We start from the raw sequence: 72,089 nt of genomic DNA, 5'->3' as shown, positions 1-72,089 counted from the left end.
TTCATATAATGAGTTAGGGAGGAGTACTTCCTCCCTAAGAGAATAGTTTTTAAGAATAGTTTCAGTAGTGATGGTACCAGCTCTTCTTTTTACATCTGACAGAATTTGACTATTCTATTGGAACTGTAGCATAGTGTGTATTTATGTCTACAAATTTTATATAAATTTTATTTTGTGAGGTGATTTGAGTCAGGACTTGCACAAGTATTTATTACAATTTATTAATATATTATTTAATAAATACATTTTAATAAGTACTTGTGCAAGTCCCAACTCAAATTAAATGATCTTAGATTTTACTGTAAAATCTTCTAATTACCCATCAAATCTCTATTTTTGAAGTTACCACTCTTTCTTTCTTCTGTAGTGAGTTCCTGTTGCTGACTCACAGTTCATGTTTTTGTTTCAGTTTACCAGCTCTGGGAAACTCTCTGTATCAGAATAAATCTCCCAGAAAGAATATTTAGCAACATTATATTGAAAAAACATCTGTTTGAAGCCACAAGAGAGTTGATGATATGAATTCTCACATATGTGGGTAAAACAAATAATGAAATATTAAAATAACAGTGATATATTGTGGAATGTATACATGCATAGACATGGGTGTGTGTGTGTGTGTGTGTGTGTGTGGAGAGAGAGAGAAGCAGTAATATTTAAACCCTAAGTTATAATTACACCAAATGTAAATGGACTAAATACTCAAATTGAAAGAAAAATATTGCCAGAGTAAACAAAAAATTAAAATCATCTCTATATTATTTACAAATGGGACAGCTTAAATATAAAGCTGTGAAAAGATTGAAAGCAAAATGCTGTAAAAGATACAGCCAAAATGGCTGGTAAAGTTATCTAATATCATACAAAGTAGATTTTTAAACAGACATTCTAGAGATAAAGATAATTTATAGTGAAAATGGGTTAATATACAGGTGTCTTAGTCCATTTTGTTGCTATAACAGAATACTTGAGACTGCATAATTTGTAAAGAAAAGAAGTTTATTTGACTTATGGTTCTGGTGACTAGAAATTCCAAAAGCATGGTGCTGGCATCTGCTTAGCTTCTGGTGATGGCCATGTGCTGTATCACAACATGGCAGAGAAGAAGGGCAAGTGGGTGTGTACAAAGAGATGCACACAAGAATCTGGGCTCACTTTATAACAACCTGTTATTTGAGGAACTGATCTATTTTCGAGAGTGAGAGAACTCACTCACTCCCCCTTAAACTTACTCATTCCCACAAGATGGTATTAATTTATTCATGAGGTCATTGCCCTCATGATCCAAACACTTTCCACTAGGCCCTGCCTCCAAACACTACTACACTGAGAATTAAATTTCAGCATGAGTTTTAGTGAGGACAAATCACAGCTAAATCATAAACAATAGAACAGACACATAATTCTATATACACAACTCTATATTCGTATGTACCTAGTAACACAGCTTCAAGGCATATGAAGCTATAACTTGTACATCTACAGGGAAAATTAGTCAAATCTACTATCATAGTGTGAGACTTAAATTTCTCTCAATAAATGATAGTCAAAAATTAAGTGTGTAGATTTAAAGATACAATAACAAGTGGTTATATAGATACATAAATATACAAAACTCATACATTGGTGGTGAAAGTGCAAATTGGTACAACAATCTTGCAGAACTGTTTGATAATATCTGGTAAAGCTGCACCTATACAAACCCTGTGACTCAATATTATCATCACTAACTGTTTAACCATCAGAAATGCATACATGCATTCATTAAAAACAAGTCCACAGCATTAATAGTAATAGAGAAAAGCTGTATTCTACCCCAATGTTCATTAAAGGTAGAATGGATGAATACATTGTGATATATTAGTATAATGGAATACTGTATAGCCATGAATATAAAAATATTTCTACATGAAATAATAGCAATAAATCTCATGGAGCATAATGTTTAGTGAAAGAAGTCTGATAAAAAAGCACACAAACTGGTACTATTCCATTTCTATAAAGTTCAATCCCTGGCAGGACAAATCCCTTGGGTAAAGAGTCTGGCTACAGGTTGCTATTGTAGTGAGGTGCAGTGTCTGAGAGGGGCATGGAGGAGTTTCTGAATTGATAGTAGAAATCTATTTTGTGTGTGGGTAGAGTTAGATGGATCTATTCCATTGAGCAGTATTTGTGATGTATGTGCTTTTCTACATACGTGTTAAACTTGAATATAAACCTTTGAAATCTCTATGATTTGGAATTATTAGAGATATGGGACATTCATATGAGAAAAGAAAACCTGTTAATTTTAAGCTTGAGAATGTTTTCCATCAAAAACAGGATGGTATAACACAAGGGAATGGACTTTCGGATCAGGCAATTTTGAATTCTAATTTTAAATTTACTGCCTACCAGCTTTATGAAACTGAATACCAGAACACATTACCTAATTGATTTGAATAGTAAAACATGCCTTGTAAGAATACATAATGTGTCAATAGACGTGTGTTTGTTTGTTGATTGGTTAGCATTTTTTGTGTGTTTAGTGCTGTTTAAGGAGTAAAGCCAGTGTCCTCTCAGAATGGCCTACAGCCAATAGATGTGGGTTTGATGGTTACTATATTTCTGCTTTTACTCACTTGGAACAGTACTATTTAGAAAAATATAAAGTGCTTTTTTTTTTTTTACACACGATTCATAATTACTTTGCTTTGCAATCCTTGCCCTTTCGTGGTTAGTTTCTAGGCATGCCAAAACAGCAAAAATAAACAGACTAATTTTCCTATACTGAGGACTCACTCAGGAAACTCATTTATCTTATCTGTGCCAAAAGTAAATATCTTCACAGTCGTCCCTGCTTTGCCTTTTAGGTGACTCAGAACACCTGGTTGCCAATTGCTAGCTGATGGTAATTAGCTTTCAATTATCACCAGTTACATTTTCACCTGTTCAATTTGCAAATTCCTGAATTTTTTGGCTTGTTCCATTAACAAGTTCTGATCTCGTCTGTCTTCAGTACACCTGGAAATGTGAGAGTGAGGAAACAGGTCTTCCACTGGGGAATTCCCCTTTCATCTGCCATTCTGTCCAGTTTTATCCATCTGGTGTTAAACCAGGACGTGCTCTGTAGAGACACATGGAAAGACCCATGTTGTTAGTCTTTTATGCTTCCAGTGCTGTCTTGCTTTCTGAAAGTGTTTCTATGACTGTTCTCACTTTATTCACAACCAGCCAAATAATCCTTTATTTCTGTAAATTAGCGTTAAGAGATGACCAAAACAATATCCAAGGAATACAACAAATGAGTATATTTTTTAACAATGGAGGGGTCTCCTAATAAAATTTGATAATCACTGAAGACTCAATAAAGCTGGAAATGAAGTGAAGTTAATGGAAATAATGCAGTAAGGTTTTCAACAGGAATAGGAAAATATTCTAGTGAAATTTTGTGGTGGTTACATTTGAAGACATTCATTCACGTCAATTAAACAGAAGATATTCACTATCTGATAGGTGGTCTTGGAATAAACATAAATTAAAGTGGAATCCTCTAAATATTATGTTAACACCACGCACAAGGCAATATCACATTATAGGATAATATTAAACTTAGTGTTAAGTGGACACATCACATTGACATACATTAAAGGACATCAAATTCACTAAATCAATCACATATTTTGGGGTATTTGTGTTGCCTCTGTTTCTTATTAAGAGTAACACTGCAATGAACATCCTTCTATTTTTATATCTTTTAGTGTATTTATGGAAAATTATTTGTCAAAGGGTATATAACTCATATATGAAGAATTTTAAAATAACATTAAAAAAACAAACTTGCTTAATTAAAATTTTCACTATTTGCTATTTAGAATCATCATTTAAATTATAAAACAACAAAACCAGGACATGAAAAGCATTATAAAGAGAAAGAAACAACAGTACCATTCTCTAACTTTATATTTAATTTTGTGTATCTTCTTATTTTTACCAACATATATCATTTTAACCATAGTTTACAATACATATTATGTTTTTAATAATGTTTAATGTTTTCTGGTCCCATACTTTTATTACTATTAGGGTGGTGCAAACTTAGTTGTGATTTTGCCATCAGTTTTAATGGCAAAACCATAATTACGTTTGCACCTATCTAATATAATGATGCAGATTAATTCACTAAAATTGTGTATTATAATTTACTAAATCATTCCTGTAGTTTGGGGGTTTTTGTGTTGCCTCTGTTTCTTAAATTATCATGAGTTGCACTGCAATGAACATCGTTCTCTTTTCATTCCTTTTAGAATATTTATGGAAAATTATGTGTCAAAGGGTATGAACCATTTCTTATGCATCTTGGTATAATACCAAGCTGCCTTTGCAAATATTATTAATTTGTGTTTTTGAATTCCAAATCTATATTACTAAAATGATAATGTTAACTCTTTTACATTTTTTTTTTAACAAGGATATCTTTTACCTTTTATATTACAAATTAACATCATGTTTAATGAACTTACAAAATAGGAATATTACAAAGGGAAAAACAAAACCAAAGTTAACATGATTCTATGGACCTGAAAAAATTCCCTTTAACATTTTCAAATATAATGTTTTAAACTTTTATAGAAAATGTTTAAAAACTATTATTAATAATGGTGATATTTTTAAAACAATTAATACCCATTTCAAACAATTAATACCCATTTCATAGTTTAATCTTCCCAGTTACATTTTGAATTTTTTTAGATGTAAGCATCATGCCTTATATTTATTTTGAATCCGCACAATACATATCATAGTTCTGTAATACGAAATACTTTTAAATACTTGAAAAATTGGTGAAGTCCACTATTTTCCCAGAAGGAGGCATGCACATTTTACAAAATCCAATTTACTTGAACTAAAAACTTATTTTAATATATTAAATTTCTGATATCTCATAAATATGATTTAATTTTATATTTATTCATTTACTTGGGAGATTTCTTGAGTGGCAAGCAAAACACAAAGAAGGATGTGGTTATTCTAACATAGGCCATAGACTGATTAGAAAAGACTTTATTGAAAGAGCAAAACTTGATCTGAATATTAAAAGATGCCTGTAGATAGTAAATAGGTGTTTATTAGGCTTGAGTGGATAAGAGAAGTATTTCAGAAAGAAGACACGGCCATCAAAGACTCAACCATGTGAGGGAATCATGACACTCACAATAGCTTGATGTTAGGAAGAAGTGTTAAGAGCTTGGAGAAGTAGGCAGAGGCCAGACCAGAAAGGACATGATGTATCAAGCTAAGGATAGTTACCAAAGGTTACAACACAGGTACTAACTTTGTAATCGGAAAATTTCTAATGATATACAATTAAATAAGTTAGACATTTATTACATCAAAGCCAAATGTCCTAAATTCCAGGAATCATGTTTTATGAAACTAGTCAGTGTAAACAGATGTCTGTGGAAATAACTTCTTAAATACAAAATTAGAGAATCATTGTTTCATGCATATGTTCACAATCTAAGCAATGCAGACAGTATATTTAATGGTCATCTCCCTCTTATGGTAAATGCATGAAAAGGCAACTTTAAGACTTCATCTCAACTAGAATTTAACCCTCAAATCTCAGCTATTAATACCGTTATATCTTGTAAAACAGTAGGTTCTAACTATTCAGATAGTTATGCTAGATGACAATTTACTCCCATACAGACCTTTTCTCCTTAAAATTAGCATTCTGATTTTTAAAAACGGCAGTAAATATTAATGAAGCATGAACTACGATAGGGATGATAGCTAAGCTGAGCCACCAAAGATGACCAGAGACCAAGAATATATTCAACAATTTTAAGTAGGCGTGTCAGACCAAAGGATATGGCTCTGAGTGTACATCAAAATATACACAAGTGATATCGTTGGACCCACAATGAGTATTAGTGCTCAGTCTGAATGTTCAAGAGGAATTCAACACATTTCATTTGTAGTTGAACATTTCTTTAGTATTACAAATAGTATTTCTGGAGCCTCTATATGGTCCCTCAGTTAAGTTTTGATGCATTTTACTTCAGCTGCCTGGGAATGTGCCAGGCATTACAGGGCAGTGCTGCAACTTTCTCGGACTTCTGCAAGAAACTAGTGTAGGATGCAGAAGAGTTTATAGTAAGTATTAAACTATTTGTACGGGCTTTAATTTCTGGGCCTGGATAAGAAAATCTGGTTGTAATTGTTTCAATTACTTAATTCCCATTCCATATATGTTTTTCTGATTTTAGAATGTTCATTGCAATGATGTCTGATTGCGGAATTTTAGTCTCTGGATTTGTATGCACTCTTACATCACTGAAGTTTTCACTATAAATACTGAAAAATGTAGTCAGCAAGAAAGAGCTTATGGAACCTTTAAAGATCTGACATGTACCACTGAGTTTGCTATCTCTATTTGAATAGTCAGTAACTGCTTGCATTGATAAGTCACTTGAAAACTGCCAGCTTCAGTGGTTCACTGATTCTATGATTTATATTTGTGCAATTTGGTATATATCATATAAAAATTATACTTTTGTATGTTTGGTTTGCCTGGGGCTTTCAGGTGGTATATTTTTTGATATCTTCATTTATTCACCTGAGAATTAAATGTGTTATTTCCCACTCTCAATGTTATCACACTCCTTCAAGGTAAAATAATTATGAAAGTCAGAAAATTTCTATTGTTTACATGAGGAGAAACATCCCAGAAAATCTAGGCATTTTCCTTACTTCTGTGAATTCACATTTCTTGATAACTGATGAGTTTATATAAACTACTTGTACTTGATGTCCTCTTTAAAAATGACCCTAGGACTGCGATGGCATCTACATGTAGAATAGCAGAGAATGAAGGATTAAAATCATATTATTTCCAAACTGTGAATTACAACTTACCTATTGCAAATGTTTTAGAATATTGAGTGAAGTCTCACTTTCGTTTGCTTCTTTGTGATATGTGAGTGTTTGCAATGCTCCAGTTAAAACAAAAGCTACATTTCCCGCTTATCCCAAAGGGTAAATATATAAAACAACTTTGGTTGTTGAATTGTGAGAAGAAGTTGCCAGGTGGGAGCAGGTTCAGCTAGCCCCTCCCATCTGTTTTCTGCCTTCATTTCATGTAACAGAGATACATGTGCGACAGTGGAGCAACCATTTTGCCTCCACAAGATGGAAAGAATAAGAGTGGTGTCACTTTCTAAAGAGACTATATTTATCTTGAGCACCATGGGCTTGCCATGTCAAAATTGCACCATCTACCTCTGATCTTGTGTGAAAAAAAGAATCTCTTTTTGGTTAAACCACTACAGCTTGGGTTTTCTCTTGCTTGTAGGCATGTTAAAATCCTAACTTACATACCAGACAAAAAATATTTACTACACATGCTAAATTTAATATATTTATAATATAGAGCTAAGTTTTTAAAAAAAGAAATGTGGGCTTTTGCTTCTGAAATAACTGGTGTGGAATTACTCTCTCCAGACAAACAACTAGAAAAATGAAACTACCATAAAACCACCATTTCAGATGTTGGACAGCAGACAGTGCAGGACTGAGATCCCTGAGAGAAGGCAAACACATAGTGTGGGCCATATGCTTGACCAGACGTATTGCCTGGAGGCAATTTCTGGATGGCTGTGCAAAAAAGAAAATCCATGAAGAGTCTGTAAGTCTTCCTGATTTGAGGAGAAGGGGGTTGTCTAATCAGAAATGAATAGGTATATGAAGACATAAATATGGCCCCAAATGGGGAAAAAGATCAGTAAGTATAAAGAGTTGTAAACAAATTACTAAAATGACAGAAAAGAACATTTAAAAAGTTATGGTCAATATGCACAAAAATTTCAGAACTGAAAATATGGATAAAAAAGCAAGTTAGAACTTTTAGAGATGAAAAATACAGTGTCTAAATTAAAATTTTACCGGGTGGGGTTAACAGTGTACACACTGCATGATAAAAGACCAGTAAACATTAAAATGAAGCATCAAAAACCAACCAAGGTGAAATACAGAGAGTGAAAATACGGAACAACAACAACAAACAGAATCTCAGCGACCTATGAGACACTATCACGTTTCTTTAACATATGTGAAACTGGAGTCCAGAAGGAAGGTAGCCAGGAAAAAAAGTATTTTAATAAACAAGGGCCTGAAACATTTACAATTTGATGAAAGAAGTATGACAGACCCAGGAAGTTTAATAAATCCAAACATTATGCACACATACAGTATATTAAAATCAAATAGCTGAAAACCAGTAATAAAAATAAAATGTTAAAAAGCAGCCAGAGCAAAGAGACACACATATTGCAATGGAGTGAGTACAGTCATGAGTTGCTTAATAACAGAAGACATTCTGAGAAATGCATCATTAGGTGATTACATCATTGTGCGAACACCATAGGGTGTACTTACACAAACATAACTAGCATAGCCTACTACACACCTGGGCTATATGGTTTTTCCTATTGCTTCTAGACTACAAACCTTCACAATACATTACTATATTGAATACTGTAGGCAATTGTAAAATAATAGTATTTGTGTATCTAAACATAGAAAAGGTGCAGTAAAAATACAGTATTACAATCTTATGAAACCACTGTTGTATATGCAGTTTACCATTGACCGAAACATTTTTCTCATCAGAAACTATGCAAGACCTATGACAATGGAATAACAAGATATTAAGAGATTAAAATAGAAAATCAATGTTATCATTTAAGTAGATGCAGAAAAGCTTTTGACAAAACATTTATTTAGGATTAAAATTCAAAATTAGAGAAGAAAACATTTTCAACCTGATAAAAGGTATCAATAAAGCTTACAATTGATATCATACTTAACAGTAAAATACTTCTGTAAAATACTGATGCTTCTTCCTTCTCCCCTAATATTGGTAACAAAACAAGGATGTCCACTCTCATCACTGCAATGCACCATGATACATAATATTTAGGTGACTGCATTGGTTCAGTAAGGGAATAAAAATAAATACAAGGAAAGAAAAAAGTAAATTTATCTTTATTGAGACAACATGATTGTTGTAATCACTCTGCAGAAGCAGGATAGTTCGTTGAATAGATGACTCACCCAAAATTTGTTTTAGTTGTTGAGACAGATGACCCCACACATGTACCAAAAATGTATAAAAGGACTTACTACTCACAGAATGAGGCTTTCTAGGGATAGCACTATGATCTTTTAACGAGGTATGAAAATGGCTTGAGGCTGGGAGTGGTGGCTCATGCCTGTAATCCCAGCACTTTTGGAGGCTGAGGCCTGTGGATCACCTGAAGTCAGGAGTTTGAGACCAGCCGGGGCAACATGGTGAAACACTGTCTCCACTAAAAATACAAAAAGTCAGGCGTGGTGGTGTGCGCCTGTAATCTCAGCTACTCAGGAGGCTGAGGCAGGAGAATCTCTGGAACCTGAGAGGTTGAAGTTGCAGTGAGCCGAGATTGTGCCAACACCAGCCTGGGCAACTGAATGACGTCTTAAAAAAAAAAAAAAAAAAAAAAAAAAAAAAAAAAAAAAAGAGAAAAAGAAAGTGGCTTGAGAAAGCAAAGAAAATAGATTGAGTTGGGGTTTTACGGTGGTTAGTAGGAGTGGGTTGAGAGTCTCTGCATCCCTACTGACACTAAAGGATTAGAAATAGAAGATAAAATGGTATCGAATAATTCCCAGATAAAAGGAATCTGAACTTTCTTATCAGTTTGCCCAAATGTTGGGCAGAAGGAGAAGAGAAAGGGGTGGGGCTTAAAAGCCATCAGTTGTCAAATATCAAAAATAGAGTCAAAATTTTTAGTACAATTGTGTGCACAGAAAATTCTAAGGAATTTCTTAGAATTAATCAAAATGAGACAGATCACAAAAGGTCAATATAAAAAAATCAATCTATATGCTAAAATGAACAACAGATAAATAAGTTAAAAAATATCATTTTACTAGACTCCAAAAGCATGAAACATTTAATGTTCATTTTAATGTTTGTGCAAATTCTGTACATTTAAATCTGTAAACTATTTAGAACTATTTTTAAAAAACAAATAAATGGAGACATATATCATGTTGGTTGAATAGATGACTCATCATCAAGATATCAATTATGCACAAATTGATCAACAGATTCAATGTAATTCCAGTCTTAGTCTGTTTGTGCTGCTATGACAAAATACCTGAGGCTGGGTAATTCATAAAAAGAAATGTATTTCGGCAGGTTTGGTGATCTGGTTAGGGCTGTATCCTCCGGAGGGGAGATACACCATGTCTGCACGTGGCAGAAGACAGAGGAGCGAATTAGCTTGCAGAACACTGCATGAAGCCTCTTTTATAAGAACTTAAATTCCATTAAGGAGGAAGGATTCCTCATGCCTTAATCACCTCTTAAAAAGCTCCACCTTGAGAAATAGAAACACTTTTACACTGTTGGTGGGAGTGTAAATTAGTTCAACCATTGTGGAAGACAGTGTGGCGATTCCTCAAGGTTCTAGAACCAGAAATACCATTTGACCCAGCAATCCCATTACTGAGTATATGCCCAAAGGATTATAAATCATTCTACTATAAAGACACATGAATACGTATGTTTATTGCAGCACTATTCACAATAGCAAAGACTTGGAACCAAACCAAATGCCCATCAATGATAGACTGGATAAAGAAAATGTGGCACATGGAATACTATGCAGCCATAAAAAACATGAGTTCATATCCTTTGCAGGGACATGGATGAAGCTGAAGATCATTCTCAGCAAACTAACACAGAAACAGAAAATCAGACACCACATGTTCTAACTCATAAGTGGGAGGGGAACAATGAGAACACATGGACACAGGAAGGGTAACATCACATACTGGGGCCTGTCACGGGGTAGGGGGCTAGGGGAGGGACAGCATTAGAAGAATTACCTGATGTAGATGACAGGTTGATGGGCACAGCAAATCACCATGGCACGTGTATACCTACGTAACAAACCTGCACGTTCTGCACATGTATCCCAGACATAATAATAATAATAATAATAATAATAATAATAATAAAGAACAGCTTTAAAAAAAAGCTCCACCTCTTGATACTATCAGATTGGCAATACTGAATACTGAATTCTTCAAGGAACACATTCAAGCCATAACAACATCCCAATATGCTTTTGTAAAGATTGATAAGCTGATTTAAAATGTATATGAGAAAGGCAAATGATCTAGAGTATCCAAAATAAATGATAAAGAAAAAATTTGGAGGACTTGCAATTTCTGATTTCAAGTCTTAGTGTAAAGCTATAATAATAAAGAGAGATTTCACATAATGTTAAATATATAGATCAATAGAATATAATTATAAATCCAGTATATGATCGATTTTTGAGAAATACATCAATATTGTTCAATAGGGAAAACTAACTTTTCCAAAATGGCACTGAAATAATTTCATATCCATGTTAAAAGAAAATTTTATATTATAAAAGTTATATAAATATTAACTGAAAATGTATTATAGAACCAAACCAAAAAACTCTGTAAGTCTTATAGAAGACTATAGTGGAGATAAATGTTGCAGACAGTAATTTTTTAGATAGGATACAACACAAATCTTAAGAAGAAAAGTGTTAAATTATACTCCAACAAAATTAAAACCACAGACTGAGAGTATTTGTAATACATTTGATGAAATATGTGTATCCAGAATATATAAAGACCCTCTAACAACTCAAATATAAGACAAAACTCAATTAAAAATGGGCAAATATTTGATCGGACACTTCATCAAAGAAAATATATGAAGACCAACATGTACATTAAAGATGTTCAACATCCTTAGTCATGTGCAAATGGAAATTGCCACATGATTCTACTGTACACGTTAGAATGGCTAAAATTAAAAAGATTAAACACCAAGTTGAAGCTCTCATATATTGCTTTTGGGAAGATAAGTAGTATAATCTCTTTGAAAATCAATTTATCATTTTTTAATTAAACACATATTTATATACCTGGGGCAATCCCAATTCCGATTATATACCAAAGAGTACTGAAACATGTCCAGATATGTTCATTCTAGCTTTACTCACAATAACCCCAAACTAGAAAACTCCCAAGGGTTTTCAACAGGAAAACGAATGTACAAGTTTTTCTCTACCCATATAATGGAATGTTACTTGAAAAGTACTACTAATATGTGGAAAAACATGGCCAAATATCAAAGTATTATTCTATGCAAAAGAAGCCATGTACACTGTTTTTACTGCATGATTTTATTTACATGAAAATCTAGAAAAAACAAATCACATCTATGATGACTGAAAGATCAGGTTGTCAAGAGTTTAAAGTATAACACTAATGACTGGAAAGAGTCGTAAGGGAACTTTTTTTGAGTGTTAAAATGTTCTGTATCTTGAGTGTGGTGGTGGTTAGACTGGCAAATATATTTGCAAAATTATCAAACTACACTAAAATCAGTGCAGTCTCTTGAATACAAATTATGCCTAAAGTATATTAAAAAGTATAATAAAATATACGTACATATATTTACAGATGCACTATAACACTTATAATGCAATATAAAACATGACCCCAAAAGATTAAAAAGTTCTATAACTATATTTTAATAATAATTACCCATAAGTTTTCTTCTTGGTATTAACCTTTATTTTCTTTATTTTCAAAATGAACTCATGTTGCCTTTATAAACAAACAAAAACAAGAGGAAACAGAGTTTCAGGGCTGAAATTAGCAACATGGATCTAAGCTATTTCCTCTGGTCTTGTGTATAGAGATCATGGTTATTTCTTTAAAAATTGAACTTTGTCTTAATCCTTAACAAAATATTATCAATTTTAAAATGTCTAAATGACAATATTAGTTTTCAACTGAAATATAAATGATTTTTAACAAAATAGTGTTTAGAAATTCCTACATTTATATATCCTAAACCCAGTATCTAGTGTTCCAAGAATATCATCTATAGAGAATATATTTTAGTTCATTTCACACTGTTAATTGTGTAACACACTGTAACCATTACCTTTTACCAACTACAATTACTCTTCTAATGAAAAGTAATGAATTTAACAAGAAATTATTAGATCTGTTTGATCTAAGCATGAAGAAGTGGTTGATGGGAAATGCTTCCTAATGAATATTTAATTCCTTTTACCACTCCCTCCTTCAATTTTATAATTGAATTACATGCTTCAGCTTAGTTAAATAATAATTTTACACATCTACTGTACAAAATACCATAATGTGCAGCATTGGCTATAAATAATCTTGATTTCAGACCAGTGAAGATAATGGCTTTTTGACTGCTTCTGTCATTTGCTTTTACTTCATCCAGCATGTAAAGGAAAACATTTGGAAGTTATTTTTGTTCTTTTAAATTTTTTCTTCTTCCTAATTTTTCTGTCTCCCAAATAGTTTTCAAATATATTCATATATTCTCTTCTTATTTTATCACTGTCTATGTAAACCATTATCTCTGGGAACCTAATCTGCTGCTTCCCTTTCTTCTCTCCCATTTTTCTTCCAGTTCCACATCAGAAAACTCTTCAGAAATGCTTAAATTCTGGTTTCAATCTTGTAGTGACCTCCAATTGCCTTTTAGGACAAGGTGCAAATGTCTTAGAAAATGTAAGAATTCCATTGAAAGTTTTCTGGCTGCTTCTCAGTGTCATTTTCCCCATGCCAAAGTATATCATAAACATATTTTTATCCTAAGAATACTGTAAAATAATCTATATATTTTAACCCATCTTCCTTATCAACTTTCCATTTTTTTTATTTCTATCATGTTTACAAACAGAGAGCCTTCAAAGAACCTTAAAAGAATGCTTCATGAAGAAGAGTGCAATGGACACGACAAATACACCACTCATATCGCCTCACACTTTTCAATGGGCACCAGAAATGCAGAGAACTAGAAACCACTGGGGCAGCCCTCAACAAATTATGGAGATAAATTGATATATAAATACCACAGGCCCTTGTTCCTAGTTTTGGTAAGAACCTTTTATTTGCAGTGACGATTTGCTAGATAGCTCACTCTTTGTTCTTTTTCCTTCCTACCCCCTCTCCCCATTTCTTCAGATCCTCTCCAAAATAAACTGCTTGTACTAAAATCTTTGTCTAACATTCTGCTTCTTGGAGAACACATAATAAGACATGGGCATAATGTCACTTTTGCATTAAACAGTTTTTTATGTCATCATCTATTAATGTTTGTTTAATCAGAATATCTTAGGAGTTGCAAAGTAAATGATGATACCCCCACATGAGCACATAAACTTATATACAGTTTGTATATAAGGATACAAATTTTGAACATACAAAATTCTTTGATATCCAAATAAATGAAAGTAATTTGAAGGCTAAATAATGAGATAAAATAAACCAAAGAAGGCGATATAAAACCAGCCTCAATCTATTGGTATTATGTGACGTACAGCATTCTTCCTTTAGCTTTGGGGGAAAAAAAAATCCCTGAGTCAAAGTTACTATCAAAATATCACTTAAGTCTATGTATTATTCTTACAATCTGGAAATACAACTTTAGAGTTTCCTTATTTTTTTGGTTTTCTTTTAAAATTAATTTCTGCCATTTATGTTACAATAAAATTTTATTTTAACACAATATAGTAAATCAAAAGCAAAAGAAAATAAAAAAGCATAGCACTTGTGATTTCTCCTTGAAAGATAACACTATGAAAAATCTGGCATACCTTTCCATATAATTTTCCATATGTACTGATATAAACAAATGTAGGATATCAACTGTTCATATTTTTATGAACAGTTTCCCATTGAATATATTTGGAAATATTTCTGTGTGATTAAATATTCTCATAAAATTATTGAATAGATTTGGAAATATTTGTCATAAAATATTGTCATAACATTATTTTGATGGTTATAGTTACTTCCTTTAAAATGTTTCATTTTGTTTTGTGTTGGTTTTCTATTATAAGTGACATGTTTAGAAGTCTTTAATGTTAAATTTTATAGAGTGATACAGATAACAGAGCCCACCCGCGGTAGTCATATACTGTAATCATATGGCTTGCAGAATCTTGGGAAATTTTAAGGAGGAAATGATGCTAATTGGCATCAGAGAATCAAGTAATTCATTGATGTCTCAAACCAACTTCAAATCTGTCTCTGTTCAAATTTTATTTTATCAAAGATCCTTCTCCTATATAAGCATTTTCCCTAATTTTCACTTTAATTTCATCACTAACCATTCTCTTATTCTGCTTCCTTTCCCCCATACATCACACACATCATAACCTGATTTATTACATAGTTACTCATTTTTGGTTGTTTCTTCTCAGTATCCCTAATAGACTTTAAGAATCATGGAGATTCTGGCTATTGCCTTCCATTTACTGTAAGAACCAACATCCCAAAATAGTCAATAGTTTATACCTTTTCTTCAGATTGGAGACGTTTGTCCAAGGGTTGTTCAGTTGTTAATTTTCCTGTGAGTTCTTGGACTATTTTGACATGTATCATCTGTTCATTTGCACTAGTTTATTTAATATTATTTAATAATATGAAACTGGGTGCTTTAAACACAAAGGCAGAAAGGACTGAGCTAAAATCTACCTGAGTTCTTCTCAGAACCCAGTATCAAAGTTAAGGTATACCAAGCATGTCCAACCCGTGGCCCACAGGACATGTGTGGCCCAGGATGGCTATGGATGTGACCCAATATAAATTTCATAAACTTTCTGCAACCATTATGAGGTTTTTCTTTTTTTTCCCCCAGCTTAACAGCGATTGTTAGTGTTAGTGTTTCTATGCAAGGCCCAAGCCAATTCTTCATCTTCAAGTGTGGCCCAGGGAAGTCAAAAGATTGAACATCCCTGGGCAACCATTACAACCATTACAAAAGTAAATGTGAACACTCACTTGATAAGTATGTATTATCTATAATATGTTAATGTCTATAAAAATCATTATCTACATATTTTACATACTATGTTTTTGTTTTATTTTCAATTTTCATGGGTACATAGTAGGTGTATATATTTATGGGATGCATGAAATATTTTTATAGAGACATACAATGCTTAATAATCACACCAGGGAAAATGATGGATATTCACCCACACCTCTAGCTTTTATCCTTTCTTTGTATTACAAACAATCCAATTATACTCTTAGTTATCATGTACAATAAATTATTGTTGACTACACTCACCCTGTTATGCTATCAAATACTAGATCTTATTCATTCTTTCTATGTTTTTGTACCCACATTAACCATCTCCAATTCCCTTCCCCACCCACTAACCTTCCCAGCATCTGGCAATTATCATTCTATTTTTCTATATCTCCGTAAGTTCAATTGTTTTAATTTTTAGTTAAAGAATTAGTTCCTGTCATTTACAACAACACCGTCTACATTTTTCCCACAGATTATCTTCCTAATAGAAATGAAAGTGCATGAACATTTTAAGGATGTTGCATATTCATTGTTTTTACTTAGATTTTGTCATATTAAACATTTTGATACGACTTGGAGTAGGGGAGTAAAAAAGTTTTCGTTTACTCACATTTTGTTTGCTCATTAAACACAGGTATTTCTCTTTATTTGCTGCTTTTGGGGGTAACACTAAGTGCTTTCAGAGGAGAACTTTCCCTTTCCATTGCTGAGCTTAGCTAACACTGTACCAGAGGCCAGGGTATTTCATCATGAGCTGCTGCTGGTTAGCACAGGTCTTGACATACAAGTTTTGAGTATTATCTTAGCTCTATAATCATAAATGTTATTGAGCAAGAAATTATTCATCTCTATTTAGAAAGAGCTTTGGTAGTTGACTCTATGACCTCTAGAGTTGAGTCAATACACCAGGCAGATTTATTAGAAATACTATAATATATATTATAAAAAAGGAAGAAGTTCCTCAATAAAAATTAGCTTGACATCAATGCCACCAAAATTCTCCCTTTTACCAGAGAAAGAGATTTTCAAAGTTTATATGTCATCAAGGAAGAAAATAAATCTTACGAATACATTTATATGTTTTAAAAACTGACAAAGATAATTACTTTATCACGCTTGTTACTCTGTAGAAATGAATTTTGGTATCGTTTTAAAAACTACACTTAAGATTAATGCCTCTGATTACCCAGCCTCAATAAATACAAAGAAAAAAAGAAACACAAAGACATGAGTAATTTATTACAAATTGAATAATGTACATTTGAGTCCCCCAAATGGTATATAAACAAATTTAAAAGATAAAGCAGAGTCTAGAAAAAAAATTTGCAATGCATAGGATTCTCAAAAAATCGAGACCTAGAATATATGAAAATTCTTATATTCAGCAAGAGACAATTCCAAAGAGAAATGAGCAAAAGGTATAAAAAGACAATTCAAAGTAAATCTGTGTTTTCAATAAAGGGTACAAAGTTTCAATGAGAAGGAATAGGTTGCAGTGATCCATTACCATATTATTGACTTTCATCATCATGCTATTTATTATATAGTCAAAAATTGCTGAGTTGATTGAAAAGGTTCTCATCATCAAAAATGATAAGTATATGATGTGACAGATATATTAACTTCATTTAATCATTTTGCTATATATACATATCAAAATATCACACTGTATATCATATATACAATGAAAAATTAAACTTAAGAAAGAATGAAAACCGAAAACATACACACACCCACATATACACAAAAAATGAGAAAGTATGTGTTCTCAATAGTAAACAGGAAAATGCAAATAGCACATCACTGAAATACTTTTTCAATGCCAATCAGAAAGGATTACAGTATCAAATGCTGATGATGCTGTCATTTGCAACAACATTGGAAGTGTTGAAGTGGTCATGAGGTTAAACACAGTAACTCACACACTATCTCAATATAATTTCATGCAACCTTAATGGAAAACAATTTAGCAATATCTAATGTAAATGGAAGTACAGATAACAAGCAATCCAGTAATTCTACTCCTAGTCATACACTCTAGAGAAACTCTTTGAAAAGGAGCCTGCCAAGTACTGGACAAATGAATGGGTCTAATCCATGAGTCCACTCAGATTTGTCTGATCTCTGAGTGTAGTTACAAGACAAATCAACCCAGACCAAGGGAATTATGAGAATTAAAAAATATGGTGTTAACTCACTAAAGTTGGGAGTAATTTGTTTTACATAAGGCTAGCTGGTGTTTTTTTCCCATAAATATCTATGCTGTATATGAATATAAATAATATGGTAAAATAAAATTGGATATTATTTATGCAATATTATAAAACAATATTTCCATATGAGCCAAGATATATCTTTTTTTTTCTCTTTGGTTAGAGAAAACCAAAAAAATAAGTAGACAGAGAAATATATTTCCCTTATAATTACAAGAAAGGAGCTGAGCCTGTTGTGTCCTGAGACTGAGTTCTCCTGTCCCCGATGATCTTTGGGGACCTTGGTATTTTATGGTCACAAAGATAATTTGCTTTGTCTTCACCATTGAGATAGGCTGTTTCTGAGAGTTGAAGAGGCTGAAGGGTCCAGATCTGAAAGGAGAAGGAAAATTGTGTAGTTTAGTTTAGTCCAAGAAGCAGACACTGAACAAAGGATATGAGTGCCAGAGATTCTTTTGGGAAGTGCAGGAAATACCAATGAGGAAGAGGGGAAATGATGCAGGCACAGAAAGGAGATAAATAAAACATGCATTATCCAGCCTGCTCCTACAGGGGTGACTGGAGCTGAATCCTGTGCAGAAACTACAAAGTGGTGCAAAACATCTGACTTACATTAATTACCACACCTACCCTCATCCTCTGAGTGGTGGGGAAGCTGGTGTACTTACACCAACTCCAGTAAGTTGAGCCCTATTCTAGCGGAAGAGTGGTGTTAATTCTCTGGAATTTCCAGGCTGCTATGTAGGAGAAAGTTCTTCTCCGGTTCTGGGAGAAAAAAAAAAAATCTCTCATGCATGGAGTTCACTGGAGAACATGAAACACTGGAGAACATGAAGGGTCTGAGAGATATGGGTAGAGCCTGTGTCTGCCCCAGGGATCTTCCCCAAAATTGGGCAAAGGAGAGGGGTAGTTGATTTGGGAGTTTCAGAGCCTGGCCTACTTGCTCAGAGTTTCGGAAATGGGGCTTGAGATGGCTTCAGGTTGCCATGGTTATTGTGAACCAAGACCTTTTGTGCAGGGTAGGGGCTGATTCAGGGTTTACTATACTTGGCCTTTCAGACCACCAGGCTCTCACGGGTTCTCATGCTTCACAGAGTAGGCTCTATGGCAAAGCGCCCCAGAAGAAGGAACAGCAGTTTCAGCCCTGTAAATGGAAGACATGTGTATTGTTAGGGAATAGGATGCCCCATTGTCAGATATAATTAAGGTAAAGTTTTGGCCTCATTGTTAAGTGGGGCATAAAGACAGGGTAAGTTAGAAAAACAACACTGTATAAGGTTTCTTGTACCCAATTATATAAAACAAATTAAACTCTGCAATGCATGACAATATATCTTATATTAATATATATGCAATAAAATTTTAATCTAGTTTCTGTATTCCATGATAAGGATATATCATAATTTATGTGACCAGTCTCCTATTGTTGGACATCCAATGTATTTTGAATAAAACTGAGATGGTCATCCTTGACTTTTATCTGTGTGAGGCTAAGAATTTTCTAAGGAGAAATTTCTTACTGTGGAATTCTGGGTCAAAAGATGTACACAGTTGAAGAGTTTTAAAATATATTCCACAATAGTCTTTCAGATGTATATATTTATTTATGTATATTTCCACAATCTACTTGGGGTTTTATAGATGCACAAGCAGCATTTCAAAGTACATCATTTAGCTACATACAACCATTCCTAACTTCACTGTCTTAATCTTCTTTTATGTCACAATTTAACAAAGTCATCAGTTATCAGGACAGGTATATCAAATGGTACCACATTGTTCTTAATGAGACTAGTTGAGATTCTTCTCACTTTTGAGATATATTTGGAAATGAAGATTTTTTTCTTTGACGTTTAAGTTATCCAAACCCATTTGCTAAATTTGCTAGCTTTTGTCTAATATTCAATTCAGGTTTGATTTGATGTCAAGGAGTCACCAAAATTCAAGTTCTCTGACTCATGTTTTTCAGTTTTGTTATTATCTTATTTTGTTCACATGATAGAAAACTGATAAACAAAAGTCCATATATATTTTAAATACCACTTATTTGATTTACAACACTTGAAAATCCCCATAAGTAAAAGGAAGATGAGAGAGACTGAATTTTTTTAAAAGATTAGAGTCCCATCAGGAAGTAATATTAAAAATGGCTTTCAGAATATAGGAAAGTATTTGTCCAGTTATCTTTAATTGATCTGCTATAAAAATGAGAGTGCAAATTGTAGATGAAATTGCAGTGCATTAGAAATCAAAGAAGAGGATAAAATAAAGCAATAAGGTAGGATGGGGATTTTAGTTCTTTTTTCATCTGGGTACTCATGGGCTACTTAGTATTTTCAATACTGCTAGTAAGGGAAAATGTTCAATAACTTAAAATCAACCTGGACTTTAAAATGAAATGAAAAAGCAAGTTCTCATAATTTCAGTTACTTTTTGTTCAAGAAGGGAGTTCTGTGACAGACTGCTTGTTACTGCATTGTCTGACAGCCTGGAGAAACCACTCACTCAGGCAGCATGGGTGAAGGGCTAATTATGACAACGAGGGGGGAGAGAGGGGAATAGAAATTAATGAGCCTGAATCTCCCCAGTGCTATGCTACTCTCTTACTCCCTGTTACTAAGTTAGGCTTGGAAAGATGTGAGTTTCTTTTGTAGCCAGAAGTGCTCAGGGAAGCAGTCAAGAGCATGCAATTGGGCATCACAGAAACTGAATCTCACCTGTTTCTTACTATCTGAATTACAAGTTATTTAATATCCTTGAGCCTCAGTTTCCTTGTCTATAAAATGGGAAAGATAATGTCAATCTCATTGGGTTATCGTGAAGGTTAGCAAAGATGAAAGTCTATGCATTGTCCAAGTTTGTATGTGACATACATTAAGCATCAAAGGATAGCTGTATTATTTTTATGTGCTATTTTAGCTATTATTTCTACTATTACATTATAATTATTGTAATGGTTTACTTTGCTTGGGGGTTAAGTCATTTACTAGAAACAAAGGAAGCACTTTATAAGATTCAACTTTCCTACAAGTCACACTTAATGAGTTGCAAGTGATTCTTTTACTATAATCAGAATAGGCTTTGTTAGATCTGTTGAAGGGGAATTCTTACTAAGATTCTAACTCTGCATAATTATTAAGAAAATTAATACACAAATGTGAGCACTTATATAATTTATTCATATGAATAACAACAATACAAATACTACAGTGGTTACCAAAACGGGATGATGATCAAAATCACTTGGACAGCTTTTACAACAAAACAGAAACAGAGGTTCTATCACAGACCTTCTGAGTTAATGTTTCCAGGTAGATTATTTATCTGTAAGACAAGGAGAACTTGTGACGGTCTGATTCATGCAGCAACTCTTCCCGTATTTGAGGATTAACTTTCAGAAATGCACTGAAAAGTAAACGAGCTCTTCCCCTTCACTTTTCTAATAATATAGTCCTTAGAGTTATTCTAGTCTAGTCTTCATCTGCAAGTATCCTGGCACTCCTGACCCACCCAACAGAGAGAATATATATTATTCCATGGATGCATCTAATTTAGTTAACAGAAATCCTTCCTCATGAAGTTAAATATGCCACCTTGTAACATTCGCAGAAACTTAGGGAGATAGTTCTCTGAGTGCTTCTGTGTTTACATTTGAAACAATATTGTTTAAAAATCAAAGATTTGTATAAAATGCTGGGAAATAAAATTCAGCTGTGATTTGTGGGAGAGGAATGTGACAGAAGTTCAATGGCTTGTTTGTCCATTGAGTTTTCTTCATCCAAACCATTGTTTCTCTCTTCAGACCAAGTTTTCAAAATTAAATGCCGACAAAAACTCAGCAGGTAGTATATATGAGTGAAGTAGCTAGAGACTATCATACAACGGTGTTCTTAATTACCTAAATTGAATTCTTTCTGAATTGTTTTGTTTGCAGGTTATATATGTAGTGATAATTCACTTTTCAGAAGGTGTATGTATTCCTCCAGTTTAGTTGAAAGTGGTGGTCTTCTTGGTAGAAGTTTTCTTTCTTTTTTAAATTTTGATAGAGACATGGGTACAACAAATATTTCATATTCCTTTTACTTTAAGAAAACTGACAGGGCAAGTGTAATGATAAACGTGACTGACACTGGGCTTCACTATCTGGAGACAACAGGGCATAGAGAGGATGATGATGAATGGAAGAATTCATTTATTATCTTAGGAGAATACCATTTCTTAGTTCACTGCTGCCATGTAGGAATAAAGATGCAATGTTCCTGGATCTAATTTTTTAAAAAAGATACCTCCACATGTCTAAGAGTTGGAAATTAATAAAAACTTTAAAAATACATTGTTGGTCTGTACAATCAGGCCAATGAAGACACATCTGTGAGATAAGATGTGGCCTATCTTACGCTTTCCTTCAACTTCACTTTAGACCTTTAATTTTTTCTAACATAAACGTAATCATGGATATTTACCATCAATCCCCAGTAATGCCATGCATTATTTTTATGTGTATTCAATAATAAGATTTTAAATTTTAAATTCTATAAAACTTTTTACCTATAATTTTCTAACATTTAGATATAAGCCACTAGAAGAATATCTAGAGTCACAGAATATTAGAGTTGGAAGTGTTCTTGAAATTTTCATCTATTAATTTTGCTGATGAAGAAACTGAGAGGAAAACGGAGTTGCTAAAATTCATACATCTAGTTAGTGGTAGAGTCAAGGTTTGAACCCAGAATTCCTCAGTATTTCTCTAATGCTGTTTTACCACTACCATGGTGCCTCTGATTTGCTTGTTCGTTTATTATATAAGGTCTGGTAAATAAGTCTCAATTTTCTTATGCAAATTTTTCCACTGATCTGTTCCATAAGGGAAGATACATATATTTGGCACTTTAGATTGTAGCAAACAAAAAATGACCTCCTAACTGTATGCTTTGTTATGTATGATACTTCAACACAACAGACTAAGTGACAGCAGAATTAAAATTGTCAAACTCCCTGCCATACATTATCCATTTATAAACCACTAGTTTTGTGCTTGATTATACTAGATTGGTTTCAGCATTGGATCAAGCTTCAGAAGTAGGGAAGCAAGGCACACACTGTGCTACTCTTAAAGTCTTAATTCCTGAAATTCATAAAAGGTGAGCTTTCCTTGAATCTAGTTTTGATATTTTTATTTTGACTTTGTTCAGCACATTTATTAACACTAGTAAATCTTGGGCTATTTTCCAATAGAACTCAGATGTTTAAACACAACCATATTTAGGAAATAGCAATTGATAATGCAGCTATTTAGTTTCTGTTCAGAATCTGCTATTTCTAGTGCTGAAAGATGCAGCCCAAATCCCATTTGCAGTGTTCATTACCTCTCAGAATCTGTGAGCAAGCATCTTTCCTGGTCCTTTTACTTGTCTGTCTTGTCTGTTGGCTATCCATTTTCCATTGTTGTCCCAGGTTGGCTGCCAATGGTACATTTCTCAGCCACTTAATAACTTTACTTAGACAGATTTATAAGAAGCCAAGTGCTGTCAAGTCCCTGAGATGTATAGATTGAAGCATTCTTGCTCTCCTCTACCCGTTCCAACTGTACAGTATAAGTCTGTCTCCTTAATAGCACTCTGGTCTTAATAGAGTGTGTCTCTCAGGGTCCGGCATCTGCTGCATTGTTGGAGGACGGCTGATGCTCATCTCTTCTGAGCTGGACGGCAGTTAAATAGGAGCAATTTATTTTTGCTGTTGTCAATATCACATTTCATGAACCTGAAACTCATTACATTTTTTTTAAATTACCTTGCTTGGCTTTGTAAGGGCATTTCGTATTTGCCACAGATCATTCTTTTAGATTTGGAAAGAACTGAAACTTTTTGTTACACTTCTGATTGGTATAATAGGGTGCCATTTAGGCTAAGTGTAGGCAGGAGAAGAAAAGCACACCTTTTGACTGCAGAAACTGCACTTGACATGCTTAATAACAAAGATAGTGGTTGTGGAGCATCTAGCTCACAGTGCAATAGAGAGAAAAGACAGCTTCTGGTATCAAGAAGTTTCTAGAAATACATAGAGACTGGAAAAGTTTTCTTAAAAAGAAATTAAGAAACATACCTGAGGGAGAGTTATCGGTATTATAAAGGGCATAGCTGGGTGGGCATTATAATGCTGAATCCAGATAAAATTGTTTTTTTCCTAAGCACATTTTATGTTGCAGTTGTGCCCTCTATCATTTCTATCTGTATGTTTCTCTAAAGCAGAGGATGATAAACTACAGCTCACCACCTCTTTTTGTATGGCATGAGAGCTAAGATTTTTACAGTTTTATATAGTTGAAAAAATCAAAAGAATAATCTTGTGACACATGAACATTATATGAAATTCAAATTTCAGTAGCTACAAATAAAGTTTTATTGGAACACAGCTGCACTCTTTTGTTTACATATAAGCTCTGTGGCTGCTTTCATGCTACAACAACAGTAACTGTTTATCCCACAAAGCCTAAAATATATACTATCCAGATTTTACAGAGAAGCTGCCAGTCCCTGGTCTAGAGCAAAGTGCTAGGCAATCAGGCATATTTCTTTCCCTTTCACCTCTCCATTCTGCTACTTAGAGAAAACACTGATAACAGAAGTTGCAAAGCCAGGGCTGGCTCTTGGCCCAGATGGAGTTGCATAAATGACATGATTTATAGGGTACAGCAAAGTTTCTTCTACCTACCAATGTCTTACTATGTCCTGTCAAGATACAATTCTATCCTTGTTTGATGTGAGTCATTCCTTTGAGTTCAATTTTCTAAAAGTGATGGGGAGGAGCATTATTTATAGAAGACTACAAAAAATATTGTAGAGTAGAAAAAGTCTGTACTGAGACTTAAACTTGAGATCTAATTAGTAATTACCAGTGACTCAGCCATATGCACTTAAGCACTGCATCTGAGCTTTTGCAGAATTTTCTCATCTGTAAGGATGATAAACCACGTACTCTCTAATGTCTGTTTTAACTTCTTATTTTGTATTTCCCAATATATGGGAGGGAAGCTTAGGGCATAATTTGGATTTCTCCCATTACTATGATTGAATTTACTAAATAATGTGCTACTAAGGAAAGATGCAGAGATTTTGTCCCTTCATGCACATTGGTCACCATATCAACAACACCTAGAACAAATAAGATGGTTAATAATCTGTTTTGAATTAATGAATAAATGATTGCATGAATGAAATAGCCTTATCATGAATTGGGTAAGATGTCACTAAATTTCCTTTTTTTACTAGATTCTATCTTCGTGATTTTTCTTTTTATTTATGACCGTACCTTACATTTGTAGACTGGGAATGAACTTGACCTTTTGCTATCATTCTCAATATCATGGCATAGATTTTCAGATTGCCTTCTGCTGGCTTGGCTTACTCAGGACAAACATATCAGTCAGATCTGCTGGTATGGTAGACACTTAGCAGAGATTTCCCTGCCAGACTGGCTGAATTCCCACAAGTGGGAGGTGGAAACCTTAGGGAGCTGAGAAGCAGCCATAGAATGCCAAGTCAGAGGAGATAGCATCTAGATTTTTGGATGAAGCCCAATTAGATGACTGTCAGTAACAAACTTTAATACTTCTAAAACTTGTTCAGAATGAATGCTCCATTGAATGTCAACATATAATGAGTATATGTTGGCTTTGTGGGTTTTTGCGCTTAGAAGCTCCTATAGCTCTAGCATTTCTATGTTCAGAAGGGTCCTTATTTCTAAACAGTAGCTAAATGTATGTTTAAGGAAGCAAAATACAATCTATTTAACTAGGAAAGTCCTAATTTTGTTTTGGACCTCAAGAAATAAAAACTATTTAGAAATGGTGGTTACCTGGGAATGTTTGCCTTGAGAAAGAAGCTATTATAAAGGAACCTCCTTTATTATAGTTTTGTTTTCTTTTGGTCACTTCTGAGGTGGTAATACCTTCAAATATCTTCTTTCCAAGATGAAGACAGATAGAAAAAGCTATATGTGTTCATCTAACACTTGAATTCACTCTAATAAGGGAATTTAATAGAGATGTTCTTTAGCCAAGGAACTGTAGCATCTCAAATATGATGCAGGAAATATTAAAATATGTTTAAAGGACATTCATATTTACTTTTCTTGCCTGTGGTTTAGGAGGCAAATGGCTATGAAAAGATGAATGGGACAAAACAATAAGCAAAATAATATATAATTATTCTGTTTTATAAATTGAGTACCATTAATATAATCTCTATGTGTGTGCTTCTGTCTTTTGCCAAAAGTTACTACTGATTCCTTATTAGACCAATGAAGTAGCTACTTGTATATAATCATTGTTTACCTCGTATAATGTTGGTGTGAAATTCAATGATTGTAAAATATGAAGAACATCTTTGAGTCTTCCTATAACAACAATCCCAGTTCCTAGAATGCATTTGTGTGAGGTTGAGGTGTAGATGATGAGGCAGGAATGGTATCGCATCAGATGGCTATTTGGCTATTTACTTTGATTTTCTCTATCTACATTGAAATAATTGCTCTATGTACCTTCACAAATGTAAAAAACAGATTAAGAAGACCTAGTTATATTCCTAGGTCAATCCTTGATAGGTACTATTTTAAAGACTTCCGTAGGAGAAATTTCTAAACTTTTCCCATAACATTTCTGTATTATTTTTAAGTAACTTTTCCTTTCCCACATTTGTAATTCTGGTTCATTGCCTATATCAAGTGGTTATAGCAAAGGTGAAGTGAACAATCACAACACTGTCATTGATTTTGATATAATCATGCTGACATAATTATGCTTTTTATGGACACATTAATACCATAGTCGATGATAAATAATAAAACCTTCAAAAAGAACAGCAGATTATAATGACTAGTTTTTATTGAGAACGTCAATATGTCAGGAATGTTTCTACGTACTTTGTAAGTTATAACGTTTATTTTCAAAATAATTTTGTGAGTAGGTACTCTTTGTTGTTTTATAGATACGTTACAGATGAGGAAATTGAAGTACTGAGTTTTTAGGCAACTTGCCCAAAGTGACACAGTTATTAGGTAATGGAGCCAGAATTTGAACCCAGACAGTCTGACATCAAAGTCTGTGTGCCATCTAATTAGTTTCTTTTTAGACATATTTCTGAACTTATTCTATTTGTCACAAAAATACTATTGATTTACTAGACTCAACTTCCAAGTTGCATTTTGCAAAATCGTTCCTTGGAAAGAAGTTCCAAGAGGTATTAACTCATATGGGGCATTCCTTGGCTGAATATGATTGGGAAGTAATGGGTTTAATAAACAAACCAGTTTTTCTCATGCAGGCCTTCTCAGAGCACTTACTCTGTAATGCACATTGTAGTACTCCAAAACTAGGAGAGAATATGCAGTATTTGCCCCTCCTGAAAACACTAGTACGTTGGACAGTGCATATATAGAACATTTCAATCCTCACAGATATTTCTGATAGGCAGCAATGCTGTTGACTTTTGTGTCTGCATTTGTGTCTAGATAGAAATAATGGCTACATGGGTTATTAAACCACATAGGCAGACACTGATGACACTGAAAGTGAATCATCTAGAGATTAAAACAATGCATTTTGACTGGCTTTGTTTTTCTATTGAAAATAAATCTTTTGATTACAATAGAATTTTAGTACATATGAATCACAAATCTCTTGCATCTATAGAACAATTACATTTATAGTACTTGGAGTTCAAAATTTAAATAAATACAAGCAGTAAAATAAAATGGGGGAAAGCATTGAAGATAGAATTGAAGGATAGATTAGTAATTGATCTTGAGAGCAAGAAGCTGCATTCAGGGATTCCCCTTCCTTTGTACTGGATACAAAAATCAAATGTAATTGTAAGATACAAATGGCATATTTATGCCTCAAACTTTAGAGCAATAATGATTGTGATACCCAGCTTGATAAAACTAATGATATAAGACAGACCCTCCCATCAAAGTAGCATTAATGGAGGTGTGGGAGTCAGAAAATGGATTATACTTAGGGTTACTTTTAGATACTTAGGAAAGTAATTATCTTAGAGATCAGGTAGGTGAGGTAAATACATAGAGAGGACATGCAAGTAGGACAGTATATTAGTCTGTTCTCACGCTGCTAATAAAGACATATCTGAGACTGGGTAATTTATAAAGGAAAGAGGTTTAATTAACTCACAGTTCCACATGGCTGGGGAGACCTCACAATTATGGCTGAAGGCAGAGGAGCAAAGGCACGTCTTACATGGTGGCAGGCAAGAGAGTGTGTGCAGGGGAACTGTCCTTCATGAAACCATCAGATCTCATGAGATATATTCACTATCATGAGAATAGCCTGGGAAATACCTGCCCCCATGATTCAATTACCTCCCACTGGGTCTCCCATGACATGTGGAGATTATGAGAGCTACAATTTAAGATGAGATTTGGGTGGGGACAAACCCAAACCATATTATTCTGCCCCTGGCTCCTCCCAAATTTCATGTCCTCACATTACAAAAATAATCATGCCTTCCCAACAGTCCCCCAAAACCTTAACTCATTTCAGTATTAACTCAAAAGTCCACAGTCCAAAGTGACATCTGAGACAAAACAAGTCCCTTCTGCCTATAAACCTATAAAATTAAAAGCAAGTTAGCTACTTCCTAGATACAATGGGGATACAGGCGTTGGGTAAATACGCTCATTCCAAGTGAGAGAAATTGGCCAAAAAGGGCTATAACCCCCATGCAAGTCCAAAATCCAATAGGTCAGTTGTTAAACTATAAAGTTCCAAAATAATCTGCTTTGAGTCATATCTGACATCCAGAGCATGCTTATGCAAGAAATGGGCTCCCATAGCCTTGGGCAGCTCCACCCCTGTGGTTTTACAGGGTACAGCCCTGCTCCCAGCTGCTTTTACGCGCTGTTGTTGAGTGTCTGCAGCTTTCCCAGGTGAATGGTGCAAGCTGTCAGTTGATCTACCATTCTGGGGTCTGGAGGATGGTGGTCCTCTTCTCACAGCTCTACTAGGCAGTGCCTCAGTGGGGACTAAACCCATATTTCCCTTCTGCACTGCCTTATCAGAGGTTCTCTACAAGGCCCCTACCCCTGTAACAAACTTCTGCCTGGACATTCAGGTGTTTCTGTACATCCTCTGAAATCTAAGTGGAGATTCCCAAACCTCAGTTCTTGACTTCAGTGCACCTGCAGACTCAACTCCAGGTGGAAGCTGCCAAGGCTTGCACCTTCTGAAGCAATGTCCTGAGCTATACCTTGGCCCCTTTTAGCCAAGGATAGAACACCTGGGATGCAGGGCACCAAGTCCCTAGGCTGCACAGAACAGGGGGGCCATGGGCCTGGCCCAGGAAACCATTTTTTCCTCCTAGGCCTCCAGGCTTGTGATTGGAGGGCTGCCATGAAGGTCTCTGACATGCCCAGGAGACAATTTATTCATTTTCTTAGTGATTAACATTCAGTTCCTTGTTACTTATGCAAATTTCTGCAGCATGTTTGAATTTCTCCCCAGAATATGGGTTTCTTTTCTTTTTTATTGCATTGTCAGACTGCAAATTTTCCAAACATTTCTTCCACCAGATATCTTAAATGATCTCTCTCAAGTTCGAAGTTCCACAGATCTCTAGGGCAGAGGCAAAATGCCACCAGCTTCTTTGTTAAAGCATAACAAGAGTCATCTTTGCTCCAGTTCCTAACGGGTTCCTCATCTCCATCTGAAACCACCTCAGCCTTGCTTTATTGTCCATATCACTATCAGCATTTTGGCCAAAGCCATTCAACAAGTCTCTAGGAAGTTCCAAACTTTCCCACATCTTCTTGTCTTTGTCTCAGCCCTCCAAACTCTTCCAGCCTCTGCCTGATACCCAGTTCCCAAGTTTCTTCCACATTTTCAGGTATCTTTACAGCAGTGCCTCACACCTGGTGCTAATTTACTGTATTAGTCTTTTCTCACGCTGCTAATAAAGACATACCTGAGACTAGGTAATTTATAAAGGAAAGAGGTTTAATGGACTCACAGTTCCACATGGCTGGGGAGACCTCACAATCATGGCATAGCAGAGAAAAATGAGGAGCAACGTTCCATCTTACATGGGGGCAGGTAAGAGAGTGTGTGCAGGGGAACTGCCCTTCATAAAACCATCAAATCTTTTGAGACTTACTCATTATCACGAGAATAGCATAGAAAAAACCCATCCCCTGATTCAATTAGCTTGCACCAGGTCCCTCCCACAACACATGGGGATTATGGGAGCTACAATTCAAGATGAGATTTGGGTGGGGACATGGCCAAACCATATCAGGCAAGGATTGGGCAGTGGGGTAAGGGTGTGTATATAACATAACAGGAAATTTTTCCCAAACCAATACTTCTGTCACTGGCTACCAATGTGTGACATCTGAATCTGAATTGCTCCATAGTAAATGGAAATCAAAATTCCACTTTCACTAAATTGAATAGAAAAACTATTCTAAGTTAGGGAATTAGTATGTACATACTAAGTATGTATTTACATTGTTATACTTGTATAACCACAAAGCGAGACATTGCCACCATCTGGAGGGAGCTGTTATGAATTGCAAGTTCACCATCTCAGAGATAAAAGCAGTTTCTGAAGTTTCCTAAATGCATACCTGGAAAAATCTGTGATATTTGGTGGCATTAAATATTACTCACATTGAAGAAATTTTAAAATGTTGTAAAGGTAAGTTCTGCTACATATAAGCAAAATTATGATACACTTGAGTGTAGGGACAATGTTTTATTTTTAAATTATTCCTATTTGTATCCAAGTAATGCATGTATATGACTTAGAAAGGAAAGTACATACTTAGCTCAGTCATCAGTATTTCCAAGACTCCTACAAACTTTTGTCACTTTATATATCTAAATAATATGTTATACATCTTATTCGTCAAATTTAGATGTTAAATTTACTTCCTATTAGAGAAGTTAAAGATAGCTGTGTCTACTTCTCTTCCCTCCAGTTATTTAAATCAATACTCAACATTCACATTATTATAGTTGTGTAAATATTGCTTCCTGCTCAAATATATATTATAGGTTGTATTTCTTTTTTGCTTCAGTTTTCCTGTAATTAATAATTGCTGTTTCTCCTTTGCTTATGTTTCTATGTCATCATTTTACCAAAATTGTCATCAAAATTATATTTTATAAAAATTCAAATATATTAAAATTATCTCCCCTCCTTTTTTCTTGGAAATATTCCTTTGGAGTTTATCATCTTTCTGCTCCAGTGTGAGCTTGGATGTTCCCTAGTTTCTGAAAGTTGTCATCTGGGACTTCCCTATAACACCCTCCTGGTTGGAGCCACTGTGTCCTATGTCAGGGTTTTCCTCTTTGCTAGTATATGCCTTCATTTAGTACTGGCTACACATCTTTCTTCAGTTTCTCTAAAAGAGGACATGGGATTTTGTATGTTTAAAATGGTTTTTATTTTATTCCTGATAACTTTGCCTGCATCAACAATTATTATCAGTGAGATATAACTTAATGGGTTGTTATTCAGAAGCATAATCCTATTTTGTCTCTCAAATTTTGTTTATAGTTTTTGTTCCCATGAAATCCTTTAGAATACTTTATCATTCATCTTCTGAAATGTTATAGTGATGAGACCTAAAATAAGTTCATTTTCATGTATTGTGCCAAATGCCAGACAATAACTCACATTTTTCCCCCTTCACTTCTGGGAAACTTTCTTCTTTGAATATTATTTTAGAGACACATTGCTCTTTTCCCTTTTTCCTTCCTTCGTGAAATCCTGAGAGGCTGAAACCTTTGGATTGTTATTCTTATTTTCTTATCTATTTTGATCTGTTCTGCATTTTTTTTCAACTTTCTGGGTGATTTTCTCAATTTTATTCCCAGCATTTTTATTATTTACTTATTTCTGCTGTTGTTTCTCGATCCTTTATAAGTTTTTACTGAAGTATAAAATGTATAAATCATAAGTGTAACAGTTCAAAGAATAATCACAAAGACAGCATGTTACCACTACCAAGTCAAGAAACGAAATGCCCCTTATACTTTTTCATGCTCCCTTTCAATCTCTACCCCTTCCTGCATTCTCGGAGGTAATCACCATCCTAACTTCTAACACCATAGACGAGCTTTGCTTGTTTTGAATTTCATAGTAATAGAGTTACTTCCTTCTTACTCTTTTGAGTCTGGCTTATTGTATCTAATTTACATTTATAAACATATTATGTTATGTTTGTATGTTTATAATTATAAATTTCATGTGTATTTACATATTTTATTGTTTGTAAATTGCACATGTATTGTTATTCCAACTAGCAAGGGTTCTTTTTCATTGCTTTATAATATTATTACATACTGTACAAATATAATTTATATATTCATTCTACAGTTGATAAACTCGGGGCTTCCAGGGTTGTGTATTATGAACAATGCTGCTATGAATATTTTTGTTTAGGCATTTTTGTACATGTATGATACACTTCTAAGAGTGGCATTGCTGGGTTTAAATGTGTAAGTTTACATTTTGCAAATACTAACCCATGAGTTTCCAAAATTCTTGCACGAGTCTCCACTTCATTCTGTAATTTATGAGACTTCCAGATGCTCCATATTCTTTTAACATGTAGTATTGACAGTCCTTTAAACTTTAGTCTCTTTTTAGGTGTGTGATGCCAATTTTAAATGCTTTAAATTTTCAATTCCCAGCTGACTGATGAAATTGAACACCTGTCCATACATTTATTGTCCATTTGAGTATCTTCTTTCTTGACATGACCTATTTTTTCTATCTTTTCTCATTTTACTATTAGATTATATGTCTTTTTCTTATTGATATGCCAGCATTTTTATATACTCTCATTATATATATTTTATATACTCTCTTTTATCCATTAAATGTATTACAATTATATTCTGATTTCTTTTATTCTCTCTTAATGGATTCTTTGGTTGAACAGAAATTCTTAATTTTAATATAATTAATCATTTAGTTATTTATTTCTAATTTATCTAGTGCTATTTCATCTTAGAAAATTTCAACTATTCTAAATTTATGAAGATGTTTTCTGTCATCTAGAAGTTACTTGATTTTAATATTTCCCATTTAGAATATCAACACACATGCAATTGATTTTTGTGTAAGGTATGAGTAAGCAGACCACCTTTGTTATTTTTCTGTTAATATATTTAAATACGATTGTTTATCAAAAGAATATTCATTCTCTGCTGCACTGTAATGTCAGATTTATAATAAATTATATATCTCCATTTGTGTAGGACTGTTCCAGACTCTCTTGTATTCCTCCAAACCATGCATCTATCCTTGTGTCAGCACCTCAATACTTTAATTATTGTACACTATTTCAAGTCTTGATATCTAACGGTGTAACTTTTCTTTAAGATAATGCTGACTATTCTTGGCAGTTTGCATTTCTACATAAATTTTAGAATTGATATTTCCCCAAACCTTGGTTTTTGATTTGGGCTATTTCAAACCTATACATCAACTTGGGGAAACTTACAATATGTAATCTCCCAGTTCATAAATATTTATATCTCCACATTTACTGGTGACTACCTTAGTTTCTTTAATATTTTGTAGATCTACTTTGTTGAGATCTTATCTTGCACGTGTATTAAAAGATTTATTGTCTAATAGTTATTTTTTCAATTATTTTATTTTGGTAACATACACACAACATAAAATTTACCACATTAACTATTTTAAGCGTACAGTTTAGTTGCAGTAAATACATTCCTAATGTTAGGCAATCATCAGCACCATATATCTCTTGAATTGTTTCAGATTATAAAACTCGAACTCTATATTTGTTAAACAATAATTCCTCATTCTTTCTTCCTCATATCAGCTGGCAATCACCATACTACTTTCTGTCTCTATAATTTTGACTATTCTAAGTACCTCATGTAAGTGCAATCATATAGCTTTGTCTTTTCGTGACTGGCTTATTTCACTTAGCATAATATCCTCAAGGTTGGTTACTTCTATGTTTTCTAAATGAACTGAAATATTCTAAATTCTCTTGTGCTGTTATTAGGAAGTTGATCCTTTTATTCCTTTATTTGGATTGAGAAATGAGGGATACCTCCCGCTCCTTCTATCCCAGTCATCTTCTCAACAAATCTTACTTCTTATAAATAACTGCTTTTAAGGGCCAGAAACTTCTAAGGTTGTCTAAGAACAAACAGAATTTTCTAAGAGCAAAACAGAAAAAGGTAAGGACATGAAACTCTTGTGGGGCCTCTAGTCCTTCTGCTTCAATAGATATCTCAGCTTGTAGATATCATATTCATCCAAGAAAGCTGGTTACAAAATCTTGGCCCAACTCTATTTCAAGGGCTGTTATTGTTCTTCTTTTCCTTCTCTCTTCCTTCTAACTCTTCATCTCTTGCTTTGTTGCTTTCTTTCTACATCCTGTCTGCCTTTGTCTCTGTCTGTGTCTCTTACCTTCACACTCAGCTTGTTTAGTTGAAAATTGTTAAAGCACATGTTTGCAACTTATTTCTTCTGCCTTAATGATACCTCTGAAGTTCAGACAATAATTCCAAAAGGGCACAATAATGATAATAAAAGACATGAGTGAGTCCAAACATACTTTAAAAATGTTCTTTTTTTCTTTCCATTGCATGAAATAAAAAATGAAATGCATGTGTAATGGAATATATAATTTATACAGGAATGTCATGGTATATATATTTGCACTAAAATCAGTATTTAAAGGCCAAGCAGAGTATAAAACCGACTAAGAACTCTCCCAAGTCTGCCTTTCCAGCAGGAATCCAGAAAAATCTCCTTATTTTCTGTGGCTACAAGTGGATCCACAGTTCAATGTCTCACATCATTTATGAGCAAATAATCTTTTAATTACTGCACTGTAAAATTTTAAAAATGTTGACCATAAAAATTGCTAGAATTATTCCATTTAAAGAACATATCTGGTGATGGTAGGTCCAAGTGGCTTATTTTATACTATATTGTAAATATTTTCACAACCATATTTCCCTTTAAATTTGTCTTCTCACATACAAGTTTTCAGCTCATAATTCATCCTCATCCTTAATTCCATCTAAAATAACAGTTTGTTTTCCATATTACCGGTTTTTATCATTTTGCTAAACAGTTTTATTACTTCTCTACAACATTTTGAGAATTCGGTTTTAGCCTTTAATTTTTTGGCTTTATTGAGTTGTAATAGACAAAAACTTCATATATTTACAGTGTACAACATGATGTTTTGATAAATGTATACAACATGACATGATTACCACAATCAAGCCAAATAACATTCATCACTTCACATAGTTATATTTTTCTTTCTGTGGTGAGAACATTTATTGAAAAGATTGTTCTTCCCCATCATGCACTTTTGGCACCTTCGTTAAAGAACAGTTGCCCATAAATATGAACATTTATTTTTGTGCTGTTTGTATGCTCCATTTATGTACATGTAGTTTTTATGCCAGTGCCATGTTGTTTTGATTACCAAAATTTTGTAATATATTATATCTTAAAGTCAGGGGTTGTGAGACCTCCACTTTGATCATTATGTTCAAGATTGCTTTGGTTGTTCAGGATCTTTTGTTTTTCTGTATTAGCTTTATGATTGTTTTTTCCATTTCTGTAAAAAATGCCACTGGAGTTTTGATAAGGTTTGCATTAAATATTTTGTCACTGTAGGTAGTATGAACATCTTACCAATATTAATTCTTCCAATCCATGAACATGGAATGTCTTTCCATTTAGTTGTGTCTTCTTCGATTTCTTTAAACATTTTAGTTTTCAGTGTATGGATCTTTCACCTAATAGGTTAAATTTATTTCAAAATTTATTTTACTACTGTTGTAAATGAGGTTGCTTTCTTGATTTCTTTTTTGAATAGCTCACTGTTAGTACATAGAAACTCCCTACTAATTTTTGTACATCAATTTTGTATACTGTACCTTTACTGAATTGTTTATTAGTCTTAACAGATTTTTGGTAAAGGCTTTAAGGTTTCCTATATACAAGATCATGTCATCTACAAACAGTTTGGGATAATTTTACTTCTTCCCTACCTATTAGAATGCCTTTTATTTATTTATTTTTCTTACTTCCTCCGGCTAGGACCTTCAGACTATCTTGAGTAGAAGTGGCTAGATTGGACATCCTTGTCTTTTTCCTGATCTTAGAAAAAAAGCTTTCAGCTTTTCAGCATTGAGTATCATAATAGCTATGGACTTTCCTCTATAGCTAATTCATTAAGATGTTTACCACAAAGTCACACTGGATTTTTTTCAAATGCTTTTTCTGTATCTGTTTAGATAATCATAAAATTTTTGTCCTTTTTTTCTGTTAATGCAGTTTGTCACATTTACTGATTTACATATGTAAAATATTCTTGCATCCCAAGGATAAATCCTGCTTGACTATGTTATATTATCCGTTCAATGTGCTGTTAAATCAGTTTGCTAGTATTTTGTTGACGATTTTGTGTATTTGCTTTTGCGTATTTGCATATAGCCTGTAATTTTTTTTCTTTACTGTCCTAGTCTGGCTTTAGTATCTGAATAATACTGGTCTTGTAAAATAAGTTTGAAAGTGTTTGAGAAGGATTATCAGTAATCCTTTCTAGAATTTAGTAATTTTTAAGAAACCACTATACTCCCTTTTCATAGCTGCTGCACTATTTTATATTCCCACCAATAGCACACAAAGCTTCCAGTTACTCCACATCCTCATCAACATTTTCTGTCTTTTGATAGTAGTCATCCGAATGAGTGTGAAGTGGTATCTCATTATAGTTTTGATTTGCATTTACCTAATGATTATCAATACTGAGTATTTTTTAATGTGCCTTTGGCATTTGTGTATATTCTTTGGAGAAATGGCTGTGCAACTCCTTTGCCTATATTTGAATTGAGTTTTTGTTGTTGTTGTTCTTTTTGAGTTGTAGATGTTCTCTATATATTCTGGAATATTAATCCCTTATCAGGTATATGGTTTGCATATATTTTCTACCATTCTGTGTATTGCCTTTTTAGTCTATTGAGTCTTTAAGTGCACAAATTTACTTCAAGTTTTGTTAAGTCCAATTTGTCAATTTTTTTTATTGTTGTGCTATTGGTGTCATATTCAAGCAATCATTGCCAATGTCAATGTCATGAAGATTTTGCCCTATGTGTTCTTCCAAGATTGTTGTAATTTTTGCTCTGATATTTAGGCCTTTTGATTTATTTTGAATTAATTTTTGTAAATGGTGTTATCTATAGGTCTAACTTAATTCTTTTATATGTGGATATACAATTTCTCAGCATCATTCATTGAAAAGACTTTTTTTTCCCATTGAATGTTATTGACACACTTGTCAAAAATCTCTTAACTATATTTGTGAGGGTTTATTTATGGGATATGTATTCATTCTATAGGTCTGTATGCCAGTACCAAACTCTTGATTACTGCATCTTTGTCGTAAGTTTTGAAATTAAGAAAGTGGGAGTCCTCCATCTTAGTTCTTCATTTTTAAGATTGTTTTGCCTATTTGGGTTCCATTGAAATTTCCTAAGAATTTTAGCATGAGTTTTTTTTTATTCCTTCAAAATAATTATTGGTTTTGTGATAGGGATTACCTTGAATATGTAGGTTGCTTTGGGTAGTATTTACTCTTAATATTAAGCCTTCCAGTCCTTGAATGTGTAATATATTTCTATTATTTATGCCTTTATTAACTTCTTTTAACAGTGTCAGTTGTTATTGTTCAGTATTTTACTTATTTTGTTAAATGAATGCCTAAGTATTTTACTCTTTATGATACTAATGTAAATAAGATAGTTTTCTTAATTTTCTTTTCAGGTTTTATATGTAGTATAAAAATACAACAGATTTTTGCATGTTCACTTTGTATCCTGCTGTTTGGATTAATTCATTTAGTTCTAAGAGTTTTTTGTGAAATCTTTAGGGTTTTCTACATATAAGATTGCATCATCTGCAAACAGATCATTTAACTACCTTCCAGTTTGGATGCATTTTATGTATTTTTCTTGCCTACTTGCTCTGGCTAGAAATTCCAAAACTTATAGCCTTTCACCTTTGAGAATAATTACAGTGTGCATTTTTTTCACATATGAATTTTATTATGTTGAGGTAGTTCTCTTCTATTTCGACTTTGAGAGTTTTTACCATGAAAGAACATTCAATTCTGTCAAATGTTTTTCCTGCATTAGTTGGGATAATAATATGGTTTTTCCCCCTTAATTCTGTTAATGTGATGTATTACACTGAGGAATTTTCATGTTAGACCATCCCTGCGTTCCATGAATAAATCTCCACTTGGGTATGATGTAGAAGCCTTTCGATATGCTGCTGAATTTGGTTTATTGGTATTTTGTTGAGGATTTTTGCATCGATGTTCATAAGATCTAGTGGTTTGTAGGTTTCTCTTTTTTTTTTTTCAGTGTTCATACATGGCTCATGGGTTTGGTATCAGGGTAATGTTTATTTCATAGAATGTGGTAAGACATGCTCTCTCGTTTTGGAAGGATTAGTGTCCTCAAATGTTTGCTAGAATTTACCAGCAAAGCCATCAAGTCCAAGGGCTTCCCCCCCTACTCACCCCGCCAGAGATTTTGATTACTGATTCAACCTTCTCGTTAGTTATAGGTTTATTCAGTTTTCTATTTCTTTATAATTTAGTCTTGGTAGCTTTTGTGTTTCTGGAAATTTGCTATTTTTTTCTAGTTTATTCAATTTGTTGAAATATAATTGTTCATAGCACTCGCTTATAATCCCCTTTGTTTCTGTAGTGTTGTTAGTAATATCTCCACTTGATTTCTGATTTTAGTGATTTGAGTCTATTTTTTTCTTAGTATACTTAACTACAGGTATGTTAATCTTTTGATCTTTTCAAAGTACCAACTTTCTTAAAAATAATACTATATTTTACTGATGGCATAAGGGAGAGATATTAACATGGCTTTTTAAGTGAAGAAAAAACCAGGGGTCCCAATAGGTTCTTATGTAGATTTTCAACCAAATGTCTCATTTTCAACTCTATCCTCCACTGAGATTTTAATATCCTCAACTCTACCAATCCACTGGGATTTTAATATTGCCAATATGAATTGACTGCTTTTACAATGGAGCTATGGGAATAGACAAATTAATGTTTTGAGTATACCAAATTTCCATAGAATTCAATTGTGTCCTTTTTGTATTTTCATCACCTGGCTCAATGTCTAGTATGGGATGAATAGTTACTTTGTTGATTGAATAACTTTTTGACAAACTAGAAATAATTTTTTAAAAAATTTAAAAAATGTTTCAAAGAATTAAAATTGTGTATTTATATAAGCACTGTATTTCACCCCACATAATAAATATTGTTAGGTAAATTGTAGGGACTATTTAAGAATATGCATTTCACTGTCTACATTACGAGTCTTCACTATCATAAGCAAAAAAATTTACTGAGGATGCCAAACAAAAGTTCTGGGCTTTGTAAAAAAAAAAAGTAGGCAAATTATGGAAAAATATTAGTGCAGACAAATTATCAGCAGTTTTAATGAATCAAAAATGTAACCTATGAATCCATCATGTGACTACTACCTAATGGAGCTATCAGAGGGACTGCACATGGGGGAAGCAGAACCAGGAATACAACAAGCAGAGCCAGGAATACAATACTCTAATACTGAGCGAAGCACATCAATATTACTGCACAGTCCAAGAGCAGAAGTTCATTCGGGTCCCACGTTTTGGTTTTTCAGCTGTAATTTTTGTAACAGAGACAGTTGACATCACTATATTTGTTTTATTATTTCCTTAAATATCATTGAAGCAAGGATATTAAAATACTTTCGGCCCTGGAAAGAGTAACATTCTACCTAGTTTGAAATCTTATTCTAGGCCTGATGCCACCTTAGGTGGAACTGGGGTAATATATTAGAATGTGAACACTAGATAATTGATACATCTTGAGCTAGGCACTAGGGAGGCATTGGACCATGGTGAGAAGGACGCAGGTTCTGAAATGTCACACCTGAGTTTAAACACTGCATGGGCCACTTACTAATTGTATGAGCTTGGCCATTTTAGTTTTAGCATTAAAATGGGATTGTGATGTCCACTTAAGAACAATGTTCACGAAATCAACATAGCACACAGTTCGCTTTAGCTTCTTCTCTTATTACTCAGTTTACCCTTAATGTATTCTCCTGTCACACAAAATTCTAATATGTATTCAATATTTCAAGCATTATTTTACCTGTAGATTATTCTTTTCCTTCCCTGCATGTAACTTTGCCTGGTTAACTCTTACTATTTCTTGAGGTCTCAATTAACCATCACTTTCTCTGAGAAATTCTCATAAACCTCCAGACTAGGATCAGTGCCCGTTCTTTCTGTATTCTCACACAACCGTAATCAAGCCACTTACCACATGTATTAAAACTGCCTATTAACTTGTCTATCTTTCTTACTATGCTACATGATAGTAGTGACTATGTCTTTTTTATTGCTAAATCTTCAGTGCCTGTTACTAAGAGGGAAGTCTACTGAGCAAATGACTAAATGTTTACTGGAGATTCAGCCATAAACATGGCACAACTTATAAGTACAATTATTGGTTTAATGGATATAGCTTTCCAGAGATGGAAGAATATATTAATAAGTAATTACAAAATGGGTCACTGAGTTACAGTTATTATAGGTGCTACAAAGAAAAGTAACAATAGAAATAAAAGCATGTAACATGGGATCTTGACCAAATTATGACTAGAAAATTGTGAGTCTGTGATGGTTTATTTTGTGTGTCAATTCTGCTAACACACAGTACCCAACATTTTCCCAGTGCTGGTGTAGATGTTGCTGTGAAGGTACTTTTTTAGATTAGATCAATATTTAAATCAGTAGACTTTGAGTAAAACAGATTATCATCCACATATGGGCAAGCCCCAATTAGTCAGTTGAAGGGCTAGAGGTGGGGGGGTGGGTGGAAACTGAGGTTTGTTGTTGTTGTTGTTTTTCCTCATTTATATCCGTTAAAGAAGGAATTCTACCTCCAGATTCACTTTGAACTTAAAACTACAACATCAACTTTTTCCAGGGTCTCTAATCTGCTGACCTGCTCTGCAAAGTTTGGACCTACCAGGTCCTACAATCTTATGAGCCAACTCTTTAAAATAAATATTTCTCTTTATATACACACACATCCTTTTGCTTTTGGTCCTATTTCTCTGGGAGATGCTAATATATAGCCATAGAAAGACAACATCGTTGAGGAAGTGATGCTTAGTTTGAGCTTTGAAAAAAAGAGAAGGAATAGCTGAATGAAGAGGGAATAGAAATGACATTCCAGCAGAAGGAAGAACATGATCAAAGGCCTTCAGGTGATAAGGTACTGCACATTCAAAGAATAAATGCAGAGAATATTGAGGAATGTGCCTTGAGACAAGTCAAGTGAGACAGACAAAACAAAATCATACAGAACTTGGCCATTTTATATGAGGGAAATTCACAGACCACCTTTTTTTTTTTTTTTTTATTTAATTTTATAAATGATAACATTAGATCTATATAGCGGTATTAATTATATTTTAAATTGTTCATAATTTAAATGGTAGTTTAGTAGTACTTTTTCTTCTATTAATGCAATGATCAAGAGTAAACTGTTATCTGCTTTTTGTTATCCAAACTCAGACACAATCTGGCAAAAATAATAGAAAGAAATCCCACATGGCTCAAATGGATATTTGAAAATGTGAGAAAAGATCAAATATCTGCTACATTGAATCAAAACATCAGTAAAGCATTAGCAGAGGTTGAGTGAGCCTGACAAAAGTTCACAAAACAATTCACTTGAGATAATGAAGAAGGAAGTTCAAGTGTGAGGCAGGCAGAAACAGATTCAGATTATTTAATATTCCTTAGTTATTGTGCTTTAAAAAATACAATTTGGCCGTCTTCTAAAATGTCAGTGCACATTTTTGTAAATTTCACTGCACATCTATTCATTGTATAGCTTCTTTTAGACCTTTTAATGCTGTTGTGCACGTTCTTGGGATTGTCAAATATTTTTGAAACCATACACGTATTAGTGTTATAGAAAAAAGTAGATGAGTAAAAGAAAAAAAAAGCATAAAGCTTGAAAAAGCTTTATGATAGATGCTTTTAAAAGAATTTGGATTTAAAAAATCAGAATAGATTTTTTAAAGGAAAGGATATAGTAGTAAATGAACACATTGTTTCCCATTCTTAAATCCGTTTTTTGTAACTAAGAAGTTGAGCATAAGGTGGGAGAATAATTTTTTTTAGCATATAAACTAGGCCAGGCACCTAGATTACGTGGCTCATGCCTGTAATCCCAGCACTTTGGGAGGCTGAGGTGAGCAAATCACGAGGTCAGCAGTTCAAGACCAGACTGGCCAACATGGTGAAACCCCGTCTTTACTAAAAATACTAAAATTAGTCGGGCATGACGACACATACCTGTAGTCCCAGCTACTCTGGAGGCTAAGACAGAAGAATCACTTGAACCCGGGAGGTAGAGGTTACAGTGAGCTGGGATTGTGCCACTGCACTCCAGCCTGGGCGACAGAGTGAGACTTCATTTCTAAATAAATAAATAAATAATAAAAAAGAATATATAAGCTACTTTTCCCCTAAGAATTTAGTGAATAACTTTTTAGGAAATATATTAAATTCTGCATGATACACACACATATACATTATAATGTATTGACTCACATAGTCATGAAGGCAAAGCTCAGCAATGTGCTTTCTGCAAGCTGGTGTCCCAGAAAAGTTGCTGGTGTAGTTCGAAGGCATCAGAGCCAGAGAGCTGATAGTCAGATTCTAGTAAGAATAAGAAACCCTGAGAACAAGGACTACCAAAAGGGCAGAAGAGTGATGTTATAGCTCAAGCAATTAGGCAGAGGTTGAATTCAATCATATTTGGCCCTTTTGTCCTATTCAGGACACTGGGGAGGGCCATCTGTTTTACTCAGTTTATCAGTTCAAATGTTAATCTCTTCTGAAAATACTCTCACAGACACATAAAAATATGTTTAACCAGCTATCTGGGCATCCTGTAGCCACGTTAATTTGACACATAAAGTTAACCATTACACTAACAAGTAAATGTTATGTTTTCTGAGAAATGAAAATTAAAAATTTTGTATTTGTATGGATTTAGGGGTACAAGTGTAGTGCTCCTGAAACCATGAAGTTCTTTGAAAAGTCAGTTCTACCTTGAAAATTTTTCCATGTTCCCCTTACCTGCTTCACCAACTATTTTAGCTTTACACTGTTGTTGAGGTTTTTGCTGCCAGAATGTTCACGTCTTTGTGTTTCTTAAATTGCTATATGTATCTGTTTTATGTCTGCCAACATTGTGACAGCAATAATAATCATAATCTTTTTTGTTTTTAGTCCTCTCTGAACAATTTTTTTGTTGTTGTTGCTTTAGATGATGGAGAAGAGGGTAGATTAGGGAATGGCAAACGTCCATGATACTATTAATTACCATACCTTTAAAAATCTGTTTGGAGCCACTGCAGCAAGAAAGATAGAAAAGAGAAGCACTGAAACTTCAGCTGTCAACAGCTGGCTACCTTCTGCCAGGAGAATACAAAACCTACTAAAGGGATTTTTGTTCTGAGAGAGAATGTTGCTGTGATGCTAATGAGATGCTAACTTCTAAGTTCAGCTATCAGATGACATAATTTACAGTGCACATATCTCATCAAAAGCATTCAAAATGACCAAAAGATCACTTGTGGGAATAAAAGTTATGTAACATCTGGGCAGGTGGCTGGCAATATTTGTTCAAGGGTCTGGCAATTGGCTGACTTCACTAAGGACTGTGTGGTTCTTGGGTTTCTTCTGTTTAATATCATTCATTGGTCCTTCACTTTCATAGCCACTTCCAGGTTACATTTCAAAAGAATTTTATTTAGTAGGATGTATAATTACATGTATTGAGGAAATGTAAAATTAGATTACTGCAGACATAACTAAATCTCCTACTATGGAAAGTTTTTAGACTTAGAGACTTAAATAGTTAGGAAATAAAGGATATCTTATTTCTTCAACCCTGAGACCACTCTAAGTTTTAGTCTAATCCACTCTACACCCCCATATCACCAATAGATTTCTTGACTGTATTGTAACCACATATCTAATTTCAATTAGTGACAAGATTCTTAACTTACAGCCTGGTACTCCTTCTACTATTTCATACTGTCTTTACTGCCCTCCAGGAGAAAACACAGAAACAAGAAACAATTTGACTAGAACTCACCAACATAAATCATTACCACTTTTCTTTGCTTCCTTTTGTGCTATACACCCAAAGGCTTGGAAAATTAAAAACGTGAGCTTTAGTAGTGAATGTTCTTGCCAGCATTGTTTGCCAAGCAACCACATAAAAGCACTGAACCCTTGTTTTCTTAGTAACATTTCCTTTCTTTATTGGGAAATGGATAGGCTGCAAGTACTGATTAAGTGTATTATAGAACAAACAATTACTGAGAAGCAATTTGATTTTAAAAATTAAGCTACTTGAGGGGAAACTTTTATTAAACCTCATGAACTAATACATCAAACAGAATGTCCAGACAGTACAGGCTGATTTTTGTTATTCTTGGGCAGCCAGCCTTTGGTATTGGATATAAGATATCATACTCACAGAAGATTAGTGAGTGGCAATTTTTAAATTATAGTAGTTCTTTGCCGCATGAAGAGTGTTTTAAAAAATGATTTTTTTTTCTCAAATAGCATTGCTCCCTGAAAATGACAAGAATGAAAGAACTAGCTATCCCTTAATTTCAAACAGTGTTATCTCAAGCAACAGTAGTTCAATGATTTTGTTCTTCTTTTTAATGACCTAAGCCCAGGGTAAATGATTTATAATGTTTGCTTCACAGTCACACCAGTAAAATCATATCGTGAAATAATCTCTTCATTTTTCATGATAGATCACTTTGAATAAAATTGCATTTAGGCAATATCCAATATTTACCAGCCTCTTCCAGATATATCTAAATTACAATAAACAGTAGGCTCTTTTAACTGCAAATTGCTGTATTTCCACAACAGAAATTTCTTTTCTCTTTCTTATAACCCTTATTCAGATAGTAAAGATAATTCTAGAAATGCTGATGTCATCTTAATATTATAGTCAGTCTCTGAAAAGTAGATATGAAATAGACCTATAATAGGATTACAATAGCTTTTTTAATTTAACCAAATATACACTTATATGTGCATATATATATATTATATATATATATATACACACACACACACACACTCTTGGAAATGATCTTGAAACCAAATTTATCTTATAGCCGTAGAGCACTGGAATTCTTATTAGTAATTAATTTTTTAAGATAACTTTATGAATTAAAACAGAATTTTAAAAAGTTCATATTTGTATGGATTTAGAGGTACAAGTGTAGTTATATTACACGCAGAGTGGTGAAGTCCAGACTTTTAGTGCACCCATCATGCTAATACTGTACATTGTAGCCAATATGTAGTGTTTCATCCCTCAATCCTCTTCCCTTCCCGTTCAAAGTTTCCGATGTCTGTTATTTCACTCTGTATGTCCTTGTGTGCCGTCATTTAACTCCCACTTATAAGTGAGGACACACGGTTTTTGACTTTCTGCTTCTGAATTATTTTACCTAGGAAAATGGTCTGTAGTTCCATCTATGTTGCTGCAAAAGACATAGTTTCATTCTTTTTTATGGGTGTGTAGTATTCCATGATGTATTATCTCCCACATTTTCGTTATGCAGTCCACTACTGATGGGCACCTAGGTTGATTTCATGACTTTACTATTGTGAATAGTGCTGCAACGAACGTATGAGTTTATGTGTCTTTTTGATATAATATTTTCCATGGAGTAGATACCCGGTAGTGTGGTTGCTAGATCAAAGGATAGTTCTATTTTTAGTTCTTTGAGAAATTTCCATACTGTTTTCCATAAAAGCTGTAAGCATTCTTGCCAACATCTGTTGTTTCTTGACTTTTTAATAACAGACATTCTGACTGGTATGAGATTTTATCTCGTTGTTTTGATTTAAATTTCTCTGATGATTAGTGATGTTGAGCATTCTTTCACATGTTTGTTGGCTGCTTGTATATCTTCCTGTAAAAGATGTCTGTTCGTGTCTTCTGTCTGCTTTTTAATAGGGTTATTTGGTATTGTTCTTGTTGAGTTGTTTGGGTTCCTTGTAAATTCTGGATATTGGCCCTTTGTCTAAACCATTATTTACAAATATTCTCTCCCAATTTGTAGGTTGCCTGTCTATAGATTATTTCTTTTGCTGTGCAAAAGCTTTTTCATTTAATTAAGTCCCATTTGTCTATTTTTGTTTTTGTTGCATTTTCTTTGGAGCACATACTCAAATTCTTTACCTTGACTAGTATCCAGAAGAGTTTTATTAAATAGGTTTTCCACTAGGATTTTTATAGTTTCAGGTCTCATATTTAAGTCTTTAGTCCATCTTGAGCTATTTTTTTTATGGTGAGAGATAGGGGTTCAGCTTCACAGTTCTACATATGGCTCTCCAGTTTTTTCAGCACTGTTTATTGAATAGGGTATCCTTTCTCCAGTGTATGCTTTTGTCGACTTTGTCAAAGATCACTTGGTTGTGGGTGTGCAGCTTTATTTCTGGCTTCTTTATTATGCTTCATTGATCTACGTATGTATTTCTATACCACTACCATGCTGTTTTGGTTACTACAGCCTTGTAGTATAGTTTGAAGTCATGCATTGTAAAGCCTCTGGCTTTATGCTTTTTCCTTAGAATGGCTTTGGCTATTCAGGCTCTGTTTTGGTTGCATATTAATTTTAGGGTTGTTTTTCTAATGCTGTGGAGAATGATATTGGTAATTTGATAAGAATTGTATTAAATATGTAGATCACTTTGGGCAATGTGGTCATATTAATTCTTCTGTTCTATGAGTATGGCATGTTTTTCCATTTGAAATAAAACAATATCTTATTTGGAGTCTTTTTATCTGAAATCCAAAATTCATTTACTCTCCTGTATAGCTAAGGGGATTTGAATTGTTATGTGAGTGTAAATTAATACTAATTTTAAATAATAATCTTCAATCATTTCCATAGATGAATATGGTGTACAAAATAAGATATTTGAAGACTGAGCTAGTGTGAAAGTCTCTTAATAAACTGAGAAGATTTTGAGATACTTGTTAATAAATTGCAGTTTATTTGTTGTATAATAAGGGTTTAATTGGTTTCGGGTATTTCATTTCTGTGTTATTAGTGTTCTTTAGATAAGTTTCAAACAGTAAGTATTTGTTTTGTTTCTGAACACACATCAATTTGAGCACATTACCAAATCTGGCAGCACTGACTTGTTGAGCACTTGGTATAATGAACTAAGTTGCAGGTCATATTTATTCCACATACAGATTTGTAATTAGTACATAAAATTTTATTTTGAAATATTTTATAAACAGAATATAAAATCCTGACCTGCAAGGAAAAAATGTATATGACAAATGGCAAGAAAGGACTATAAATAAGAACAAAGAGAACATTAAAAAATAGTGAGCTCATGAGATCAAGTCCCTCAGACAGTCTTGGTCTCAGTCTAGAGTGATATGTGATTGAAGAGCATTATTATTCTGTAATCATACTTTATGTTTAAGAACTTCTTGATACTTTAAAACTGTGAGGTGTTTTGCATAATTTACATGATAACCAATGATATGAAGAGATGAAGGAGGAGGTCATTCATACCTAAGTGTAGGAGCACATTTATTTTGAATATACATTTTATTTTTCCTTTCAAGTAGGCTAATTTCTTTTAGAGAAGTCACCAAGGATGGCATGAAAAGAAGGAAAAGAAAAAAAATATAGACAGAGCAAATATGCATAAGAAAACTGAATTAATTAGGGAAAAACAAATTTTATCCCTTGCTGTAGGATTTAATATGACTTGGAGAGTATATAACCTCCTTGAGAACAACTTGAAAAATAAAAGAAAGGTATTCTAGTTTGAATGTAAAAAAAAGATTAAGTGTTCTTAGTATAATAATAAGCTCAGAAAAATAATGAAATTCACTCAGATGCTAATGTGCAAACACCAGGGAGGTCTAGGAAAAATATAACAGTAAAAATCTTGTTTCATATTAATTATGTCATTTGACAAACTAAACGTTGAGTTGCTTATGTCCAGCAGCCCTTACATAGGCAAGATCACAGATGTACTCTGAGATGTTAAAATGCTAGAAATCCATCTTCCCAGGAGGATTTTTGCCAATTAGTTTAGGACTAAAGAATCCTGCCAGGCATGTGGCTGCCCAGCAAGGTAGAGGATCAGAAACAGGAAAAAAGAAATATTTTATAAGAGAGCTAAAAAATCAGCAACTCAGCTGGTAGCACAAAACTATGCTTAAAAGTAACTTTAGGATTAGGAAGCTTTCATAGTGGATTGCATTATAATTTTAGAAGTCTTTTTGGAAAGACTTGCTGTATTTTTGGCATCAAAAAATTATGTAAAGATTAAATGATATGCTTATTCATTATGATAGCCTGCACTTAGTAATCTAATCAATTGCTTTTGCAGGTATTACAAAGCAATTGATGGGATCATGATGAGCCAATTTTATCACTTTAGAAATATTTTTGGATATTTGGACCTCTAACAATTGATTAGATGGACTTTTACTTTTTAAATCTATTTGGAGATGAAGCATCACCATATGTGGAGAAAAAACTCTACTCAGTAAAATCAAAATCTAAAGCATAAATATAACTTCCAAATTATTGAGCAGCTCTAACACATTGACAGAACTAAGGTATGACTTTCTCCTTACTTGAGTTAATTAGCTACACTTCTTTCCTCCTTACCTGAGTAAGCTACATGGCTTATAAAGAAAAACAGAAATACATTTTCTGCTCATTCTTTTTTTGTTCTTATTTCTAAACTATTTAGCCATAATTTATTCCAAGATATCTTGAAATAAATATGTTTGTTTGGTAGAGGCTTGCATTCTATGAAAACCTACAACGAGATATGTCTTCTGAGTTTTAGTAGCTTGCTTGCCTTTATTGACCTTTAGTCAATTTTCAATTTGTGTTTTCATGATACAACTAAAAAATATTGAATGGCAGGAAGACATAACTGAAAGACAAAGCTAGAAAAATTTAGGACTCAAAAACTCACTCTGTGACCATAAATGATCTGAATATTCTGACTGTCCATACTCTTCACTGTTTCTCTTAAAAACTCTAGTCTTTAGGCCTGGGTGATATTATACTCTTCTAGATTTCCTATTACTTTTTTAGGGTAAGGAGTAGGTAAGATGTTTGACATATTCCCAAACATTCGGAATACTGCTGCAGACCTTGCAAATATGCAAACAGTACTTACTGAATATAACCCAATTATAGAGAAATGACCACCTACTGGGTGCTAGACCAACAGTGATCAAGAAAGAGATCACTGCGATAATACATAAAAGAAAATTTTCATAGTACAGAAATCAGCTTTATACAATCAAGACTCAGAACATTTAAGTGTTTGGGAATGAATCAGTCAGGGCCCAACCAGAGACACAGAATCAGTTGGAGATATACATGAGTAGAATTATTGCAAGTAACTGCCTTACAGGATTGTGGAAGCTGGCTATGTGAGTCTGATATCTGTAGAGCAGGCTGTCAGAAAGGGCAGACTTGCATGCTCAAGTATGGGCTGGAGCTGCTGTCCACAGCCACAATTTCTACTGCCTCAGGGAAGCCTCAGCTCTGTTCTCACAGCCTTTCAAAAGGTTGAATTAGGCCCCCAGAAATTATCTAGTATAATTTCCTTTACCTCTAGTTAACAATAGACTTTAATCACATCTACAAAATAACTCAAGAGCAACACCTAGATTAGGGTTTGAATAACTAGGAACTGTTAGCTTGCCAAGTAGACACATAAAATTGCCTAATGCATGGTAATTCGCAGAGGACTGTCTGGCATAGAAAAAGAAGATAGCTTTGGATTTAGTAAGATTTGGGCACTAACTGAAACTTTATTATTAGCTATGGGATCTTGAGTAAATTACAAAATCTTTATGTAGTTATTTCTAAAATTTGACTTATCCTTATTAATGAAGTATGTGGTATCATCATTATCAGAATGAGGCTAGGTGTAACATACTTACTGGCACTTAGTACTCAATGAGTGTTAGTTCTTCCTGTCCTTAAAAAATCACATCTTATGGTTAGAACAGTGATGTTTCTAAATAGCAATGCTTTGTACAATTTAAGAAATAATAATAAAAAAAAAATAGAAGTGAAAGCTGTGACAGAAGGATGGTAAAATATATTGCAGTTTCCTTAAGATATATTATCAGAGTTGTTGGAATGAGGCCTAAATTTTAGTATTATCTTAATTAGTGAACAAGTATGACACCCTGGTGTGCCACTTGATCATTCTAAATCTTGACTGACTCATCTATAAAATGGGGAACGTAAATACTTGCTCTACTCACCTTATAGGAAAATTATTAGATAATTAGCTACATCTTTTCTCCTTACCTGAGTTAGCTATGTGGCTTATAAAGAAAAAATACTTGCTCTACCCACCTTATAGGAAAATTATGAAAAACAAATAAAAAATGCATATGAACTCCAAAAATTATACAAATAAGTATTATATTGGTCATTGATTCTGATCTACCCTCTGTTGAGTAGATAGTAAGGATCTCTTGGGTACTTCCTTCAAAGATTTAGAGTATCAAAGGGCTGTTTTCAAAAAAAAAAAAAAAAACATTAAAATGGGGAAAATCCAAAATCTCTTAGCTATTTGTTAACATAAAATTAGTTTCTTAGGGCTGAGAGAAAATAACAAGTAATTAAGATATTATAGAGTTCTCCTAGGCTTTATGAAAGTTATTTAAAACATTTATCTTAAGAAATGGCACAGCTAAGTAAGTTTAAAACTCTATTATGACACAGAACTCATTCTGTTCAGGTTATGGAACTTTGAAGTTATCAGCAATTTACTTCTGTGTTAGTATAAAAAGCAATCTCCCTGTACTTTATGAACAGGAAATCTTTATGGAGTTTCTGTGTGTTTAATCCGGTTATCAACTGCTGAGTAACAAACCATCTCAAAACCCAGTTGCATCAGAAAAAAACAATTTTCTTAATGCTCATGAATTCTGTGCGATAGGAATTCAGACAAGGTGTAGTGGTGATAATTTGTGTCTTTTCCGAGGTATCTGGGGCCTGAGATGGGAAGAATAGAATGTTTGGGTAACTTGAACCGTGGGCTGGAAAGATGTGAAGGCTCGGAGCAGGCTTGAGATGTTTCTAAGACAGGGCTCAGCTATAACTGTAACACATAATTTCCCATGTGACTTTGACTTTCTTACACCGTGGTTGACAAAAATAGTTGGGCTTCTTATATAGTGACTCAGAGCATCAAAAGTGACCAATTTCAGGGATCAAGGCAGAAGCTGATCACCCTTTGTGACCTAGTCTCAGAAGAAACAAAATATCACTTCAGCCACATCTATTGGTCAAAGCAGTCACAAACTTATCTAGACTGAAAGTGACGAGACATAGTACCCACATCTTACCAGGTAGAAAATAAGTTTTAGCCATTTAAATTTAGTTCTATGATACATTTCAAATCGAATTTTGCATATGGAATAGATATTTGAGATATTGGTTGAGGTTAATTTTTCATGATAGACCTTCAATGTTTCCAACTCCTTTTGTTGAACAGATTATTTCTCCCAGTACTACATATATGTAGTCCCTGACTGAATGTGCAACTTGCATACCAAGTTAAAGCCAGACGAGACCTGTAAACTGTTGAAAGTTAAAAAGCATTTCCAGACCCACACACAGATCCATTAGCAAAGGGTTAAAACTTAACTGCTTCAAGGGGTTTAAACACAACCCCTTACCAATTATTGGCTGACCACTAAGCTATGTTGATCCAGGTATAACTACTAGGAAATCAGGCTTAAAATTAAAAATACCACACACCACTGGAGAGATACACTTTATTGTGTTACTCTAAGCAAATAATGCGTGCACACATGCATGCACGCACACACACACACCCACCCAAAAACAGCAGCAGAGAGATTGGAATCCAGAGTTGCTACAATACACTGTCTAAAATGTCCAGTTTTCAACAAAAGCATGAGACATGCTGCTGTGACTTGAATGTCCCCACCAAAGCTCATGTTGGAATGTAATTGTCAACATAATAATATTGGAAGGTGATTGGATTCACGGTGGCTTTGGCCTAATGAGTAGATTAAAGCCATTATCATGAGAGGGGTTTTGTTATTGCTAGCTTGAGCTCCTGATAAAAGGATGAGAATAGTCCCTCCCTCTCTTGCTCTCTGTCTGGCATGCTCTTTCCCTCTCTTCTACTTTTTTGCCATGTGATGCCTTCCCCAGTCGAATGACCCTTGCTAAATTGTGGCACCATGCTTTGTGCTCTGCTGCAATGACAGAAAATCACAAATGGGGTAATTTATAAAGAAAAACCAAGATCTTTGCTACTGCTTAACCAGAATGGTCTTTAGTCCAGTTTTCAATACCTTCATCTTTATTTCCATCTAAGGAACCCCAAAAGTGGGCCTGTTGCTATGCTAAATATCTGAAAATGTGGAAGCAGTTTTATAGAATTGGGTGAGTAAAACCTGAAAGAATTTAAAGGGTAAGGCTAGAAAAAGTCTATATTGCTGTGAACAGAGCATCAATGATGATTTTGATGAGGACTTAGAAGAAAAGGAGAGCTGTGGGGAAAAAATCTAAATCTTCTTAAAGATTACTTAAGTGGTAATGATGAGAATGCTTGTAGAAATACAGACAGTAAAGGCCATTCTGATAGGACTAGATGGAAACAAGAAGCAAGGTACTGAAAACTAGTATAAAGGCCATTTTTGTTCTAGAGTAGCAAAGACCGTCACTGAATTGTGTCCATGCTTTAGGACTTTATGGAAGGCAGAACTTAAGAGCAATGAACTAGAATATCTGGTGAAAGAAATATCTAGACAGTAAGACATCCAAGGCTGTTGTTGCATGGTTACTTTTAACCACAAACAGTAAAATGTAAGGGAAAAGAAATAACTTAAAGATGGAATTTATAATTGAAAGGGAAGCATAGTAGAAAGATTTGGAAAATTTACAGCCTGGCTATTCAAAGGGTGAAAAAGGGTATTTGGGGGAGTATACTAGGGGTGTAAGCAAGTAACCCTTTGCTTAAAAGTATTACTCTAGATAGAAGGGAGCCAGGTACTATTCATTAAGGCAATAGGAGAAAGATATCAAAGACATTTTAGAGAACTTCAAGGCTACCCCCTCCCATCACAGGTCCAGAGCTCTAGGAGACAAACATTTTCCTAAGGGGTAGGCCCAGAACACCTTCCATAGACTCATGGCCCAGAGCCACCTAGAGACTCTGCTCCCTACATTCCAGTCCCAGAACGGCTCAAGTGGACTCAGGTGTGGCTAGATTAATTGCTCCAGAAGGTACAAGCCATAAGCCTTAGTGGTATACACATGGTGTTAATAAATCTGCAGGTACACACAATAAAAGAGCTTTGGAGTCATGGCTCCCTCCACCTAGGTTTCAAATGATGTAGCACACCACCAGAAAATCCAGGCAAAAGGTTGGAGCTACCACAGAGTGTCCCTACTAGGCAATATCTAGTAGTGCCATTAGAGTGAGGCCACATCAAAGACCCCAGAATGGTAGGGTTATCAGTGTGTAAATCCAGCCTGGGAAGGCTGCAGGCACAAAGACCCCAACCCATAAGTGTTGCTAAGTTGACTGGGTCCAGCAAAGCTTGTTGAGGCTGCCCAAGGTTTTGGGGGCCCACTTCCCACCACAGTATATCCAGGAAGCAGGACACAAAATCAAAGGAGATCATTCTTCAGCTTTAACACTTAATGTTGTTTTCCCTCCTAGGTTTTACACTTACTAGGGACCAGTTGCCTTTCTCTTGTTGCCTATTTCTCCCTTTTGGAATGAGAACGTATATACTATGCTTGTTCCACCATTGTTTTTTGGAAGTAGATAACTTAATTTCATAAACTCACAGATGGAGGAAATTTCTGAGAGCGAATGGTACTGAGTCTCACTTGGATGAGACTCTGAACTTTAAACATTTGAGCTGATGCTGAAACAGGGTAAGAATTTTAGGGCTATTGGGATAGTATAAATGTATTCTGTATGTGAGAAGGACGTGAGTTTGGAGGGGAGCGGGGTAGGAAGGGGCAGAAACTATGATTTAAATGTCCCTACCAAAATTCGTGTTGAAATTTAACTGTCAATGTAACAATACTGGGACATTTTAGAGGTGATAAAGTCATGAGGGCTCTATCCTAGTGAATGGATTAATGCTGTTATTGTGAAAGAGGGTTAATTATTTTGAGTTTGGGCTCCTGATGAAATGATGAGTTTAGCCCCTCGCTTTGTTGCTCTCTGGAACACTCTTGCCCTCCTTCCTGCACTCTCTCATTATGTGATACCTTCTGCCATGATATGACCCTTGCCAGATGCCAGTACCATGCTCTTGGACTTCCCAGTCTCCAGAACCATCAGCCAGAATGTCTTATTTTCCTTATAATTTACCCAGTCTGTGGTATTGTTAGAGCAGCAGAAAATGAACTAAGACACATACAAAAAAATAGGACAGTATAACCCTACACAGGAAGAAAGAAAACAACATTTAAAAAAAATATATCAATGACTCATCAAATAAAGACAGTAAGTACATTAAATCATATCAAAGAACCAAATGGAAATTCCAGAGTTGGAAGACTACAATTACTGAAATTTTAAAAAATTCAGTAGAGACGCTAGGTAGCAAATTTCATCAGAAAGAAATCTGAAAACATAAACATAGATCAATAGGGGGAAAAAAAGAGAATAAGCCCTTAGAGATCTATGGTACATCAAGTGTTCTAATGTATCCATAATGAGTGCTTCAGAAGTAGATGAGAAATAAAGAAAAGTGTAGGAATATTGGTTACAGACTTCTCAAATTTGAGAAAAAATAGCTATCTACATATTCAAGAAGTATAATGACTCCAAATAGGATCAATGCAATGACATCCACACCTACACATATTATAGTCAAACAGTTGAATTTCAAACACAAAGAGAAAATCTTGAAAGCAGCTAGAGAATATCAACTCATCAACTCATCACATAGGGACAAAAGAAACATTTTGAGATTAACAGTTGACCTCTTATCTGAAACAATGAAGGCAGAAAAAAATGTTATAATGTATGTAAATTTGGGAAAGAAAATAAACTGTTAAACAATTTTATACTAAGGAAATCTATCTTTCAAAAATAGGTTAAAACAAAGACACTTTCAGATAAACAAAAACTGCAATGTTCTGCTAGTAGATCTATAAGAAATACTTAAGGAAGTTCTTCAGCCTGAAAGAAAATATAGTACCATAATGTAACTTGAGTCTAGATAAAAAACACATAGCACCAATAAAAGTAATTATGTAAGTAAATATAACATTTTATCTTCTTTTAATTGATGCCATAAGACATAAGTTAGAGAGTTTTTAAAATAATTCAGGCTCTAATATTTGGGCTTATTATGTTACAGAAGTAATATATAAATTATAACTATGATATAAAACAATATATTTGGAATACCTACAACAATAAAAACAAGGGGAAATATACTATACTAGAGCAAGTTTCTATATTTTTAAATTAGTATTAATCTGAGATAGGTGTTTTTCAAGTGTTTATTATGTATATGATACATATTTTAATACAGTTCTAGAATTTTGTTGAAGATTTTGATGTCTATGGTTATGAGGATATCAATTTTTAATTTTCCTTAGTTTGTAATGCACTTTGCCAAGTTTGGTAGTATTAGTTGAATTTTGGCTTTAAGTAATAAATTGGGAAGTATTCCTTCATACTCCATTTTCTGAAAAAGTTTGAGTAAAGTAATATTAATTCTTTAATATTTAATAGAAATCACTAGAAGAACTGTTTGGGCCTAGAGATTTTTCGGTGGGATTAAAACTTAATTTTGAGATAAATTTAGATTTATAGAACAGTTGAAAGATAGTACTGAGAGTTCTCATACACCAGCTTCCTCTAACTATATAACAAGATATACAAAGGAACATTATCAAATCTAAGAAACAGTAAAATAATATTAATTAAATTGAAAATTTTACTCAGATTTCACCAATTTTTTTCAGTAATGTCATTTTTCTGTTTGTGGATTCAATTCTGGGTATGACATTGCATTTAAGCATCATATCTCCTTAGATCTCTTTTAATTTGAGAATCTCAATTTTTCCTAATACATTTGAGTATATTGATTAGATGTTTTGTAGAAAAACTCTCAATTTGGGTTTTCAGATATTTTCTAGGGATTAGAGTTGGGTTATGAGTTTTGGGAAAGAATATCATAGAGGTGAATTACCCTTATTATAGTATATCAAGAAATTAGTGATATCAACTTGCCTCATCACTAGTGACACTAACCTTGATCAGTTAGTTAAGTTCATGTTTTCTAGGTTTATCCATTGTAAATCCATTGTACATTTACTATTTTTTCTTCTTTGGGACTCTAAAATATTTAAAATGGAATATCTTTAACAGACATTAATATTGTTTGGATATGTATCCCCACCCAAAATCTCATGTTGAATTGTAATCTCCAGTGTTGGAGGTGGGGCCCGGAGGGAGGTAACTGAATCATGGGGGCAGATTTCTCATGAATGGTTTAGCGCTATCCCCTTGGTGCTGTCCTCACAGTAGTGATAGTGAATTATTGTGAGAACTTGTCATTTAAAAACGTGTGGCAACTCCCTCTCTCCATCTATCTTTCCTATTTCTGCTCTGGCCATGTGACATACCTTCTCTCCTTTACTTTCTGCCATGATTGTAAGTTTCCTGAGGCCTCTCCAGAACCCAAGCAGATGCCAGCATCATGCTTCCTCCACAACCTGAAGAACTATATACTAATTAAGCTGCTATTCTTTATATACTACCCAGTCTCAGGTATTTCTTTATAGCAATGTGAGAATAAACTAATACAGATACTGAGTTATTATTTTCTATTTTATCTTTAGTTAGTTTTGGTAAGTTGTATTTTATAAATAATTTGTCTGTTTTTTATGTTGTCAATTTATTGGCATAAATTTGTTTTTAAAAATCCATTTAGTATCAGTAAGATCTATAGGAATATTCCAACTTACTTTTCTCATGTTGATAGTTGGTGTTTCTCTTTTATTCCCCTTGATTAGTCTTAGTCTTGCCAGTAGTTTATCAATGTTATTTGTTTTCAAAAACCAACTTTTAGCTTTGCAATTTTCTGTTTTATATTTCATTAAGTTATTTTCTTATTTCCTTTCTTCCGTTAATTTGTTCTGGTTCTTCTCTTTTTTTAAGGTAGAAATGTAGGAAAGTTCAAATATTTCATTGTATACGTTTTGTCCACAAGATGCTCTAGTTTCATTATCTAAATTTTATATATTGTGTTTTATCATTCAGTTTGAAAATTTTTTAAAATTTCTCTTGTGATTTTTTCTCTGAAACAAAATTTTAAAGAATATTTTAAATTTCTAGACATTTTGGAACTCTCGATATTCAGTATTTGTTTCTACATTAATCACATTATAGTAAGAAACATATTTTGCTAAGTATCAATCTTCCGCTATTTTTTTGAGACTTATAAGCCAGCATTTTGTGTATCCTGGTGAATGGTACCTGTGCATTAAAAAAACGGCTTTATTGCTGTTAGATTTCTTTTGTAGTTGTTTGGTAGTGTGCTCTTTCAGTTTTGCTTCATTATTTTGTATGCTTTGTTATTAAATGCATACAGGTTTAGAATGTTTATTCTCTAGTTGATTTGTTCCTTTTAACAATATATAATGTTTCACTTAAAATTGTGTAATGTTTTTTACCTTGAAGTCTACTAGTCTACTTTGTCCGATGTTAAGATATTCCAGTTTTCTTATGATTACTGTTTGTATGGGATAACATTTTCTATAATATAATTCCATCTTTGTCTTTATACTTAAAATTTATTTTCTTATAGCATATAACTTTATAATAAACTGATTTTCTGTGGAATCTAGAAGTTAGTCTGTAAATGAAGAGGTGACTTCTGATTCACAAAAATTGAACTTGTTTTCAGAAACATTGATCTAGTGATTCTTTTTATTCTTGAGATGAATCAGAAATGAAAAATGGTTTGAGAAGTATATTTACTAGAAAGCTGGGAGAAGTCAAGTGTCAGAAAAACTATCTCAAATTTGCTGGAAATAGTGATAAAAGTTTATGGTCAAAGATGTGGGATTTTTGGACAAATATCATAATTCTCCCAAACCCATGAAACTACCCATAATAGTTTGGGAAGTTGGGCTTTTATTAATTAGAAAGTAAATATAGTATGTGGTATTTTTATTCTCTGATTTTCTAAACAGGCATTTATTATTATATTGTTTCATGAAAAAATATCAATACTTTTTAAAGGTTAAACAGTAGTGAGAAAAAATAACTGTCATATTCACAAGTTCCTTATCTTGGGAATTGAGAATTATAATAAAGTATTTTATTGTTATTAATTTTCTCCAAATAGTCTTGGTGAACTAAGAATATTCCAAATATTAATTCAATTTTTTAAAAGGCTCATTTATTAGACAAATATCAAACATGATATGATTGCTGATTATACTTGTCATTAATTTTCTTACTTTACGAGTCATATATAACTGTACATTCATTTAAAAATATGAAGGAAGAGCAGTAGTAAGAAGATTCGGGTCATAAAGATCAATCTATTCAGCATTAAGTGAAAACTCCTGCTTAATTTACCAAATTGAACATTAATTAAATAAAATGAAAAGTTTTGTTTCCTGTACAAAGATTTTTTTTTTTCTAATTGTAAACACCATTTGGTGTTTTATTTATCACAGTATTTCAGATGTGAAGCATAAAATGCCACACACTCACTTGTTATTTATTTGTAATCTGGGACCACTTACATTGAGTTGCACCTGTGGGGTTGTCTAGTACATAGTAGATAATGTGAATTTTATTTTATCAATGCACACAACCAAGCACACATACTCAAATGGATAACTAGCTTCCCTTTGTTGCCATTTGTTGGTAGGTGGATAACACCTTGGAACAAAAATAATAGCAGTTTCATATGACAAAGCACTTTGAATGGAAGAATAAATTTTAGAGGTGTTTACCTATTTTTGGATTGAAGGTCTGTAAGCTAAACTACATAATTTCTCAACCAAAGATATTTTAAAACATAAAGAAAAGCTTTTATTTAGTAATAAAGTAAGAGAAATTCAAAGAATATCTTAAAGAATGTCACCTATCTATAGGCTTACATTATTTGGATTATTTTTTAATAGATGCACAGAATTGTTTGGAGATTTGGCTGACTTTTTAAAAAATGGTCTAATTTCTTGCAAATCCCATATAGCACTATAACAATAGCCAAACTCTTCAGCAACTCAATTTTCTGCATTCTAATACCTCTAGAAATCTTATTTAGAAGTGTAGCTATTTAATTCCTATGTCTAGTTTTGTCATTTTGTCCAATGAGGATATGTTCCCAAAATAATTCTTCTTGCCAGTTCCAAAACAAAACATCTTTGCATACACAGATAACAACACAAATATATAATTATTGAGCTATGTTAGAAGAGGTATATGCTTCATATAACAATTATTACTTGGCTAATCTTCAAACACAGTACATTACAAATTAGTGATGATGGGTGTCACTCTCTCTTCCTTCTAGTTGCATAATGAATGACATTTCAACATTTCAGTAGAGTCCTATATTTACATTTCCTTATTTTTATTAAAAATTTTTTGCCATATAATATTTTAAGTTTAATCAAAAGGCAACTTAGAAAGGCCATTCTGCCTAAGGGATATTTTTCTATTAAGTATTATGACATATTGGTGGCCTTGAGGTATTATTGGTTTTTGAAGAAATATTAACAGCGGAAATTTGCATTTTAATACAGTTCTCCTCAGCTACTCAAGCAATTTTATTTTTAAGACTTGTGACAGGTTTTAAAGCTTTAGTTCTAAAGCAATCTAGTCAAGTAGCGCTAACATAATTTTATTACAAATAACTAAGTTTCTAACAGTATTTTTTTTACCTGAAATTTTTAGTTTGAGATGTCGGGGAAATCAACACCCAAATTTTATATCTGCACTGAAACCAGACTTGATAATTAGGGCAAGTAGAGGAGAATTATTTTAAGCCTTTACTTTCAAAATTGAGGAATGATAAAATAGCACATCTAATTAGGTTTCTTTGATTAGTAGTTAAAAGTGAAGTAGATGCAAAGCAACCCTTCACACAATTGTTTCAGTCTATCTAGGTGGTTGTCCCTGGGGAAAATGACTCCTGTGATAGCACTAGAAGATTCTGTGAAATGAGAACAGAATCCATCACCCTTGATCCTGGTATTAAATACATATTCAGAATCGCTATTGAAATTAATTGGGGATTTTGAGTCAGGATCAAGTGTCTTATCACCACTTAAAATGGCGGCAGTGAATAGAACCTGATGTTAGCCTCAACAATTACAAATGGATTTTTCCATTAAAAATGACTAAGTAGTTAAATACCTGAGGATGGTGCGATGAGTGATACCAACTTTCCCCCTGGATTTTCAGTCTGAAGTGAAAATTTGATTTGTTAATCAAACCTAAACATCTGAAATAACAGAATCAGAGCATGAACAATTGCCCATTTGCTAATGAGCAAATCAAATCACCATGTATTAGTGCTCTTGATACATTGTAATATGTACAATGTCATTCCGGAAGAATGGAAGACTGGAGAAGAAAAAGTAAGGAAAGGAAGAAGAGAACACCTGGATTTCTGGCAAAGAGATGAGTGCAGTTCTTACAATACCAAATCAGCACCATTACTTTTATAAATGATTTTCAAAAGATTCTTACTTTGCAAATTCTGGCACCTAACAGATTCTTACGCTATAATTTTAAAAATTCACCCTTATTTAGCAATTTTCTTTCATATGTAGACCCACCTGTAGAGAGGAAATGATATATAAACATATGCTAGCCCTCTTGAACTAAGAGGTTTTTGTATTTCTTTGGCTAGCCTTGGTGATGCTGGTTTCTCCTTATCTTTCATGCATATTTTGTTTGCAATTCTATGCAAGTCAAATGGGTAGTAATTATTTCCAACCATATTTTGAGTGGTGTCTACTGCATTGCTTTTGCTAGATAATATTTTAAAATAATACAACAAACAGCTAGAATCATATAACAAAATCAGCTGATTAAAAGAGATCACTGTTTTGGGATATGGAGAAACCATTACTTTTCAACATAATTTAAGCCCCAGTAGATTTTTAGGTCTAAATTCTGTGATACAAAATGGCATTATTCTCATTTAGCCAATTATAAAGTAAGGCTTACAGAATAGAAATACTTTGCCTAAAATCCTACCGCCTGAAAATGGAGAAGTCATTCAATCCCATATTTGTCTGACTTCAAATGTTGTATTGCCTCCAGCAGAGCATGATTTGATGGAAAAGACATGTGAATGTGCCCTTGTCATTAGACAGGTGGAATCTGTAATTTCTGCCCCCAACAAAGAAAAATTATGGGACGATTTATTTGTCTCTATCACCTGCATTTTATTTTCTTTCAGGATATAGCCAGTAATGTCCATTGATGGTGGAATTTTCATGAACAATAATAAATATATAGACAAAACCCAACTTATGACATATCTTTTATTTGCTTATGTGATATTTACTTATAACACTTGACTTTTAGAATACCCTATAATCTGTGGGATTATGTTTTGTATATGACCTTCAGTATCTTAAAATTTTAGTATATTAAAAAGGTACATATCTTGAAATTAGTTATAAATAGGTTCATTTGTTTATATTTTAGTAACACTATGATATAAATAATTAATTTTTGAGCCTTAGTTTACTCATCTTTAATATGGGATTGTTCCTGCTCTTCCCTCATGGAGAATAACGAGACAGAGGGTTAAATAGATGAAGACATTATAACACTTTGCAATTTGCCACAGAAAATATGCTCAGTAAATACTGGGTGTCCATTTCATTTTGCTTCCAGAAAATATACTTTTAATTTTTTCACAGCTCTTCAAAAGCAAAGGACATTTGCTATTCTTTACTCATAAAATACCTGGGAAAAAGTACTGAGTCTCCAACAATTAGGAGACAGGCATTATTGGGTGATCTATTCTAAGGAAATTGCAAGGGATGAAAAACCAGAACTGAGTCTGATTTCTGCTTTGTCAGTAATAGCTGTGTAGGCCTAAATAAATTACTTAATCTTTTCTTAGGCTCAGCATTCTCACCAATGAAATAAGTCTAAACCCAATACTTATTCAATAAAAGATGAAAGTAATTCAATCTGAGACATGTTAAAAATGGCTAATAAGGAAGGCCACTGAGAAGTCCAGATAAATGTAACGAAATCCTTTCCCAAGAGTCATAGTCAGGCAGATGCATAAGAAGTATCTCTATTGTCTTATTTTAATCCGGGAGTACCAGTGTGGTTTCCATGTACTCATTATACTAGATGTAATAACAAGTTGCTATGGGTACATGTAATGTAACAACATGGATAGGGCAGAAAAAAATTGTCCACAAACTAATATAAGGCCTCCGAAAATAAAATAATTGGGGGCTACATCAAGTAGTGAGGAAAAAATCTATATAACTACAAAGGCTTCAAGAGCAGTCACGTACAACAACAAAATAAAACAGATGCATACAATAAAGACTCTAGTCATTTGATAACCATCCAACCTAAAAATATAAACTCTCTGCTTCACAGAGTTATCAGTTTAGGAGGGAAAGAAATATTTCATATATTCTCTTAAGAAGGTGAGAGATTTTTGTGTTCATTTGAACCAGAGAACAGAGAAACTAATGCTTCATCCTACTTAGAGAGGTCAGGTAAAACTTCCAGGGCAGGTGACATTTGTGCCAGTAGGATGTGTCCTAATCTGATAGACTGCTGTAAGATCATCCTTGACACACCTGACAAACTCCTCTTCCACTGTGATTTGTTTATCCAGCTAAGCTACTTGAAAATGGCCTAAAATTTTATCTGTCTTTATACATCCCTTTGAATCTTTTTAATCTGTTACATCTTTGGGACAGTAAAGCATTTACAAAATATGCTTGGGATTTTGGACTAAAATCATTTGTAAGAACAAAATACACTGTAATAAACTTACTCTTGTGTTCTTTATATTCTTACTTGCTTTTAAATGACCTCAACCACCTTAATTTATTATTGAGAAAATAGCTATTTCTGTCAATTTGAAGATCAAAAGGAAAGCTGTTATATGTTTTATTGTTTCCTCTCTAAAGTTTTAGGTTAAAAAATAAAGTTAAATAGAGTTGGCCTCAAAGTACTAGCTTTTTTGCAAATTGACATAGAACCATCAAACTTGATTGTATAAGCATTTTTTGTTTTCTTCTTCTGAGACTGGGTCTGGCTCTGTCACCCAGACTGGAGTACAGTGACACAATCTTGGCTCAGCACAACCTCTGCCTCCTGGTCCCAAGTCATTCACCCGCCTCAGCCTCCCAAGTAGCTGGGACTACAGGACTGTACCACCATGACTGGCTAATTTTTGCATTTTTTTTTTTTTTTTTTTTTTTTTTTTTTTTTTTTGTAGAGACAAAGTTTTGCCATGTTGCCCAGGCTGCTCTCGAACTCCTGGGCTCAAGTGATTTGCCTGCCTAGGCCTCCCAAAGTGCTAGGATTACAGGCATGAGCCATTGTGTCTGGCAATCAATGTAACTTTAAGTGTCAAAATTCTTTCTATTTATAGAATCTATAGAACTGAAAGTGAACCTATAGGATTTTCCATAGCCAGATGCAACACCAGTTTATTACATATTTAACAGCAGTATCTAAATAAACAGATTAATGGAATTAAATGAATAACATAGTACTTATATAGAAAAGAAAACATCTAAAATTCACAACATAGCCCTTGCATTGTACCTCATGAACCAAGAACTCAGAGGTATGAATTAGTCAATCCAATCTCATGTTGATTCTGGGTACCATTTAGTGAAAATAAAAACCATCTGGGTTTTATTTTATATGTAACTGTAGAGTCAACAACACACATTCTTTTTTAAAAAATCTGATATGTTAAGAACTTTTTTCTATATAAAATACTTTCTCACTTTCTATTTCCATTTTAACTCCCAACAATCTTGTAAGCAAGGTTTAGACTAATTTTCTAGATAAAGGACACCAAGTCTTAGAGTTAAGTGAGCTGGGCGTGATGGCTTATGCCTGTAATCCCAGTACTTTGGGAGGCTGAGGCAAGTGGATCACCTGAGGTCAGAAGTTTGAGACCAGCCTGGTCAACATGGTGAAAACCTGTCTCTACTAAAAATACAAAAATTAGCCAGGTGTGGTGGTGCATGCTTGTAATACCACCTACTCAGGAGGCTGAGGTAGGAGAATTGCTTAAACCCAGGAGGCAGCGTTTGCAGTGAGGTGAGACCAGGCCACTGTACTCCAGCCTGGGCAACAGGGCCAGACTCCATCTCAAAGTTAGAAAGAAAGAAAGAGAGAGAGAGAGAGAGACCAAAAGACAAAGACAGAAAGAAAGTAGTGTTTCTCTGCCATGTAATGCCATATGCATATATCAAACATATATATCCACCTGTAGGAAATAGCTGTCATTGCCATAACAATGAAAGCAGACATTGTCCCTGTTCTTGTGGAGCTTATATTTGAATGTGTTCCTGTGGTGAGAGGATAAAAATAAACAAATTAAAAAAAAGTGTAGTTTCATGGAATGATAAATGCTATGGAAAGGCGGGGTCTATGCTAAATTGGTAGTCAAGGAAGTCCTTTTTGGGGAAGTGGCATTTGAACTAGGAACTGAATAATGAGGAGTCGGCCAAGTGAAGATCTGGGCAGAAATGTTCCAGGTAGAAGTTTGTATATTACAAGACATCACAGCATTTTTCCCCCTGCTCTGTCGTCCAGGCTGGAGTGCAGTGGCATGATCTCAGTTCACTGCAACCTCTGACTCCTGGGTTCAGGTGATTCTTCTGCCTTAGCCTCATGAGTAGCGGGAATACAGACGCGCACCACCACACCCGGCTGATTTTTGTATTTTTAGTAGAGACGGGGTTTCACCATTTTGGCCCGGCTGGTCTCGAACTCCTGACCTCGTGATCTGCCTGCCTCGGCCCCCCAAAATGCTGGGATTATAGGCGTGAGCCACCGTGTCTGACCCATCACAGCATTTTTATATGAAGTAGACCAGGATTTATATGAAGTAAACCAGGATTCAGAGAAAAAGCTCTGCTTGAGGCACAGCCTTTTAAAAATGTGTTTGTACAGTTATTTCCTAAACACATGTTTTTAGTATTTGAGAGTGTCCTTGCAACTCTGGCAATAATTGTAAGGGTAAAGTTAGGTCCTGGCTGTGCTTTCATTCTTTTATTTATTTATTTATTTATTTATTTATTTATTTAAAAAAAAAACATATTTTCTGGCAGTTGTAATACACCATGAATATTACATTAAAATCAATTGCACACTTACTTATCCCACTCTAGGGATAAAAAGCATAAGCTAACTTTGAATTAACTTTCGCTTTAAAAACATGACTTCATTTCAAAAGCTTAGGGTGCTTTCTGAGACAGTTTGATAGCTCCATGTCTCTTCATTGGAAGTTTTATGCATTTATTTTGGGTAGAAGGAGGAAAAGGAATAGAATAAATATGTAAAGTAAGGCATATGTCAAGCAGACATGCAATCAACTCTGCTTTTTTGCCCAGATACTTTATTACTACTGGACTATATAGTAGATGACAATTGGATGTTCTCCAAATCTATATGTTTTCTCACTCCTACCAATAAAGCCTCTATGTTCCAAACCAGGGAGAATCTTACTACTCTCCTACTTAATAATCACTTCAGGGGCTGACTGCTAGAAAGAGGTATGCTTTTGACATTCCAGAAGATCCACATATTTGGGCAAATAAGAGCCCAATGTTGTGGCTAATCCTGAGACCCAGGAGCTGGACTGGCCATGGAGTGGTCAGCCTCAATTTGAGCACAGAGAAATGCAGCCTAGGTTAATTATGATTGTGATACAGTGTTACTTACAATGGTATCTATGGGTTGTGCGGAAGATAATTGGAAAAGGGCAACCACAATCAATGACTTAGGGAGGGGCCAACTGAAAGGGGAGGACATGCTATCAAGACCAAGGGAAATGCGGCAGTGGCAACTTACAGCATCAAGTGGTTTGCTTTATGATTCTTGTAGGTCAGTATGGATATTTGAATTAGAGACATAAGGAATCATTAGCAAACTGGTGATATTGAGAGTTATGAAAATGGTTCGCATTATTTAGGGAGGTGTGAGGCTGGGAAGAAATTGAAGAACTGTGTAGTAACATTTAAACGTAAGGTAAAAAAAGAAGGACTTGGGTATAAACTGTGAGAAAAATCAGAGGTATAAAGACTAGAAGATTTTGATGTTATGGAAGCCAAGGTGAAGAGCATTTCAGGAGTAAGAGGTCAATTGTGTTCCTTAATGCTGAGAGATGAAAAAGTTGAGGACAGAAATGCCTGTCGGGTTTATCATCCTTTACATTTAACAAAACGCAGGTTATTAGTAATCTCCCCTAAAGCAGTCCTGGCACACTAGTGGGAAGGGAAAAACCAGAGAAGGGTGGATTGAGGTTGGTGAATGGGAGTTGAGAAAATGGCAACCGGCTGCATATTCAAGAAGCTCTTTCAGCAAGTTAGGATGTAAATCTGAAGTGGAAATCTTGATTCATAGTGTAAGTGGGGCCTCCGGAATTGAATGTCTTGTTTGGGAGATGGGAGATGGTAGAGATTTCAGAATATGTTAACAGTCTTGGGCCACAACCATTAGAGAAGAATATAGGAGGGAACAGGAGTGGGAGGCCAGTTGGAGTATGGCCTTTAATTTGAGGAGAACCATCCACTCCTCTTTAGTTGGATTGGAGGAAAATATGAAGAGATAAAAGAAAGGAAATGGGAGGGAGTTGAGAAGTGTTCCTTCTCTGAAACATGGCTGGTCGAGAAGGCATGGAAAGCAATTAAGTTCATGGAGCTAGTTCAGATGCAGAATTTTAAAACCATCACAATTCTGCTCCAGTGGCTTCCCCCTATGGCCTTCTTCTGAGCCAAGTCACACCCCATTTACTGATTAAGTGCAGAGGATGCAGCAATAGCAAGGAGGACCACATCTAGACTAGAGCAGATATTCCTTCTTTTTGCTAGGGAATGTGAAGGTTTTCAAAGCATTCCAAATTGGCCCAAGGGTAAATACGTGAAGTGAAAAAAATAAAAAACATCATATATTGAATACCATCTATGGATCAGTCATTTTAATTACTTTACTTTTTTAATTTCCTGTGAAAGGAGGATTCCACTTTAATTTTGGAAACTGAGACATTAAGAAACTAACTCAAAGTCATATAAATAGAAGGTAGCAGGGCAGAATTACTCCTCTTCCTCCAAGAGAAGGGGGATAAATGTGAACCAACCCAAATGCCTTTCTCTCTCAAGTTATATATAGCAAATTATACAATACTTCATAGCTCTGAAAACCTGAGGCTTCTGTGTTAGATTTATATAAAACATTATTTTTGTTGACAAGTGATTTAAAAGTGCCTCCACACAAAGGAACTTACATATTGTAATACATATCTCTTCTTTACAAAATAAATTCAGTTGAGAAATGTTTAAAGATCTAAGCATTAACAAGCATAAATGAATAATAGATGAATGATGGATGCATCATGTTACTATATCAATATTCAGATGTTTAAAAAAAATCTTACCCATAATTATTAAGAAACAATGACCAAATCTCTGCTCTTTCCAAAATACCAATAACTGGCTTTCAACACCTACTTTAAGTGATTGAACTGCTTAAAAAAGAAAGCATTAGAGTTTTTGTATATAGAACCTAACCGTTTTGTCTGGTATTTGGTAAACATTTGTTAATATTGGTTGGTTGAATAAACTAATTAATGGAAATACAATGTAATGTTTTAGTAACTATTGTTACCAAATAGTACCCATGGCATCTCCAGAAAGTGAGAAGTACACTTTTAAAAATTAGTTTAATCTAGGCAAGCTCATCATTTAATTGTGACTATTGTATATTCAATTTCTGTAGCACTTAAGAACAGAGTAATATTACTGTGATTACAACTGAAATTAAGTAGATAAAGGGTTTCCAAATGGGTAAAGGAAGGTCTATAAATTAATCTACCATTTTTCACCTTTTCCTTCAAGTATGAGTGATTCATAGCACTTCCGTATCTGTGACATTTTCATTATTAAAAGTTTATTTAATTATCAGTATGATGCCCCTTTCTCTCAAGAAAATCATATTTTACACTGGCCATTGTTGGTGAATGGAGTTATCAATGTCCTTCAATCCGTTTGGAAATCTGAACATCCGTTCCATTAAGCTGATGGAGTTTGCTACTGACAGGTTAAATAGAATACATCTTCCCAGGGCTCTGGCAACTTTTCCACATATTCGATTGAACTCTTTTGTGCAAGTAATGGAACAAATAAAGTGGATTTGTTATTGTTTCCATTTATTCTATGTTCTGGAGTGATGATAAATTCAATCACAGTGCCCACTATTTAGTATTTTTAGATTAATTTATTTAGCTGCTATTGCATTATAAATGCATAACAAGAAATAATCACCTCTTGTAAATTAACAACTGGATGCATAGACTAACCACATTTATTATTTTGTTAATGTTGGTTGTTTCCAGTTTGTCAAAGTACATTAAAAACATATTATGATATTATGTGAATGCTGAAATTTACATATTTTAATATATGTACTTATTTTTGTCTTCCATCCCAGATTGAAATCCATTATTAAGACTGATGTTTTATTCCTCTTGTGCTTGTAACTGAATTCTTCATCAGAATAGATAGTAGCTATTTTATGAGAAAATTAGAATCTCCCCAAACAGAAGAGGATTTCTCCTCTTAGTTAAGCTGATTGTAATGCTTAAAGAGTATATTTTGCTTCGTTGTTATTTCCAATTGTTTTTGAATTGGCAAATACTCACCATGCTACAGAATTATTATAAGTGACATAACACAATAAAAATCCTCAGATTTTTTGCTTTGCTAACTGCTTGTCAGAAAGTATTTTTTTCTTTGCCAGATCTCCTTCCTTGCTATGTTATTTGGTAACCAGTAACCTGGCATAGGATTCTATCCAAGGAATGGTTTTCTTAATAACCCTTAGTGTTAATACTAGATTTTCATTTAGGAATTACCAAGACACCATGTATTCTAATTATACTCTATCAGCTGCAGCAAAACTTTGTATTTTCAAGGAAGATGTTGGTGTATTTTTCTCTTTTGTAGAAAGATATGACAGAATGAAAACCACATAACAACCCTAGATTATAAATATTCGTTTCTTTTCTAAGACACTTAAAAATCTAAACTGTGTCAAGAGATTTGTTTTTAAAGGACCTATCAATCTATAACACAAGAATGGCATTTGTTTTGCATTTTACAATCTTATAATAGATACTTTCACACACAGACACAAGTAGAAAAAGACAGTGAAGCTCTGTGTACACCATTTTAGAAACAATTTTCTGACATCATAGTTGACAAATCTCAGTAAGTTAATGACTGTGGGTTCATAAGTAACTAAAAAATTACCTGATTGTCCTTATGCCCCAAAAAAGTCAAAGTTGTTTTTCCAGGTTGTTTTCTTGAGTAATAGAGCACTTTATAAGAAAGCCTGACACCTTATCAGATTTAAGCTATATCACTATTTATATTAAAAAATCACATCTTTATTGAACAGCAAATTCTCTAAGAATTATAAAATACAGATTAGACTTCATTCCTACCCTCAGGAATCTTATCTATTTATTAGAGAAAAAATGTAGAGATATTACATATATTAATGTAAGCTAGACTTGAGTTGATATCTATAACTAGAGAATAACTATTAGCATATTAATTAGGATATTTGCATTTCCATTGTCATGAAAAATATCTGTGTTTTAATTTAGATCTCCATGTTACATTATTCTCATTACTGCCTCTCAGTAAAAGGTAATCAGCTTGAAATTTATATGCTTGTGTAAATAATACAGGCTTATATTTGGCAGAAGGAACCTATCCTGGTCAATATTTCACAGCATGACACTTCAACATAACAAGGTTGTACTTAGATTATTAGAGAATTATGCTTTACAATATAGCTATTAATAAGAGAATTAATGAATAAATTTGCTTAAAGCCCCTTCATATATTTGGACATTAACCTGAGTACTTTTTATGCAATAATATGATATACAGATACACTCATATATGCTACATACAGATGCACTCACAATGAGAAAACAAAGGTGGTCTTAATATTAAGTGCATGGATTGGTCAGGCTTGGTGGCTCACATCTATAACCCAGCACTTTGGGACAATGAAGCAGGTGGGTTATTTGTAGTCAGGAGCTTGAGACCAGACTGATCAACATGGTGAAACCCCATCTCTCCTAAAAATACAAAAAACTTAGCTGAGCATGGTGGTTCATTCCTGTAGTGCCAGCTACTCAAGATACTGAGGCAGGAGAATTGCTTGAACTTGGGAGGCAGAGTTTGCAATGAGCCAAGATTGCACTACTACACTCCAGCCTGGGCGACAGAGCAAGACTCTGTCCATAAAATAGTGCATGGATTGGTGTCTGGCTTCTGTTAACTGAAGACTATTTCACAAATAAATATATTTTGCAATACAAAATATGGAGTGGTAAGGGAATATTTGATGATTGGAAAGATGTTATAAGGCAACCATATGTAGAAGACAAAATTTGCTCAGAAATGGAAAAGAAAGACATCAATGCAGAATGCAAGGAGGCAGGGAATCAAAGCATCCTGAGAGTTTTTGAGTAGTTATAGCCATAGAGCACTGGAAATCTAGAATTAGATTTTCATATTTTAACCATGAAATATTTGGAAGCCTTGAAATTCTTTATAAAGTCTTCAAACGTGATTTAAAAACATCAGTGATGGGTAATATTAGAGTGGCTAATTGGTCTCATGCTCTGTATAGCTGGGCATGCTCATCTATATTGAACTTAAAAATAAAACAATAGCATAGTTCATCCTTTATTTGATAATTATGTATTTAATAAGTATTCCCTCATAATTTTCTGATTAAAAAGGTATTCTTTTGACAGTGACTAATCAGCAATTACAAATTCGGCCATTTGATAACAAACTTGGGAAACATGACTAGTTTACTTCACAATAAAAGTAAGAATTTTATTGGTCTGATCTTTTTGTAATCCTAGGAAAAAAGAAATATGTGGATTCAGCATAGCATCTAGCATGTAAATACTTATTGAACTGAAATATTCAGCAGAAAAGCAAATCTGATTTGATGATGGAATTTAGCTCTCAGAGGGATTGGAGTCCATTACTTTGGGGAAGATTCTCTGTATTAAAGCAAACGTAAAGATGGGTTTGCTTATTCAGCAGAGTATACAGTGTTAACCAACTGTTTTGCTTCAATACACTTATTAAAGCTCCAATTATTGTGGAGAGTCTTTTTTTGATTAATGTTGCTATTTCTATTTGATGGCTTTGCCTCAAGGTTCTGTTTTTGTGGAACATAATGCAGTTTAAGCTTGTTAGATGGATCAATTCCCATATCAGATAGTCATAAACATTTACACACATCTTTTAATCTGAAAGTTATATAATAATATATTTCAGATGCTCTTTAGTGTAACTGATACTAATCAGCCACTCATGTTCCTGAAACTATTTTCATAAACATATATGAATATGAAAA

This window comes from Rhinopithecus bieti, unplaced genomic scaffold, assembly GCF_001698545.2.
Source record: "Rhinopithecus bieti isolate Rb0 unplaced genomic scaffold, ASM169854v2 scaffold_30888, whole genome shotgun sequence".
Lineage (NCBI taxonomy): Eukaryota > Metazoa > Chordata > Mammalia > Primates > Cercopithecidae > Rhinopithecus > Rhinopithecus bieti.
The sequence above is the reverse complement of the archived record's forward strand: the minus strand, read 5'-3'. Positions refer to the sequence as shown.